The sequence below is a fragment of the Pleuronectes platessa genome, chromosome 1 (genome assembly GCF_947347685.1).
Source record: "Pleuronectes platessa chromosome 1, fPlePla1.1, whole genome shotgun sequence".
In the NCBI taxonomy this organism is placed as follows: Eukaryota; Metazoa; Chordata; class Actinopteri; order Pleuronectiformes; family Pleuronectidae; genus Pleuronectes; species Pleuronectes platessa.
The window spans coordinates 11,233,411-11,295,812 of NC_070626.1; the positions used below are offsets into that span (position 1 = coordinate 11,233,411).

Sequence of the window (62,402 nt, forward strand, 5' to 3'; positions counted from 1 at the left end):
ACTTTCAGATACTTTGTTGTCATTGTATTAACTTTGTCTGAACTTTCTGGCACTCAAAATGGCAAATCTCAGCCATCTGGAAGTTGAGTAGAAAATCCACTGCCAGCATTTATATTTGCACATATTGACCCAGATAGTTTGATGCATTTCCCATTATTCAGATCCTCTTGTCTGAATCTATTACTTGTGCAAAAGCAATCTACCGCTCACAGAAAGTAAAATTTACTTTTGTCGTGTATCAGTGCTCTGAAATGCTTTATACTAGTATAGCCTATTCTATAGAAAGTACATTTTGCTATTCAACTGAACTGAATCATTTGGTTCGAACAATATCAATATCCTTTTTCACAGTGGTGAAGGTGAAGTTTGGTAATGCTGACGGCGAGTTCTGTAAGTTCCCCTTCCTGTTCATGGGCACTGAGTACAAGACCTGCACGTCCCAGGGACGTGACGACGGCTTCCTGTGGTGCTCCACCTCCTACAACTTTGATGATGATGGCAAATATGGATTCTGCCCTCATGAATGTAAGTTTTGTCATGTTGTTACATTTATTTTTGACATAGCTCACTGAATATATACTTCATATAATGTGGCATTGCAATGTTTCTTAACCTATTTGTCTTCACAGAGTAAGTGTCTGGTTGGATTTATACTTTTGTGTCCCCATTTGACCTTAGCAGAATTGTTGTCCTTCCCCTCCTTGCACCTGACTGAACCCAAACAACAAGAAGTTCAGTAAATAGAATCAGTGTTTCCTTAGAGGCAAAGTAAAACTTCATACCAGATTATTGCCATATTTAAAGCTGCTCTGCTGATTTTGGACAGAAAGAAAGTAGGTTGGACCATGTGCCAGGAAAGTGTTGTTTTGTGTTTGGAGTGGAGTATGGAATATTTCTTTTCCAAGTTGCTGCCCCACTTTAGAAGAGTGGGCTTTGTCAAACACTTTGTTTATCTGTGTTATGTTGCTGTCCATGGTACTAACATGATCACATACCCATTACAAGAAAACTGACAGAGTACACGTGTACTCAGTTGTTTTCTATGATGAGAACACAACTGTTTGTACTGGAGCCGTCTGTTATTGTGTATTGATGTACAAGAAAATGTCATTCCAGCTCTAATTATGGTTTATTTTAGTCTGTCAGTACATTTGTCTGAAATCATTATGCAGGGATCAAAGCATCTTAGTTGCTTGCAATAATCATGTAAGAAACTGAGCGAATTCTTTTTAAACAGGGAAAAATACAATATTGTGATATTGAATATTAAAAATAATTATAATATTGGTATATTTGATCTTTATATTTACTAAACAACACTACATTTTTATTTATTTACCTTTGTTCTACAGTATTATTCACCATGGCTGGAAATGCAGAGGGTGCTCCATGCAAGTTCCCCTTCAACTTCCAGGGAGAGAAGTACGACAGCTGCACCACGGAGGGCAGGGACGATGGCTACCGCTGGTGTGCCACTACTGAGGACTACGACCGTGACAAAAGCTTTGGGTTCTGCCCTGAAACTGGTAAGGGGGTGTTATACACTGTCTGTTATGTCAGACTATGTTCATCACATAAGAAAACTTAATTTCCTCTACGTATCATAAAGATGCTCACAGAGTATAGGTTACCTTCAGTATATGTGTCCTGTTTTTGTGCTTGTTTAGATTCATATAGTGCATTGTACTGTATGTGTATATTTTGATGTGCAGTGTATGGTACCAAGTCATGTGCAAGGTCTACTGGAATCGGCCAGTTGGGGTTTCCAGTCTTGCCTGTGGTTTGCTGAATGCCTGTGAAAGTATTTTAATGTGCAGTGGCAGGGCTTATTTTCCATTCTGTCAGTAGGACTGCGTTTTAGGGCTGAAGTAGTGAAGTTAGGAGGGAGAGACGTGGAGATAGAGAGAGAGGTACAGCCACTGGGGCTTTCGTCTGGTTCTAATTGATTGGGAATGTAGCCTTGTTGTAAAGTCTAGAGCGATACCTTGTGCTGAATAATAAATTATTTTTCTTTAAAACAGCACAAAACCTGTCATGCCAAATTGAAAACGATGTTTCTGAAAGAAAATCAAGTCGGGCGGGTTCTTCTTGGTTTCATGCCTAGGTATTGATGTCCCGTGCCAGCTGCCTTCGTTGTGTTGTTCTCGATCATCTGCGTTGATTTCACAATATAATACAAGCCTAATTGCTCTGGAGAAGAATTTTGGCATGTGAATGAGTTCATAAGACAGTGAGATGAACCAAGGTCGCTGCACATTTCAATTTTTCTCAGTTTGACTTTGTGTTTACCCCTCCAGCCATGTCAACAGTGGGAGGAAATGCAGAGGGAGCCCCTTGTGCCTTCCCCTTCACCTTCCTGGGAGACACCTATGATGCCTGCACCGCATCAGGGCGCAGTGATGGCAAGATGTGGTGTGCTTCCACCAAGAGCTATGATGATGACCGTAAATGGGGTTTCTGTCCAGACCAAGGTATGAAGGCATGGGCCTGTAGGACTAGCAGCCAAGTTGCTTTGCAATAAAAGCAGAGGAATGGTTTCAACACTGTTAAATCACCATAACTATGAATTGGTTAGCCATAGCAATTGTCAAACTGTCAGTCAGACTCCATCATACTAATTCACTACGACTTGTCTCAACCGTTAAATGAATTGTTTCTCATGTGAAGATAATCATTGAATCACATCTTTTCAGGCTACAGCTTGTTCCTGGTGGCAGCCCACGAGTTTGGTCATGCCCTTGGCTTGGAGCACTCTCAGGACCCCGGAGCTTTAATGGCCCCCATTTACACCTACACAAAAGACTTCAGACTTTCTCATGATGACGTTCAAGGCATCCAGGAGCTCTACGGTGAGAGGAAATGTTGTGATATGTGTCTTGTTGCCTAGATATTGATTAAGTCTAATACAAGAACCAAGAATACAAGATGAATGTGTGATTAATCAATCAAAGATCAAATATATTGTGGTAAATCTCGTAAATTTAGGTGGGTCGACAGACAAGCCCCTGTCTCCGACTCAAGGTCCAGTCACTCCCATGGACATCTGTAAGGAGCCAGTTGTCTTTGATGCTATAGCACAAATCAGAGGAGAGACCTTCTTCTTCAAGGACAGGTAATCATATCAAACAGGAAGCCCCGATGTTGTCTTGGCCCAAACTAGATTTCACCAAGTTTGCATACACCACATTAGGGCCAGGAAGGTGCACTAACAAGCCATCCATCCATAATCCAAGCTCTGGATCATGTTGTTTGATGTAATAGCTGCTCTGTTTTCATTTGCTCCATGTTTGACTTTCTTGAAACTTGCAAGCACTGCCAAAGTCTAGCTGGATTTCCTGTCTGTGATCTATGGAAAGAACAACAAACAGAACCCAGTAGCCTACTTCTGGCGTTATGACTTGTAGTGAAATAATTCAGCCGACGCTAATTGGATTTCATAATAATCCTGCCCAAAAAACAAGCAGTTTGACATGAGGTACCCTGTTAATTATTGTTTCTCGTTTGGCAATCCTCTGCCATTTTAAGATTGTGGTGTGGATTTCTTGTTTCATGATGTGACAATGAGAAAGAGTCAAAAACAAACTATTTGTCCATGCATGAAGTGACAACCAAAATAGTCGTCAGCCATAAACACAGTCCGCAGTCCTCTCCTCCACTGGCACCAATGATTCCAAGGTCTCATAAGATTACTGTGTCTACCAGCTGACCCAGTGCAGAGGGTTGACCCAGTGCAACAGTCTTTGTGAGTCAGAGCATTTTCCCTTAAATTAGTGAACACATTCAACAATAGCAGAAGTTTGTGAGTCAAATTCTCCGGAGGGTTAGAACAAAAGCAAAAGAAGTGATGAGTGATAGAAAACACAAAGAGCATCCTTGCTGGTTACGACGCATTCATTCTCATAGCTGCACCCTGTAATATTTACTCCTTGCATTTTTTAGGTTAACTTAGCTGTGTATCTGTCACGGCCATTTGGGGAAATCATCCTAAGTAAACAGGCGAGCATACCTCCATACCAAAGAGTGTAGTCTTTCATTTAGACTCGCCCTCACCCCCCTCCAAGAACCTGGACTTAAAAACTAGGAGAAACAAGTCACACTCACTGGCTTTAATACAGAATTTCTCTTCACCCACATTTACTGCGATAGACAGAGCAGCACATGCGCTCATAGGGTGCCATGTGGACCATGACACCTTTGCCCTGTGGCTGGAAAATCAAACTAGTCGAATTACTTTCTTCTCTTAAAACAACTATGAAAAATAAAGATAAACACACTTGATGAACACACTTGATTATCTTCTTTTTCATAATTGTTAACTATTAACATGCTGATGCAAAGCTGCCATCTAGATACAGTTGTGGACCAGTAATAGTGAAATTGAATGGCTCCATGTTCTAGTTGAATAATAGGACTTTGCATCTCTTTGGTTATCTGCAGCCAGGCCTAGTTCAACAGATGTTTTAACTGAAATCAGAATCAGGGGTTGGTTAAGCAGCCTACGTCTGTGTTACGTCTCATGTGGAACCATGAGACTTTGTTTTTTGAATTTTCAAGCAATTATTAATTCGATATGCCTTGATTTTCAGTCATGGAAAAATGTGTCATTGCTTGAGTGGACTAAGAGCTACTCATCCAAAGGCAAGGGAGATAAATTGAGGACAGAGTTCTCTCAAGGCACTGAGGTGAACGTACATCACATTTGGCTCTATAGTAAAGTTTCCGAATGAGCCTGTTGTCCTGACCTTCACAGCAACTTAATGAGTTGCCTGAAGCTCATGTCAGGCTTATAAGCTGCAGAGCTCTGGTACAAAGCTTTATAGCTTCAGCAAAAGGGCTGTCGCCTCTGGGATCCAGGGGCAAAACTCACTTGACTTTTCCATCGTACAAATTGGACCCCCCCCCCTCGTCTCCTGGCTCAGCAATATTTATGATGTAGGACAAATCTTGACATGATACAATGAGCAAAGCTTGTAGCACGCCCTGTGCTCAGCAGTAGTGTGCGTCTGTCTGTCTGGAGGCTTAAGGAGAAGGCAATTATAAAGTCTGTCTCAAAGAAACAGTTTGGCCAACCTACTAATAAGCATCCCAGTGTATTTATGACTATAATTTTACAGAACAATTATTGTCAGTGATTTTCACATCACAACAAAACACTTATTCAGCAGGCACTGTTAGAAACTAAAAACTAAACAGAAAATACATCAGATGAGCAACGATTGTATTTTTTTACAACACAAACAAATAACATTATCTTAATAAAGAAGTCGGTCAAGAATAATTTCAGCCTGAACCTAATTTTGTGCTACACATACTGACAACAAGCTACTGACAAAAACTGCCAAAAATGAGCATCTCTGAACATGGCATTTTGTGAGGCTGCTTGTGTTTCCTGGTCTGGGAATAAGGGAGGCTGACTAGCGAAGCAGTCCCCAAGAGTGTCAGTAAAGGCATGGACAAATGCAGGAGCTCTACTGAGGTAGAAGGCCGATAACAAGGACTAGTACTCTCTTCAAGCAGAGTAGAAGGCTAACAGCAAAGACTGTATCTCTCCAGGGTTACGACAGGAGGCCAACAATGAAGGCTGGGACATGTTGAATGCACATGTCCCTTCAGGAGGCTAAGCATGAGACCAGCGACAGCAGGGCCTCTCAGGAGGAAGAGTAGGAGGATAACTGGAATCTAATGGCATGGGTATAGTCTCTGTGGACGATGGCGAGGAGACTGAAGATTTAGCAAGACGGCTTGTCAGATCACCAGATCATTCAACTGCAGGTCAGCTCAGGCCACAGTACAGCCATTGGAATATAGGCCTTGTTGTCTGCAAGGAGGTAGTAAGGGTGGTAATGGCCGACTGGGATCCAGGATCTGGTATCGGACCAACCGCTCTTCTTCTTCTTATTATTTGTTCAGATCATACGCTGCAGGTGTCCTAGGAACGCATCTGGCGGGGTTTTTTAAAGAGATTTCTCAGGGTCTGACAGACTGCCGGCCAATGGACAAAACGGCCTGAAGGCTATGGGTACAATTTTTGCCATATGCAAAACTGATTGAGACTAGCACAGGGTTTGGGTTGCGGCAGTTAACTGAGAAATAGGCTGGGGGCTGGCAACTGGAAGACTGGCTGGATGCTAGCAGGTCTGGAGGATGACAAAGTATTGCTCCCACCAAAAATTGGCTGCCACCCTGGCAATGTCAGGGTACTGTTTCAAAAGACTTTTAAAAATCCTAATAAAGGCAGATTAATCACCAAGAAATGTTTCCTTAGATACTTCAAAATCAAAACAGCATCGATATGTGGGTCTACAAAATAGGTTTGAGAGAGGGGAGCCCAAGTGCGGCTCTCCAGCCTCGACCTTCCCACAGAACTGCTGCAATTGATGCTGCCTTCAACAAAAGGAAGGTTTCCAAGACAACAACACTACATTTGAAGTTGCAGGAGGAGTCTTGTCAACGATGTACAATCAATTCAGGAGCATTATGGCTGCTGATATTCCTGCCAGACTTACATTGTCAATGCATCACAATGCAGTGCATGACCTTTTACATCGATTGACATTAGCACAACGTTGCATTACTTTGCTTTGAAAAAATCGGTCAATCTTTCAAGTCTGTTCTCTTCAGCAGAAATAGATTTTTTAGATTTATTAATTAATTAACTAATTAAAGACATTGGGACAATAACACAGCGAATGTACCTGATACAACTTAACAACTTACACATGATTGGTTGAGACTGGAATATGTCATTAATTCAGAAATACAGTACTTATGTGGAGTGTATATATGCTATTGAAGTTTATGTCTTATTTTTATTTTCTCATCATCGCAACTTTGAAATCGGTAGATGATTTCTTTTCAAAAAATAGGTCAGTGGAAAAGAGTTTGGGAAGCTGATGTTGTTGTGCAGCTGTGGATTTGGAAATCCAGGCAAGATGGGTCTTGTTCCGCTGGCGTCGGCAACCTTAGTCCTAACGAGAACCAGATGCTCATGAATCAGGCCATTGTGGCTGGAAGCACTTGCACTACCCCCCCCCCCCCCCCCCCACACACACACACACACAAAGTCACACTCCTTGTTGTCGACTTCCTCTGCTCCTCTTTCACTCTCACTCTCATTTCATCCCCAGCTTGTACCATAAGACCGCTCACCCACTCATTATCTGTCTGCCAGGTTCCAGTTCAGGTCAGTCAACTTCAGAAGCAAGCCCACTGGCCCGATGCTAGTGGCCACCTACTGGCCGGACCTGCCTGCCAAGATAGACGCTGCCTATGAAAACCCACTGGAGGAAAAAACTGTCTTCTTCTCAGGTAGGCTGGAGAAGACAAGTATACCATTTAAAAACAGATCATTTAAACATTTCTCAAAGTTGATGTCTCGTTACATAAACTGTGTTAACATCATCTGTTTGCTTTCATGGTGATCAGAGAAACAGAGAGTTCTATGAGTAATCAAGGGGTGTCTTTACTTTTGATCATTCGGATGCTTTCCCATTCACAGTCAAGCATTTCAACAAAGTGAAACAGTAAGAGAGGCGGGAATGTTGGCACTCCTGTGTGCACTTTGGGGACACTTGAGATATTCCACAATAGTTATTAGTGGTTTATGGTTCATTCTTTGCAACTTACTAATATGAATATCCTCATGAATACTGATGTGTTTTACCTTAATGATCAGCTTTGAGTACATCAGCAGCAGAGCTGGTTTGGCTAAGGAGGGACTCTTACTATAAATAGCAATCACAAGATCTCACAAATATATATATATATAATATATATACTTGGTAGATAGAAGTAAGAATGTGTATTTTGTAAAGTCTCTTTGAAAAAAAAATTACCTTCCGTCAGTATAACTAATGTCCTGAGTATTTTGTTAACCACAATTTTCTTTTCTAATAATTTTTGTTCACCCAGGCAAGGAGATGTGGATCTACAAAGCGAGTGACTTGGAGAGTGGTTACCCCAAGAAAATCTCCAGTCTCGGCCTTCCGGCAGACCTAACACAAATCGACGCTGCCTTCAGCTTCAAGAAGAACAGGAAGACTTATCTTTTCTCTGGAGACAAATTCTGGAGGTAGGACCCGAACTTGAAACAATTTTGGGCCCAACGGCTCTTGTCTGACACACCCTAGCTTATGCTGCTGTCAACGCCCCCTATTACAGTACTGAATTATGCCTGGATCTAGTTAGTATTTCGTATGATCTAAACTGTACTCTAAACCACAACAGCTGTGTTAGCCCTTACACAACATGGGATTTAAAGGTGATGATGATAAAATTTGTATCTCTATAAAAGAGTATGAGTGTTGAATATTTTTGGGTACACGAAGGAACTCTTAAATACGTATTAAAGCATTCACTTTACTGTTTCATCTATACAGATATGATGAAGATAAGAAGATCATGGACGCTGGCTTCCCCAGACTTATTGCTGACTCCTGGAATGGCATCCCAGATGGCCTAGACGCTGCCTTCAGTCTTAATGACATCGGTAAAAATATATAATTTTTCTTTTTTACATATGCTGTGAAGGAAAAGGCTCTGTATAATTTGAGGTTGGACAATTTACCAGAAGCTAGAAGCAAATTGTGCTGAGATGCTCATTTGGCAATCACAGAGCCTGTAACAATTACCATTGGCAACATCTTAGTTTAGCATGTTAGCATTCGATGATTAGCAATTGTCTTGAGCCTTGGTTATAGCGGTAAACTTTATTTTTATCCATCCAGTATTGATTAATCCAGTGTTTAACTATAGAAGAAGAAACCTCATGGTGGTGCGTTCAAAGTCATGAGGACTCATCCTCTTAGAATCATGAACATTTGCAATAGCCTTCATATGCCTTTTACACCATGAAACCAATGCTGTATTACATTCATCTAAAAATTAAGAGGAAAGATTAAAAGAAACCCAAACGCTAAGCACTGTTGTAAATAAAAGAATAGAGACATAACAACAAAAAGCTCTATCAGTGAGACGTCCACTTTGTCTCTGACCCAAACCCAGCAAGCAGTTATGATGCTATTGTGCCAGAAGTGAATCCTTTATAGGAACTGAAAACGCAAAGAAATAAATAAAGAAGTAAAACAGGCCAAAGGGAGTTGTTCTGGAGTTAGGGAGTCATCTGTGGTCTGATGTTGATAGAACGACACAGTCAGTGGGAGTCCAGTTTATTTATTCTATGTCTCTTACGCAATGCTATAATTTCCAGTGACTGAATAACACATACCATTTTGCTCTGCTGGTTAGTGAGCAGGGCATTACAGGGTAAGAAATCCTGTGAGTGAGTGTTGATTTTTAGGCATGATCCAGGTAAACCTCCTCTTGAGAATGTCACTGTCAGCAATGTATACTTAGGGTTAGAGGTGGCAGATATTTGTTTGTGGCAAACAACCAGGGATTTTTCCACTACTGCTTTCTGAACGTTCACACAGTGCAGCAAGCATCACAGAGCTCCCTCCCCACACAGTGAACAAACAAATGTGTTTAAAAAGAATGTCAGTGCCCCTGCACAACGGTGCCTCTGTTTATTACCCGATTGGCATAATTTAAAGAGAACGACTTTGCACTGCTAATCTAAATGCTTTATTATCTTGATTATTTGAATGTTATCAGAAGGTAGTTTGTTTTGTGTTTTACACAAATTACTGCTGTGAGAAAACTAACTTAAGCAAAACTTTGAACTGAGTGTGCATTGTGCTTGTTTTCAACAGATTACAGCTACTTCTTCAAAGGAAACCACTATTTCAAACTGGAAGACAGCAGCTTGAAGATTGTCAAACTGGGCGAAATCACAAAGGACTGGCTCGGTTGTTGAGAGCGCCGAAAATTTCGTACAACTTGCTGGTTCCTGTAATGACGCCTGGCCTCATGAGGACATTGGCATAATATCATACACAACTTGAGGTTACTGCAGTGCACACCATTGTAAGTTGTAAGTTTTTGTCCTGGCAACTATGCACGCTTCTGTGTGAGACATGTCCCTTCCAACCTGTATAATCAACCTCCAGCTTTGTAGAAAGGGACCTCGGGACCTTCTAAACAGGCTATACATGGGCAACTGGATATTACTGTGTGATATTGACATTGTATGTGTTATGCTGATGCAGATTTATTACATTATGTAGCCCCTGTTTTATAGTTGTTTTTTTGAGTTGTTTTTTTATTCAGACATCAGGTATGTCCACACTGCATTGAACGCAGTGCTATACTTTGTTGTGAGATATTGCCATTTAATGCAGATTTGAGTCTGAAAGGCTGTGTTACACCAGATGAGGAATTCATATCAGCTTAGAATTACTTCTATGTCCAGTGTGCTAAGTGCAGTTTTATAAATGTATCAGTTTTAATTGATACAATTTCTCCTTGTTGAGCAATACATTTAAAGAAATGAATTTGCACAATGTGTCTGACCGAAAATGGTGCTTTAGAGTTTGCTTTTGCATATAGTCCTAAATATATATACATATACACAACTTATATTCAGTGTTACTGTGTCTGATGGGACAACTTAGCATTCTCTGAATGTCAGAAAGTAGTATTCGCAGACACACATTATTCTTAATTTGGTTAGCACTTTTTATAGGACTATACAAGGGACCTAAACAATAAAGAGACCAGATTATTGTCATGGCAACTCCATGTTGTATGTCCCTTCACTAATGGTATAGACAGATTAAAGGCACAGGTTGCCTCTAGAGGCTGTATAGGTTTGCTGCATGATAGAATCATGACAAGGGTACCACAGTAGTATTGTTTAAATATTTTTACAATCTTGTTTCTTTGCTGGTTTTAGCAAAACAGTAATTTTTTTGTGTTGTTTTTATTGCTTTTGCACTTTGTTACTGTCATCAATAAAGATGAAAGATGGTCAATATATTGTGGATCAGTGATTAAAAGAGGAGGGGGTAAATACTGTATACATTGTGGGTTGACACTGTATAATTTTTATATATATATATATATATATATATATATATATATATATATATATATATACATATATATACATATATATAAATTATTTATTTGATACTATAAAATTGGGTGAAATGACGTTATCGACAGTTGAGACTTAAGTTTGGTCCCACATATCCATGGATCCTTGCTCCCACGGCTCCTACCCCTGATCGCTACTACACAGACTCAAGCTCCAAATTCCCAGGATGGCAGCCTTTGTTTCCAGCATATTTTGGTTTCATTTCTGGATAGTGAGAGGAAGTGGAGACAAGTTGTCCATCTTTATATACAATCTTTGGTTGACACTATTCCATGCATTCACAATCTCTTGGGCAGGGGAGGCAGATAGCACACCAAAGTCGCCCCCCCCCCCCCCATCCACATAGGCTCATGTTGAATTAACAGATCAAATATATACATAGTGAAATACAATGTCACAGCAGGTCTTTTTTCGTTTCCATTGCAACTTTTCTTACCATCAATGTTGACCAGGTTTGCTGTGTTGGCAAGTCTACAGGATAGACACCAAAGAGTTTTGAACAAAAAATAATAATGTTCAAATAATGAAGTGTCTCAATGTTGTGCAACCTAAACCCTCTTCCTAAACCAAACAAAGATTTATGACCTTTCAATTAATTGAAAATAAATAAAAAATCTCTCGTTAGGTACTGTGTCTGTTAGATGTACCTACGTGCAGTTGATTTCCTTCTTCCTTTCCTCCTTCTTGCACACAGGATATAAGAACCTGGGCCAAGTTTCCTGCTTTGCTGAGTTCTGGTATTGTTTAGAGCAGCATGATGAAGAGGAGTAGATCGTGTTATCTCAACTGATTACAGAGATTAATACGATACTGCTATTGCTGCAGCTACAAATGCTACTGCTTGTGCTACAGCTGCTGCTGTTAGTGCTGCTTTTTATATTTAATGCTGCTACTTCTTAACTTGTGCTGCTGCAATTTCTACAACAGATACTTTTGCTGCTGCTACTAGTGTTACTACTGCTACTACTGCTACTACTGCAATTGGTACTGCCACTGCAGCTATTTCTTCTGCTGCTACTTGTGCTGCTGCTGCTGCTGGTTCTCCACCATCATGATTTGTTGTTAACTATTTATAAAGAAGGAAGGCTGGATGTTGGGATCTCATTGGCTTAACAAGGACGGTGTGCCTATCATATTATAAAAAACACATTAATTTCCATGCCTACCCAGGGGGCTCCAAGCTGTTTCAGGGGAGGTTCATTTAATGGAATTAATTTTTTTTTTACATTAGTACCATTAGTTATCAAAAGGAAATCACATCTGGGATTTGGCTAGAGAGATAGTTCTGATATGCATTCTTTGTCGAGAATTTCCCTGTTTTCCCACTTTCCCCAAAACACAAATGCCACAACCAACATTGTTTATATTCGTTGTTGTGGCTGTCTCTGCTGAACCGAGTGTCTGTGGGATCAAATAACAATCATGTCTGCACAACAAGCAAGTAAGTCAAGATTTAGGAGCTGCTTGTTGTCTAGGCTTTATCAGAGAGGAGATCACCAGTCTGAGAATGTTATAACTCTGTGTGTTAGCCAGCTGAGCTGTCACCTTTACATTGCCGTAACTTATAGGGAATATAATCCAAACGTGTATTTGTTTTTATTAAACTACAAAAAATTATCTGTGTGCACAAAACTTTTTCAACACCTGCACAAAATATTTCCACAGCTGCAAACCTGCTAACTCGCACATGCTGGCATGTCTTTTACATACATTCATCAACATCCGTTCAAAATCACAAAATACCACTGCAGCATTGTAGGACTGTAGCTGGTCCTAGTGGAACAGGTCTCAGGTGATATAAATTGCTTGGTAATTCAAGTCTATAAACGTGCATGACATTTTAGAAGATGACCATTTGTTTAGAATGGAAAATCTAAATGTGCAAAGGAACTGGTAAATGAATGCAAACTATGAATGTGCATACAAATGTACCATTTATATGAGAACACTCAAATTATAAAATTGTAACTTGCCCTTAATTTCCAATGACTCATTGAAAGTTTTCTGACCATCGATGTTGACAACCTTTTTGGGAGCAGAAGGTATTTCAAAACCAAACCCAATATAAATGATTTTTATTCAGGGAAGTCTAAATGATATTCACCAAGAACAATTGGTCTAGAGTTCAACAAAAAGCATTCTAACAAATGATGTTTAAATAATGAAGAGTCTCAATGCTGTGCAGAGTGAACCCTCTTCCAAAACACAACAGGCAGTATTTTGACCTTTCAATTGAAAAGAAAACAAACTCAGAACCTCTGACTCTGTTAGATTTACCTCTGTGCAGTGGATTTCTTACTACACAACAACCTGGGCCAAGTACATAAGGCACCATACAAGGGCCCATGCACCTCATTTCCATCACTGCCAAAGCTTCCTCAGTGGGGCGAGATTTATTGTCATCGAACTGCGCCATCTAGTGGATTATTATGAGAGCTTGTAAACAATCCACAGACTGTATACATACCATGGGTACTGATTCCATCAGGCTATCACTGTGCTTTTTATAAACGGCCACCACACAGCATCCTTTTCCCTCCTCCTTTCATCTGGGATACTTACTGCATGTAACTCTAATTAAATGACAGCCTTCTGGCTCAGGGATGGTGAAATCTCAACCCCCCCCCCCCCCCCCCCCCAAAAAATAAACCCACCCGACTCGTTCTGAGCTGCAGCCACGCCGCTGGAGGTGGAGCCTCAGTCTGGCTTCTCTCACGTTGTTGTGTGTCGGCTCTTGCCCCGTGTGATCGCCCGATCTGTGGGGGAAGAGGTGCGAGAGCAGGGCCCCGGCTGAGGAAGTGACATGATAACACCGCGGTGCTTTCACCGCAGCGTCTGGCCGACTCTCCGCTCCCAGGACCGCCATGCCCCCGCAGCGAGTGTCCGCCCTGCCGCGGCAGCAGTCCCTGCTGCTGCCCGCCGTCATCAACCCGTTCGTGCAGGACACCAAACTGTCCCGAGCAGCGATCATTAAAGTGAGTATGCTGCTGTGAGTGTGATGATCACCATGATAAAAGCTGGCGGAGATGAAGACATCGATGTTTGGGGGAAGCACGGCGCGTCTGATGATGTGTGAGATTACATTGCTGTGAGACCAGGGCCTGTAATCTGCTCCAACCAGCCTCTCACAATCCGCTTGTAATGCCTTGTTCTGTGCAACTCAAACAATAAGAGCCGTTGTGTGCTTGTGATTCTATAAAGCTGAGCCGGGATGTGGATTTCCACACCGGTGCATGTTTCTGTTCTGTGGAATGTCCTAACCCAGGGTGGAGTTGACTTGACAGCACACTTCCCTTTATGCTCTATCGACACATATGCTCCTATTGATGGTGTATCTGTGTGTCCTCCTCCTCTCCATGCAGTGTGTCCTCCTGGGAATCTTCCTGGTCCCCATTCGCGCCATCCTGCTGTCCCTGGTTCTCATGGTGACATGGCCGGTGGCCATCATAATAACCTTCAAGCATCCTCTGAAAGGAGCCGTGGAGCCAATGACCGGCTGGCGACGGTAATTAGGATGCAAGCCCTACACCACCTTGCTGCACCACAGCTTCCCACAGAGCTGCCCAGGTGTCGGGGGCACCAGGTCCCACTGGCATCAAACGCCATGTGGATATCAGCCACTTGTTCCCTTAGACTACAGCCATACCTCAACTCTCTGTCTGTACAAGCCTTTTGGCTCTGGATCAGTTCCAATCCGCTAAAACCCAATTCATGCTTCTGTGTCAAAGCTGCACTGTAGCATAAACGTAGACGTGTACTCTACGCAAAGCAATATGTCGTACCCTGACGTGCACCTCCCCAAAAATTAAACTATGCATTGAGGCCTCACAGATCGCAAGAGCTGTGATTGGTCCGCTTGGTAGCATCGCATCCCTGGCAGACTCGCCGCCATTTTCGTTAAGGAAAAGTAATTGCTCTTTAACATCTTTCAGCTTCAACACATTCCACTTAGTAACACTCGTCATTGTTCTGCAGTAAACAGAAACGCCAGGGAATCTGTGAATAAGCAGACCACTAGAGTTTCGACATTGTAATTGCAGCGCGACACACACATAGAAGCAAACTATAAATGCTCGGCCCTGTGTGTAGGCTAAGTGTGTACCTGTAGTACTGTGTAATTTAGACACAGAAGCATGAATCATCATACACATACCTGAAAACTTATATCACAGGATCACTCACAAACACTGAGTATGCGTGTGATATATATGTATATTTATATATATATGTATCAGTTAAGTTTTTATGGGATTGCAACATTTTCCCTGTGAGCAGCAAACAGGGTTCAACATTCTTAACTAACAGTTCTGCAGCTGAAGAAATCTCTTGTGACCCTAGAGCCCAGCCTATTATGTGTTTATGACCCAATATGGTGTTGAGTAGTCTTATCTCCTTCATGTTAAAGTTCAGCTATTTGTTCACTAGAAGCGTCAGAAACTCTCCGGGAAGTTTAAGCACTGAAGCTTAGGTTTTATTTTGAAAGGAAAACATTAGTAAACTTGGCAATTAAATGTGTATTTATTTGCTCCTTGCTCTGTGCAGACTGGTGAAAAGTTTAAAAAAAAATGTTTAAGCTTAAATTGCATGTTGGAAAAACTCCAACATGCAATTCCATTTTGCTTTGAGCTTTCTTCAAATTTAGGCGGGTAGCATCATATATCACAAAATCATTTTATAAGCTTTGTGTCTGGAAAAGACACTTGCTGTTCTCAAAACTGCTAAACATGACATCATGCTGTCTGCACCACTTAGCAGACATATCTTGTACAGATACGATTTTAATACTAGTAAAAGTTGACACACCACTTCACCGTGTATCATCTTGTCACAGTGTCTCAGTCTCAGCGTTCTATGACTTTCCACCCTATCTCTAGAGTAAGAGGAAATTACTTTTCTCTCCACCAATTTGCATAATGTTGTAACTCTTCCTGTTATGTAAACACCCATTCATTCCTCCGACCCCTGTCACCCAATAGCCCTGAAGGTGATTTCCGATGAACTAGAATAAACTAAATTAAACACAGAGCACAAAGAGCTAAAACACATCAGCCTTCAAGTTTTTATTTGGATTTGACAAACTTCCATTTAACTAATAATGAGCACTGTTTTCAGGCTATGCATTAAACTTTCATATTCGTTAAACCATTACGTGATCTCATGAATTCATCATCTAAACCTTCTGTCATCTCCAGGTTCATGTGTCGGAGATTGATGGCCGCCCTGGGGAGGACCTACTACTTCTGCATGGGCTTCAGAGTGGTGGTCAAGGGGAAGCAGGTCAGCAGCATCGAGGCCCCCATTCTGGCTGTGGCCCCCCACTCCACCTTCTTCGATGGGATCGTGTGCATCGTGGCGGGCCTGCCCTCCACCGTCTCCCGGGTCGAGAACCTGGCTACGCCCATCTTTGGCCGTGAGACACTCTTTATTGGATTTGTATGTGGTTTGTCGGGCCGCTCTTGTTCCCTCCCAGCAACTACTGTGTGTGTGTGTTTGTGTGTGAAACTTGTGTCAAGTTGCTTCAGGTTCTTCTGAGTTCAATTTCACATCCTCTTTGTTAGTTTTTTTTGACATTTTAGACGATGTGTTTTTTATTGCAAAATCATCTTGTGCTACCAATAGGAAGTCAGTCAGTTCAATGTCTTTATTGACAGTGGCCCTTGTTAATCAGATATCATTATTATTACTATAACTAAAATATCTGCTTTTTAATTTAGTAGTCTCCTAAGGATCTGACAAACATGAGCTGTTCCAACCTTTTATACACCACAGAACTTTTTTTTTAAATGTCCCATAATATCATTAGTGACTGATATATGGAATGGCCTTGCCTTGTTTATTGCTGTGAGAATGATATAATTAATCAGGTCCTGCACATGAAATCATCAGTGAATAATATGACAGAATTCTCCTCCTATAAGTTCCTGTTCAGACCTGATATTCACATCCGTCCTGAGAGATCCGATCAAAAGTAATCAGCGTTGGAACTGGTCTGAACTCACCTAAATGTGTCCTGAGTTCTGATCACTCAGACCACATTCAGAGGTGGTCTGCATGGGACATATGAAGGACCACCTACTCATCTGAAGTCCCCTGACCACCTACAGTTTCACTATAAACGTATTTGTGTGCTTGTCTGTGACCAAATATTGATTTGTTTGTAGCCGCCACCACAATATCATCAGTGATTAACATATAGGATTGACAGTAGATTGTAGATCTGCGCTCTGATCAATAATTCACCCAGCCCCTGCTGACAGAGCTCACTCTCTTTAGACACACACACACACACACACACACACACACACACACACACACACACACACACACACACACACACACACACACACACACATACACATGCGCACTGTCATCGGACACATCCGTAAAACCACCATCTTATGGTCTCCACAGTATATTTGCACAGAGCAGGAAGTGAGATCTGTGTGGTCACAGGAGACACATTCAGGATGACACATACTAAGGCCACGTGTGAACAGATGAACTTAGCGCCGACCACTTGTGATCTCTCAGGACGGATGGTAGTTGCAGGTCTGAACAGGGCTTAAGTTAGCACAGTATATTGATGTACAGTATTTGTCTCGCTCTGTCTCAAGGGTTCGTGCGCTGTCTCCAGCCAGTGCTGGTGTCCAGAAAGGACCCTGACTCCCGGAAGAATACAATCCAAGAGATTGACAGCAGAGCCAAGTCAGGAGGACACTGGCCACAGGTCTGTTACATCACGTTACATCCACATCCACATCCACAGTCAGCATAGACGACTGTATAGTTGTGGAGGAAACTCAGTGATTGTCAGTCAAAGAGCTGAAACTCAGGACGTTGCTTTGGCTGTGAAAATGCTTCTTTTTAAATATTATCATAGACTAAGCTAAATTTCATTAAATGATACATTTGTTTTGCATATTAGTGGCTGTAGATGATCATTTTCTACTTGAAGTTGGAGTGATTTTAACATTTACTAATGATGCCGTTTTCCTCAGGTTCTTATCTTTCCAGAGGGAACCTGTACGAATCGCTCATGTCTCATCACTTTCAAACAAGGTAATGCCAAAAAATACACATTTGCATATCATGTAATGTAAATAGCAGCCTTATGCAACAAGTTGTAGTAGCGACAACGGAAATAATAACACGCAAATGAAGGAGAAACAAAAAAATAAACATCGGTTTATCAACACTCTTATCTGTTGCTTTGAGTACATCTAACATTTCCAATTCACACGCACTGTATCCACTGAGCAGAGAGGCTACACAACAGAAAGGTCTCTTGATACTACACAGCACCATTCCTTCATTGTGCAATGCGGTGTGTGCTTTCACTTCTGAAGTGATAAAGTTGTTTAGAATGACGTGAGAGGATTGTGGATCTCAGCTTTGTCCAGTCATATAACAGCCGCCATGTTTTTATTCATACTGTGTTCTACTGTCCCACCTTCAGGTGCCTTTATCCCAGGGGTCCCTGTGCAGCCTGTGGTTATGAGGTATCCCAACAATCTGGTGAGTGATTGGAACTGATACAAGGTAGTGACCTCACCTTCTGAGAGCTAAATGTGTTCCACACTGTACTAAATATTTGATTTAGCATATAGAGCAATAGATGACTGATATATGCTTGTAGAATATACACACTAACCAACCAATGAGTTTACCTCCTCCAAGCATCAACTGTTAGTAAGCCACATCATAGAAAACTTTAGAAATGGTTGTTATCCTCTTACATTTGCAGTTGGAGTTTTCCCAGCTCACTGTCATTCACAAAGAAAGAGTGATAGCAACGCTTCCAGCTTCACTGCATCACACTCCCACCCAGATAACACGTAACCATCTCCATCCACTGTTAATGTTTTATATCTTCATGAATCCTCCTCTGTGTCTCCTGCAGGACACTGTGACTTGGACTTGGCAGGGTTTCAGCTCGTGAGTTAGCTTTTTTTTTTAATTGTGCCTCTCTATCGGCTTCTCATGCAGATTCTATTTTTGATGAAGCTGGTGCTTCTTGTCGACTGTTAACACTATCGAAGCTCATTTGGAGCTGGTGAACTAACACATGTGACTGACTGCCTTGTCTGTGTTTCATGCAGGAAGACGCTGCTGCTTCTAACACTCTGCCAGCTGTACACCACAGTCGAGATAGAGGTAACCTTTTTTCTTCCCTTGAGATCTTTTAACAGGATTTACGAACACTGATAATTGTGGACATTAATAATAAAACAAATGTGAAGTGCCATTTACTCTATATATGCAACTTGATTTCATATCTAATCATTATACAGAGCACATTGTTCAAAAAGACGATTTAAAATCATTTTTAGTTTGTTGAAATGTTTGTATCAGTACCTCTCTCTGTTGATAGAATTATGGTTGGATTTGATAGATCCTGATGGAGAAGATGTTTTTCTGTGGGAGGGGTTTAGTTTTCCATGAAAATGGCTCAAAGTTTGCTTTCTGCTCGCTCTTTCTTGTTTTAATCTGCTTTCTCTGTGTGCCAGTTCCTGCCGCCGTATATTCCCTCTGAAGAGGAGAAGAAAAATGCGCCTCTGTTTGCCAGCGGAGTGCGAGAAACTATGGCACAGTGAGTCAAGGTTTAAGAGCACATTCCATTGTAGAACAGAGTGTTACCGTAAAGCAAACATAAATACTGGATACAAGGTCATTGAGACAATGTCAAACATACACTGAATACATGTAAGTTAATAGGAAAACGAATGTTGATGTTATTTATATAATCGTCAAGATAACGTCAAGACTTAGATTCAAATATTGTACCTGCATTGACATAATAACAAATTTAGTTTTCAGTAAGTTGGGTCATTGCATTCCTCTGATCAGTCTGATCTTTGCATACTTTACTGGTCTGCTGCGCCCGCCTCTCAAAGGATCATTTGCATTTGATCTGAAAATGTGTGTTTACAGCGCTTTGGGAGTTCCAGTCACAGACCACACTTATGAAGACTGCCGCCTCATGATCTCTGCTGGTGAACTGACTCTGCCCATGGAGGCCGGCCTGGTCGAGTTCACCAAAATCAGCCGTAAACTCCAGTAAGAGCGTCTTTGCCTCAGTAAGCTGTGGGTGTGTCCCATAGACTCTGTATAAAGATGAATGCTGACAAATAGCTTGATGTGTACTTTGACCACCAGGGGGTGATCAAGACACTGTCATATTGATCATCTTTATGTACAGTCTATTGTGTCACCAAGAAGGGAATTTAAGATTGACAAATATTGCTTGAAAACTTGTAATTATTGTTAATCTTCATACAACGTACACTTTCCTCATTGTACCCTGTTCACTCAGTCTGAAGTGGGACAATGTGCGGAAAGAGCTGGAGGGTTTCGCGTCCATGGCGAGCTCCTGTAAGGGAGGACGCATCACTATCGATGAGTTTGCCAGATTCCTGAAGCTACCGGTCAGCTCTGCCCTTGAGGAGCTGTTTGCACTGTTCGACAGGGTGAGACACTTTCACAGTAGACTACTGACTAAAGACCAATATACTGTAAATGATCAGTTAGTTTTGTTCACACACTGCCAGGCCTCAACTCAACAAAAGAACAATGTGTATCAATCTAAATATTAGATTTAGTGAATCACATGCATATCCCATCACAGCCTATCCTGTTTACCAATGAAAGTAAAACAGGGAGGTGTTCTGCCTGGAAGAGGAAACTGATCCAAGCAGTTAAGCCTCATTCTCTGTGTGAAGGGAGGACTGGAATCATATCAACCGCTCTTAATATGAATGTCAATGAGCAAAAAGGGGGAAAAAAACAATATATGTATGCCTCATTATTAATAATGCTGAGGAATTAATAAATAATTGCCACTTTTAGAAATCAATTTTTGTATGTACATGTTGCATTTTCAATTTTGTTCGTTGCCTTAAACAGAAAAATCTGTTGTGGTTTGATAAACATCTTTGTTTGTGAAATATTATACCTTATTTGAATCTGTGCATTTAAAACTGAAATGTAATTGTTGCTGTGGCTTTCCCCCCATCAAGAACGGCGATGGCACGATAGACTTCAGAGAGTACGTGATCGGTGTGACCATCTTGTGTCGACCAGCCAACACTGAAGATGTTCTCCAAATGGCTTTCAAGGTAAAACAAAGACATTCTGATATCGTTCTGCTGAAAACTCAGGTTTAAAGGAAAAGTCAGAGGAACTAGGCCGAGGCAGATTGGCCACTTTATCACCATATTCCATTTTCATGTATTGCATCAGATACAGATACCATGAACAGACATTTTTTGCAAACTGCTCACATGACAGAGAGGCTTAGTATCGATTCTCCACCTAACAAAACGTATTTGCATTCACAAAATCAAGATCATTATCCAGATCCACACAAAATCCCACCTGCTCATTTATACTAGCACTCGACATGTGTCTGCCTGGTGTTCTGCATTATTTCTTGAGTTTTGTGTAATCCTCCTGACAGAGAGACAAACAACAATCAAAACATAACCTCTTTGGCAGAGTGAGATATAAAGAGAGAGAAGTGAACAGGATATGGTGATAATATAATATAATGTTCACTTTTAGACGAAGCGCACAAAATATATAACAATAATGATATTACACTAAAGTTAAGTCTATTTCAGAGTATTGCATTTGAGCTACAACATGCAGAGTAGCAGGCGGTGTCAGTGCCACTGTAGGAAGAACAGAGGCAGCATTCACAGAGGCTTGGATAATGTCAAGTTAACAGTGTGTGTCGGTTGTGTAGAACAGTGAGTCATTCTGCCGTCCGCAAAGTGAAACTGTGTTTTTTTTTTGTTTTGTTTTTTTAGACAAACAGTCCTGGTGTTTATATTCTGTGATTAAACAGCAAGAATGATTAAATTCCCCTAATTTCATCTAAACCTTATTCTCACACATAATATCTAAAAAAAAAAATTCTGGACGTGGAAACACGTTAAAGAATAATTTGAACTTCTTCTTTGCTCTCCTCTGTCGTGCAGCTGTTTGACACAGATGAGGATGAGAGGATCACCAGGGAGGAGTTCACCGCTCTGCTGCGCTCCGCTCTGGGTGTGTCCAACCTCAACATGACCAAGCTCTTCAAGGAGATTGACGCTGACTGCTCCGGCTTCATCACCTTCAGTGAGTAGAGACTGTTCCTAACACGAAACCTTTTAACACCAGTCTCATCTCTGCCCTTTTACCCTCCTTTAGTATTTACACTATTATTACGGGATGGGAATATGTGCTGTAAAGTGGTCCACATGTCCTTTTTACAGACTGTATATAAAGATGACCAACATGAAGGCTTCCAAAAGTGAAGCCAAAACACTTATATTGCCACAAACCCGGCCTCCTCCATGTTAGTGGATGGGATATAGACCAAACAAAAAAGTCAACGTGCATGTCAAATCAGTTTTTGTCGGAGATGACTTCAGTTATCACTCTGATCTGATGTTTGTTCTCTCCTATGGAAAATTAGATTTTGATTAGTTATTTGATTCTGTAGAAACGGGATTATTAACAGCTGAGACTGACTTGCGATTGGTCGATGCTGCGACTTAACTCCACGTTCACCGCTGCCCAGGCTTTGTGCAAGTGCAAGATGGCGGCACCCACGTCGGAGTTAGTTAGGAGGAAGTGTCGTCCATCTTTATAAATATTCAATGGGTATTCTAGGACAAGGACTTATTTTTCATTCCTCTCAGCATCTGCACTTCTTCCTGACGCTTTTCTCTGTGCCTCCTCTGTGATTCTTCAGGTGAATTCCAAGCCTTCGCCTCAAACCACCCGGAGTACGCCAAGCTCTTCACCACCTACCTGGAGCTCCAGAGATATCAAGCGATCCAGGAGGCGACGCCAGGGGATCTGGAACTCACCGGTCGGCCCAGTTCAGGGGATCAACAGGAGGAGAGCACCTCGGACAAGAAAGATGACTGAGACGGACGATGAGCGTAAAAATAACCTGCGTGACTGTGCTGAGGGACAGACACTGTACCGACTGCACTGAGATGGAAAAGGCAGCAAACTTGAGTCAGTTGCCTCGGCGGAGCCTTTTCATTGATGTGGTTTATTGAATACTTCTATTTTCAATTTTAGTGCCTTATAGAGATTTAAAAAAACTCCCCAAGTCATTGCACAACAAATGTCTTATGGCCAGAGGCTGATATTGCTTATACTGTTTGTGTGCGTGCGTGTTTGCGTACATGAGTGTGTGTGTGTGTGTGTGTGTGTGTATTCTACGTTTCCTTTTAGAAAAAAATTAAAAAATTAAGAGTTAGTTAAGGTCGAAATGAAAACTCTGTGTTTCGGTGACCTGTGTAAAACCTGCAGTCTTTATAGTGGTAATGTTAATAACAGTGTTTTACGGTATATACTTCAGTATATCTTACTCATTGTAAAAACTGCCTCACCATCTTTTCCACTTGGATGCACCACTCTCCGTAGCCTGAGCTTTCCACTCACTTGCTTGGACTTACATGAACTTAGCGTTGTGTACCTTTGTCCTTTGTCTTTGTGGTTTAATGTAAATGAGCAGAGAAATTGCCAAACACAACAAACACTGTTTTAAACAAAAGCGAGGAGTCCTCGTGCTTCTGTGTTTCTGTATAATTAGCGTAGAGTAAGTTTTATTAAGATCTTTCTAATCTGGCTACACGCAGTTGCTCCGCAGAGCATACATGCTGCGTGTTACACTTTTTTTGCCCAGCGCTCAGGGACACAGACCTTGTAAGGCGGCTGTATAATTAGCCAGAGGTTTGCTTTGCATGTGTACCCATTTGCATTTCCACTGAATACGGTTTTGCTGAGGCAGCAGTGCGTCTGTGTGGCTTTAGGTTTACTAAAGCAAATCAAGCAATGAAAATAGGGCAATTTGTGAGCAAAAAGGCAACAGTGCTTCTTCACAACAGCATATTCCAGCGGGGTATGCTTTCAGATTAACTAGCACCACTGTTACTTATTTAGCAAACAGGGTGCGTTGCAATTATGTGATTGTTTATTTTTTTCTTCTCCTTTTCGCCAAGTTTGCTTTTTAGAATAAAACAAGAGAACAATTTTAACTCTTGCCTCACTCGTGTGTTCTTTTTTAGATTCACCACTGAAGAAACTTGTAATGACTTTCATGGACTTTATAAACAGTATTTTAATAAAGAGTGTAATGAATGGGCTACAGCTGCACCTACTGCCACTGCCACCAGGTGCCAGCAGCTACCCATTACAAATTGTGTGTGTGTGTGTGGGTGTGTTTGTGTTGGGTTACTTGTGAGTACCAGTTAGATTTTTTTTTCACCTCTATTTCCCCTCACCTTTTAAATTGATGTAAACTAGGCAGGGATGAGTTAGAATCTGATTTAATGTGTGTATTGGCGAGGGCTGGAGAAAACCACTGATATGTGTGTGCACGAGTAACATGTGTAATATGTAACCCAGAGCAACACTGTAGGGTTGGTATTCTGAGTATTGGCAGACATTCTGTTATGTAAGAGCAGGAAAAGCACGAGATATTACTGATGACATTAACGATGGCTCTGTTCAGTTCAAGGGTCTCTATGACAGGACCGTTGACTCGACGTGCACAATATCAAAACCCTGAGTCCGAAGCAGCAGAATGGAATTCAGCCTTCATTCACTTAGTTATTTACACCTGCTGTGATGTGTCCTAATTTCTTTCTGGTTTAACGTGTAAATCCATTTTAACTCATTAACTGCACAGAGAAAATATTGTGTTGTTGGATTGGATATTGCATTGAATCATCAGAACGCAGTCAGGTGTGACTTGACTTTCTAATGGTCAAAATAAACATGCTCATCTATTTGAATATAATTTCTCAACCCATTAGATATGATGTATTATTAGTATTTTTAAATGTCATGTAAATCAATGTGCACCCAATAAACATTTTTATTCATTTCGACAGTTCATTGGTCAAAACTGATATTTTTCCTGCGGGTGCTGCGACCATGAATCCTTTTTCTCCTGCTGTCAGGAAACTAGTTAATCTGTGAAGTGGCAATAATGCAAATGCAAACCTAATGTATGGTGTCCTAAATACAACTTGTGTGAACATGCTCACACACACACACACTCGCTCCATATGAGTTGGTTGGAATGAGTGATGGAGAGCGTCTCACTTCATTAAAAGCCTGCTGTTGGACAAAACTGTGATTACCTGCCGTGATTTCCTACTTCAATTTGTTTTAACCTTTTCAAACGTACAGAGGCTCATTTCATTTTAATCAGAATTGATGAGATGGCAGGGAATCAATTAAGTCACATTGGTGCCATGCTCGCACCGGTGTGACACCTCCCCTGCCCGCACAGCTCCCCCCCGCTCTCCCCTTCTGGTCCCACACCCGTCCATCCTGCCCCTTCCCTCGGCGTGGCTGTTTTATATTGCTGTATCCATTTGAGCGCCGCCTGGGGGTTGATCCTGTCACAGTAGATTGTAGGAGAGATGTGGTGGTAATCTGATTTGTTTCTCTATAGGACCTGAGTGAGTGAGCGGCCTCTTGTCTGTGGACCCGGGCTGGACGCAGGCCTCGTAGGGTGGAGGGATACACTGTGCCAGGCCGGGAAGGAAAGGTCGGAGCCGACAGGCCTCGCTGCTAAACTGATGTGACACTACTATGTGCCTCAATTTCAGCAGGTCGCTCGGCTTTCTCAGGCAACATGACGACGATTTCACAAACCATGAGGCTGTGTCGTGTCGATCGGTTTGATTTTTAAATGCCTTGTATCAACCTATCTCAAAGTACTGTCACATCCCGAGAGTGTCAACACATCTAACATCTTTCTACAACTGTTTTGTTCAATTGACTGTTTTTTTTTAAGTAAGTAGGAGAGGTGGTGGTCTAGTGGCAGAAACTTGGACTATGGGCAGAGAAGGTCTCTGGTTCGTCTCTGGTTAGACTCCACGGAGAGACAACAAAAGACGAACCTGGATTGATCTGTCCAAAAATCCAAAAGTCTCCCTACCCTGTCTAGTGCCCCTGAGCAAGGCACCTTACTCCCCCAACATCTGCTCCCCGAGCGCCGTACATGGCTGCTCACTGCTCTGTGTGTACTGCACAAGATGGGTCAAAAGCAGAGATTAAATTGCCCTACCTGCATGAGTGTGCCTTTGCATGACTGTACATGTGTTTGGGACGAATAAATGCATCTTATCTTATCTTAAGAAGTGATTGGGCTCCGTTAGTGCAAGGATGTTTTTTGCATTGCTACATAAGAGGAGGAAGAACAGTTATTTTGGCTTCATGCTCCTATAGAATAGACCTTCCTGGTTACAACAACAGGATACCTGTGTGCATATACACTCCTGGGGATGACCCCCCCCCCCCCTATCCTTTGTCCTGCATGATGAACATGGAGCTTCAAACTGGCCGCACACTGGGTTAACCTGATTCTAAAAGTTAAAAATGGTTGCCAAGTAAGTTAAACAATGTAAAGGCTGAAAGTATTGTGTAAAATAGAAGAAGCTCTCTCTCTACCTCACACCATGCTGACAGTAACTGAAATACTGAAGCCTTCAGAGGAAATCATTTGGTCATGACTGTATGAATCATAAAATGGAAATATTGAAGATGTCATTTTTTATAGATATTTCCTTTCACGTCATGCTATGATGGATATTTGGCGAACTTTGGGATGTCCAGTGTGATTTATTATAGTAGTTCTCAGAATTTGAGTAATGCCTGGCAGCACAACATACCACTGAGAGGGAGGATAAAGAAGATGGACCCGCAGCTTTGTCCGTTCTCAGAAACAGGGCCTGACTCACCTGTTTACGTCTGACGGGCGGTCCATTACACACCATGTGTGTAATGGACACACATGGTGTGGATTCTTACACATTGTTGCACTGATGCACTCGCATATACACACGGCCACACAACAAACACACCACCTTTGACTGTGGCGGGGCCGACCCTGGCGAGTTGTCCGTCGGCTCTTCGGGGAGTTCCTCCAAACCTTATTGTTACGTTTCCTCATCCAACCAGATGACACCTTGTTGATCTTCTCCCTCCTATTATTCTATCAGGAAAGTGATTGTTCCTCCATTTCCCCGTGTGATAATTTGTAGGAAGAGTAAAGGTCCTGACGGGGGCAAGGTTTGGGGAAACTGGGTGAAAACATCACTGGCCATAACCAGCCAAATCGGCACCGGTATCTGCAGCCCAGGTTTGTTTTCTTTCTCTGTGTTTTAGGTGTTTCACATCTGCGTTTGAGTCTTTCCCAGATGACTTTGGAATGACGGGCAACAACTCTTTCCTGTGTAATATTTGATGAGGGGTCAGTGTGAGGTTGTGGAAAAGACATTTGTCTCTAACTTGTCAGTGGGACTGTCCAAATAAGGCGTGGAAGATTTTTATAGATTCCAAACAAACGCGAGGCTCATCTCTCTGCACAGTGTGAGACAAGAAAAAGACATCTTCAGTCACTCTTAAAACTGCTCTGGTTAGTGAGGGAGACTATGACGCGTAACAGAGTTTATTAATAATGTGCAAAAATTACATAAGAAAAAAATAAGATATATATTTATGGATATGAAAAGTATGTCTATAGGTTCAGGCTGAATAAAAATCTTTTGTCTCAATCTTACTTGTCAATCGATCACAGCCTTTTAATTATATTTTGTCAGGCTCTCACAGTTAAATAACGCCTGTCCTTGTGCTGTCATGCCTCCCTTTCTGTTCCCCTTAATTACTACCCACCATTCAAACTCAACTTGCCTGCACCCCCTATTGTGCTCTTCGTGTTCCACCCACTTGGGGATCGGAGGGGTGTGACCTCTACTGAAAGACAAAACATGTTTTATAGACATATAGACTGCCAGAAAACATGCTTATTATTTTAGGCTTTTTATAAGACAATGGTGCCACATTCTCTGGTGTTTGTTTTGGAATGTATGTGTTCGGTGGAAGCACGAGATGAGGTGTTGCTGAAGAGTTCACTTTACCCCTCTGCTCCTGTGGTTGGTGTTCACACGCCACACCTCCCAAATGGGTTGTGTTGTTGGAAAGCGCTCCTGCTGCTGCTGTAACTGGACGTGCTGCGTGCGCTGCTGTTTCTTTTCACTCCATGTGTACAACCTGTGAAGCAAACAAGACTTAACATTGCTGAGGTGCTTAAATCTTTTTTGCAGATACTATAGTACAGCCCAGGGAGCAGCTTTATGACACCTTGTCTCTCAGGAGGCCTGAGTGGAGAGATTTAATCCAGAGAGTTCAGACTGAGGGACAAAACAAACCCCACTCATTGCTAATACCATGACCTGATTACCATGCGATAATGACCTGGCACTTTAAGTCGGAGGAATGACAAAACAAGAAATACACTTTTCTTCCCCATTCAAGAGGACAAAGGTCACAGAAGTAAGAACGCTTGAAAAGGGGCACTTTCCAACATTTTAAATCCAGGCTCACACACATTCATATAGATCTGAAAGTCTGATTGAAGTCATGTCATAAGTCCTTTGATGTCTGGAACTGTGAGGTGGGTGAAAGGTCGGGATGCAGTGTGTGTGTGTGTGTCTGGACCACGTATTACTCATCTTATGGGGTCCTAAATCTAAGTGTCCATAATGTAAATAGTTACATCTTAAGGTGAGGGCATGTTTTAAGGTAAGGATCACATTACGGTAAGGTTTTGGCTTTGTTTTGGGTAAGGTTAGGGTTAAGGTTTGAGTTAGTGCAAAGTAGTATCAGTGCATTTACAGACATATCCAGAGTGAAAAAGACCGGAAAGGAACAGAGTCTTGTGCGACCTCAACCAAATGCGCAGGTTAAATCCAGAGGGTCGCACGGTGAGGCTGCGTCTTGTTCGATTAGCTTCTCAACCATATTGGAACCGATGGGAGACGGAACGTTCAAACAGAGCGAGAGGTGAGGCCTCTGGAACTGGATCAAACTAAAAGGTAAGGGATGATGTAATGTTGCCTCGAGCAGTCCTGTACACCTCCATGGATTCAGCATGATGGTGCAGGTTAAGGGTTCAGTTCCTTTTTATTCTCCAATATATAATCTGAATATACACATGCATATTGAGCTGAGGGACAGCTCCAATCAAACTGTTTGTGCCAGTGTACATTACTGATGGCTTGAAATTCAAAGAAGCCCAGTTTTATGTGCAACATCGTACAAGTACATCAGATCACATATTATAAATGTACGTGACTATACAAAAAAGGTGCAAAGAATAGAACCTATTCAGGGGAAAACATCAGTAACAACACATTATCCCTCCATGTTAGCCAAACCTTTACTTTACCATCACTGCAGTTATTCAATCTTCACAAACAAAATGCCTAAAACCAGTCCTATTAGGCTTTTATAAAAACAAGCACTGGAGAGCAAAGAGGACATTTATTGACTTTAATGGGATGAACTGATCAACCATATCTAATAGAAATCATTGCCCTCGGCTAAAGCTGGCGTGGAATTGAATTACACATGGAACACAATGCTTTTACTGCTTCTTAGAAAACTGTAATTCAATTTGTTCAGAACAGAGAAGAAACAGATAAAGTCTGAATTAAAAACATAGGGAAAAGTTTTTGTTGCAGCCCATATGTAAAATCAAAATGTGAAGCTGCAGGTAAAGGGATCCTATGTGTCTTGGAAAATGTTAAATCCAAGCACCAGTCTGAGACACAAGAGGCGGTCTGTCCTTAAAATGTATCCTTCAAATAAACAAACACACCCAAAGCTTTTAAAGTTTACATCGGGTTCTTTCTTCATATATACTTTGGGATTTATAGAAAAGGTAAGTGGCCTTGTCCAGCTCCAGTTGTGGATTTATTTTAAACCGGTATACTCCCGTGTGACTGTTCCCCTCCTGTCAAGTCAGGAGCAGATGCAAAAGTTTTGGGGATTTTAGGCTCTGCAAATAAAAAAAACGCGATCATGCCAAGTCAACATCAAACTGGAGAGAAAGTGTTCAATTATAAAATATCACGTGGGGGAGAGAGAGAGAGAGAGAGAATGCGAGAGAGGGGGGGGGGGGGGGGGGGAAGAGTTTTAAAAGCTCGCTTTTTTATATAGTCTCCGCTGGAGAAGGCGAGTCTTATAGCTCCCTCAGAATGGGCCGGCGTCCCTCAGATGCGTCTGGACAACCACAGCACCGGGTCATGGAGAGGTATTATAGCTTTACCAAGTACGGGGGGATTTGCCTTTCAGTGGCACGACATTAAATCGCTTTAGTAACGGTGACATATTCAAAACTACATGTATCTTTTTCATTAGCCTGAATGTTTTAGGTAATGGTTTTAAATGGGTAGGGTGTTGCGCTCTTAACGCGCCGGTGACGCAGGGAGGGATTCGCTCTGAAGTGTTTACATCTCTGCACCTGCTCCTGTTGCACATCAGACTATAATGTGTTTTATCTTAATGCGGCACAGACATAGGTCTGTCTGCTGTCGGAGTAATAATGTCTGCACTGTCCCCTCTTGGCAGTCCTAACCTGTACTTCTCGCTGTGCGTAAATGTATTGCAACTTTACGCACCAGCACCAAACCTGTCCAAACTCTCTTGTGTGTCTTCCCTCCTCTCCAGCCCATGCACGCGGAGGTCTCTGCTGTAGTGTCAGCAGAGAAAGCTCTTTCGTCCTGGTTGTATCGGCAGGATCACCGTCCTCACTCCAGTGGACCCACAGCTCCTGGAGGGGGCTCTGAGTGCGCGGGACCAGCGCGGGATTCCTTCCCGTGTGCTCACCCGCAGAGAAGATGAACATCCAGATTCTGCCAGAACACAAGCTCTCGTCGGTGGCCCCGCTGAAACAGTGCAATGTGGAGAAAAAAGAAGTAGAACTGATCCTGGTGAAGGACCAGAATGGCGTCCAGTACACCAGCTCCTCCATCATCCCCGCCCCCGGCCACCTCGCGGGTCACCCCGGATCCGAGGACGAGGACGAGCGAGAAACCTGGGGCAAGAAAATAGACTTTCTGCTGTCGGTCATTGGCTTCGCGGTGGACCTGGCTAACGTTTGGAGATTTCCTTACTTGTGCTACAAAAATGGAGGAGGTGAGTTAACCATGATTTATTCTGCGAGTAAACAGATGCTTAAACATTTTGGCGGTCACCAATCATATCATGACGAAAGCTGTCACGTCCAGGTTCTAAACTCGTGTAGCAAAATGTGCCAAGGAATTTTTACTTTTACTTTAACATCTTTAAAATAAGTTTAAACTGTTCACAGATATCATATATCATTTATTTCACCAGGTAAACGTCTCATTGAGATTGAGCTAAGTAACCAAATTCACACTGAGGCTTCAGCATTCTGTGATCGAGTAATCTTTTGTCATTTTGCTGTATAGTTCTTGATTTGGTTCGTTTAACCTCATTTAATTACTCTCAGGTCTATATAGGAGAAGATATATGTAGCTTTTTGTGAAGGGAATAGTTTACATCTCTTTAACAAAGCATACACATGAAAAAAGATCGCGTGTATAACATCTACCTTCTCCAAACTGCACCATGTGAGACTGGCAGATATAACATGTCCAAAACAGGGTTTGTCACAGAATTCATTGATTTAATATCCTTCAAGATTTCTTTGTAAAATGTAGAGTATGGAAATACAGGTGTCATATTCTACAGGTTTGGTTACAACATAACCACCATTGGAGCTATAGGAAACTGAAGGTTCCCTGCAGTGAGTGGGGGGGAACAGTGCAGTATAACAATAGGATAATTTGAAAAGAGTTTAATCGCTTAATGGTTCATTAGAAAGCTTCGAAGGAAGAAAAGGTCTCATGCAGATGTGGCTCCTACACGGACCACTAATGTTTCACATGGTCAGACGCATCAAGTAAAGTTACCTCTCGACGTGTAAATGATATTTAGATTCTCATCTTAATATCAGATTTTAAATATACTGCGAGGTTCATTTGCCAGAACTATCTGAAATCTTGAGAACGAGTCTTACTCTTTAAGTCTGAATACAAGAGCGGGACAGGTTGCACTGTTTTCAAACCCATTGACCAGTGAAGCTTCCCTGTAGTAAGAGGTCGAGAGGAAAGTAGGTGTGAGTGGTGGAGCCAACAAAGGATGGTGTCAAGCCGTGTTGTTTTACCTTCAGTACTCATGACAACAGAGTGGTCTCCAGAAGGTGCACTGCTCTGTCCTCTGATTGCCGACGTGTCCATACAGAAAAAAAAAAATCAACATGTTGTGCTCGGCGCCCCAAAGGATCAGCTCCACTGCCGGCCCTGTCAATCATATTGACCCTCAGCAAAATGTATTCATTACAGTAGATAATGTGTCATTTGTGAGGGACAATGTCGAGAACAATTCAATTACAGGGCGGTCATTTCCTCACCGGTGGATGTGCCCCCGAGGCGAAGTGGGAAAATAGCTGTGAGCCTTCCTGCTCGTTTGTCAGAATGTTGCAACGTGGTCTTTTTCCGAGAATGTCAAGCCCCTCTACGAACTTTTCTCTTCGGTGATTTGTTTTATCTCTCACTTATTTCCATATGGGCCTCTTATATTGAAACATCTGTTACTGTGAGCTAAGTGTAACCCACACCAGAGATGAATGAGCAGAAAAATACTCAAAATGTAACATGTGATTCCTTCTTTCCCTCTCCAGGTGCCTTTTTGATCCCCTACGTTCTTTTCCTGGTCATAGCGGGGATGCCATTGTTCTATATGGAACTTGCTCTCGGCCAGTATAACAGGGAGGGGGCAGCTACGGTTTGGAAAATATGCCCCATCTTCAAAGGTGAACTGTAACACAAACACACTCACCTATGTGAAGCTGCACGTGTGTTTAGCTGTGTCTCTCTCTCCGCATAAACTACATACCCGGCACTCTGCTGCCCTTTCTTTCTTTACCTCCTCTATCCTTTCATTCCTTTGAGTATTACCTCCCCCCTTTAAAGACTTATAAGTGTCTCTCTTCACCTCTCTTCACTAACCCTAACCCTTCATTTTTCTTGTGATTGCAACATAGTTCTCCCCCCGCATGTCGATTTCCGCTGAGTGAAATCAAACCAGGACAGAAACAAACTCCTACATTTCAAATCAAACAGGATCTAACATGTTCCTAATTACAGAGACAAAGGTTGAAGCACATTATGAAAAACTGACGATGTAGAATTGTGTTGTGTAAATTTTAAAGTGACGCTTAACTAACAGAGTGTTTACTAAATCTTCTTCTTTGTCTGTGATATGGAGTTTACTCTAAATTTCCAAAATAAACTCACTATTTTTGTGATTTGTGATAGAAGGAGCTCTAATAACATGTGTCTGGATAAGAGTAAATCCGACCTGACCTTTACACACTGCAGCCTCTTATTCAATCACTTCTTATTTAATACTGTCAGTCAGATAACCACCCTTGTCTGCACTATTGAATCAGCACCAGTCCCTGCTTCTGTTGGCGCCAACGCTGAGGAGGGGTTGTTATTTTCCTGCCCAGGAATGAGTGGGTGATGGGTTTATGGACTTCTCTCTTTTCATGTGAGGATGTCACATTCCAGTGGAGACAGAACGACTTGGGACACCATGAAATAATAAAGAAGCGCAAATCAATGGAAATTAACCCTAACCCTAAGCCCAAGTAGATGTGTATGCACATTAAGTAGTTTGTTTGTACGTACCTTATGGGGATGGTGCATGAAAATGACTCTTTATCCAATCAACTCTAAGAGGTCCTTGGTCGAGGGACCTTTCAACAGGCTGGTGTTCTGAAAAAAGTGGTTTCCCTTAACTGACAGAAATAAGACCACGGACCCTCATTTGACAAGATTTTTGCTTTTTACAAGAAGTTACCAGGACAAAAATATTCATACATTGTGTCACTCCTAAAGGAGATGGAGAACACCTGCTGTAAAAACACTGTAAAGACAGTGGTGGGGTACAGATACGTGTACTGTCGGTGTGTAACTTGCCTAAAGTATTTGCACAGCACAGTGTTACAGTAACCCATCATCTCGTCCTCCCTGTGTTCTCCAGGTGTGGGCTACACTGTGATCCTCATCGCGCTGTACGTCGGCTTCTACTACAACGTCATCATCGCCTGGTCCCTGTACTACCTGTTCTCCTCCATGACCAGTGAGCTGCCCTGGCTCAGATGTGACAACCCCTGGAACAGTCCGAACTGCACGGACCCTAAAGCTATAAACGCATCCCTCCTCGGCAACGGAACATCATACGCCAAGTACAAGATCACCCCGGCTGCCGAGTTCTACGAGTAAGTGATCTGAGATAAATCAGTGCAATTCATTTATTAGATAGAAAGTCAGTTTTGTCCTGAGATTAGATTTTAGTTTTCGTCATATTTAGTCAAGGGTAAGGGTTTAAGGGTAAGAGCCATGGAGTACTTAATCCTGCCCTTATAATGTTCCCTTGTGTCAGGACAGTGGCAGAAAGGTGTTAATTTGGTTGGTTTTAGTGATAATGTTGTGCTAGATTGTGTTGTACAGTGAATTTCATAATAGGTTTGAGACCTCCACTACACAGAACAAACTTAACTTAACAACTAAAACTGACTAACGCCCTACACACCAAAATCCTCTCATACAATAATGCTGTGTATTTGAGATACCAGTAGATGTGTCACAGACTCTCAGCAGTGACAACATCTGAAGTGTGTGTAGCAGTTAAGTTGGGTGTGGTTGTCCGCAGCTCCTCTGTATTTTTTTCTGGAGGTGGTGATGTGTGAACGCAAATGAGAATACCCAGATTATCTGTGGAGGTTCTCCGGGTGGCCTTTCAGTATAAAGTCCATCGAAATTCAGGAGAAATCAATGTGAGAGCACAGCAGGAGAAGCTGCTGCTGCTTAGAACACGCAACAGACTCAGAAGTGTATAAAAACAGGCAGAAAGAAAACAAATATCTCCAGGTGAAAAAGTGGTGCCACACAACAGAAGACAAAGATGTCAAGAGAGTTTGTGGTGATATGAGCCGAGTGTCGTGAGTGGGTTACGTGATCTCCGCGGCGGAGGTAATACGTCGCTTCCTGTCTCTGTCTGCTGCACCTCTTGAATAATGCAGGGGATTGTTGCTGAGAACCTCCCGCTGTGTTGTGCATGTGAGAGAGTCAAACTCCGTAAGCAAGTACTCCATTTGAAAACGGCTTAAGCAACTGACTATGATTAAGACTAAATCTCTCTCTGCAGTGAAACACTATCCCTTTGTTGAGAGATGCTAATCTATGATGTCACCACTGTATATACTAGTGGTCTTAATGAAACATAGTGTTATATATCATCTTGAAGTCAGGGCACCTCACGTTCTGTGTGGTGCGTCCTCAGGTGTCTCTTCAGGTTTGTGGTTCATCCCACTGATTTCGCAGCCTCGGGGCTTCTCTCCGAACTATACTAGGTTTTTCTCTCAGCTGCATCATGTTTGATGTGGGCACAAATGTCAACCAGCCTTGTTGTCGTCATGTTCTTTAACCCTCACTTTATGTTATCTGATCATCACCAGCCGCAGCCTTTTAGTGCTTAGCTTGGTACAATCAAGGGCGTTCATGGTTGTGCTTCAGGATCACAAGAGCGATATTCAACGAAAGACATTTAGAATTTTTGTCTCATCATGGAAAATGTGGATAAAGTTTTTAATTTAGTCTTGTTTTGTTTCATCCAAGATGTTGATATAGTCACAGTTAGCGTTTAATGACGCAAGTGTCTTGACGACGACTGTGCAGGTCATTCTGTAATGTTTGTTTCATTAGAAGAGTTACAAAGATACGATTTGGCTGCGTTCCTGTTGACCACAGTCTGACACAACAGCACCGTCACGTGTACATGATGCACTGTAAAAAAGGTGTATACAGGAAAAGTTCAAACCCCCCCTTTGAAGTGCATGAAAAACGCCCCATCTGTTTATATTGTACTTCAAAGACAGATTGCTTCTGTGAAGACCGTGCAGCCCAGAGGAAGTCTGTGAAGTGACTTTTACAATGCAGGACACATGCTAAGCTTGACCCACTAAATATTTTGAGCACGCAGCCTGGCCAATAATCAAACCTGCTGAAGTTCCACTCCCTTGTACATGTATGTTTATTTCATCAGCATCTCCTGATATTATTCAGCCTCCAGGGACTTGATATTGATATATTTAGTAGGTCAATGATTTTACTTGACAGGAAAAAGTCATTGTCAAAGTCGATCATATGTAAGCTCCGGACCTGTGAATGGTTAAAAACTTCAGTAAAAAACATGATATTGCTCGAAAATAATATATGAATCGTAAACATCGTGAAGTGGACCATATATTCCAGTTGGACTATTGCGCTTCAGAAATAATCAGCGAGTACAGTGTGCATGGACTGACAACAATAGGGCACTTCAAGACAGATCTTGCTTGGGGTTGGGCTCTGTAGGGGATAAAAAATCCTCTTTCTTGCAGCTAGCTTTGAGCACACAGCGGCGATGCCAAGGCACAGCGTGAGGGAGCGAAGCCAACTGAGTAAACACTTCTCTTCCTTCACCTCTTGCACTCCAACACAAACTGTAAAATGGAAAGTTCTGGTCGACTTTAGATTATAGCTGTAGTTGCGTGCACATACATGTGTGGAATAAGGAGGGGTAACAGTTTGGGATCTTAAAAAGAACTGTCGTTATTTTATGTATACTGGGAACCTAATAGTATGCTATTGTTAAGGTTTTTATGAGCTGCTGAGCTAAGATCCAGATGTTTGGGAGAAAGTTGGAGAGAATCATAGCAGGGTTATTTAATTACATGGTACCAACTCTACGGCCATAAAGTGGACCTTTCAGCGAAGATGGATAAGTGATGTCTGCATCACTTAATTCAGCTCATGCGATTTTATTTTAAAATGACCTTGTTACAGACAAACCTTTACTTCTGAACTTTTTTCCAAAGTTAAGACACAGATGTGCACTAGTAATTTATAGCACAGCAAAATTATAAAAGGATCAATGTGGTTTGCCTGCTAGTTGGTAATAAAATCCCATGCAATGAAATAAATGAGGCAGCAGTCATCACTCCCATCTTCCCTGAAATGTCAGGTTTATGGTCAAATTGTACTCTGTCCTGATAGAGAAGTTAAAAATGGCTAATGTGTAAGTTCTGTGTGATATTCTTCAATTATTGTAGTAATATGTTCCGGTACCAACGGTTCACTGTACAGTACACTGTAACTCTGGTGTATTCACCCTGTATGTAGTGGGATGTTATCTAAAGCATTACCAACTTGTATTTCCATCTAACTTTATTTTATACCAAAGATGTTGGGCTCTGGGCTCCTAGTTCATAACAGTTCTTAATACAGGACTGTATTATTATGATTAAGTCAAAGTTACAGCCTATGAGTTACCTTCAGAATAGACTTGAGGAAGACCAGTCTTATTTGTCTAATTATCTGTAAATTCGTAACTTCTCATAATAATAAATTTTAGGTTTAATATTCATAATAACAAATAATAAATATATTTGTAACTTGGCGCTTTGCTCCGTTGCTGCAGTGTATAGCACATGCTCACTCCCATATTCCTGCTATCTCCCATAAAGTGTTTACCATCCACATAGATTGTCAGACTTCATAGTTCCAGTTTTTACGAGGACTTGCAAGTGGCATCGGTGCAGTTTTCTCTCTTATGCAAGAACTTGTGCTTCAATTCCTGAATAAGTTCATTTAGTAAGATCCGCTCTAAAATGTAATTTCCAAAAGGTTCTTCATGGAAAATGGTTCTGGCTGTTTATTGACGTTTTTTTGGTCACTTGAAAGAAGCGGTGTCACATAATTACCTCTTTAAGTCCTTACAGTGACAATGTCCATAAACAGTTTGAGTTGTCTTTCAGGCCAATGCCACTTATTACACATGATAACATGATATCTCAGGAACGCTTTGATGAAAATATAGTCATTATAATTTGATGTGCAAAGGTCAAAACCTCTCAAACACGTTATCTCAGGAATGCTTCTGGAATTTGTCCACATTTGGAACAAACATTCACTTAAAGTCAAAGACAAACTGATTCGATTTTAGTCATAGGCCAAAAGCAGAGTTTATGTTTTTTTTAAAGTGCGATTCCCAAATACTGCTCTGTCAAAGATCTGATGAGCTGATCCAAAATACCAACGTCTGTCACTTCTACAACTTCAGAACCTTATTTCATCCTCCAATATATTTTCCAAAGGTGGTCTGAAAAAAGTTTAATTATTTTTTCAGCACTGAATAATGAACACAGTCAACATTATTGGAGCTGGGAACAGCAAGCTGGGCTGATTTAGGCATCACATGCAGGACTTTAACAATAATTCAATGATAACACAGACTGGAACGCCATATGACCGGTCCCGATGAAATTTAATTCATGTGAAAGGGCTTATTTGGAAGATGTGGAGTGGAAGGGGCTCAGTGACGGCGGCCAAAAGTACCTCGTGAAGCCTCAAAGGAAACCTCCTAGATGTTAAACTCTCAAGTCACAGCATCAAGTCAATTAACTGCACAGAATGAGGCTGTCTCATAGCTCAAAGGCATACAACTCATGAAGCTGTTGGAACTGAGCCTTCATCGTTAAGCTGCGGGACGGAAAGTCAAACACTTTTGGAAACCAGCTACTCCAACACCTTTCTAACTAGAATGGAAACAGATTAAAATTCACTACATCCTGATTTTTATTTGGAGCTGCAGCAAATAGCACACAGAGTTAAATATCATGGTAAATGGTTTGTAGTTATATAGCACTATCTTGTCTCGATGACGTCAGGGGCAATTTGGGTTTCAGTGTCTTGCCCATGAATCTCAGGTCTTCCATGGACCAACTGCTCTCCCTCCTGAGTCACAGCCTCTTTCATTAGAGATCCATGAATTGTTCTGTGAGAAATAAAACGTTCAAACTGAAAAATTGACAGTGCCAAGAACACCACCCCGCACATCAACATCCATTCTCTTTAGAAGAACCCTGAAGCAGCCACATGTGATTTCATGTCAGGGATAACCAGACTTGATCAATAGCCCTCATTTAAACAAAGAGATTTAATTACACAGACACTTGAGGAGATTGATTTCACATAAACCTCACATGCAATTTGACTTATTTGCTGAAATAATTACTTTTAAAACAACAATGTCAGATTATTTTGTAAATAATTAGATAAATTAGGATGAAATTGAATCAAACCTCTCAGCTCTGTTTTGATCTATGAGGCTTTTCATTTATTTCATTTTTTTCTCAGTTTTTCATCCTGTGACCAACATTAAAACACTGTGTCAGCCTCAAGTATACAAAGGCCAGCTAATAGCAGCCCTGTGTATTAGGAAGAGCAGCACACCAGGTCATGGAGTGACGAGAAGTGTAAATGTGTTTAGAGTAACAGGGCCAGAGGGATCTGGAATGATGTTAAAGTGAACATTTACTGGCAGCGCAATATCAATACTATCAGATGTGAAAGGAGGCCTCTGGGAATTACAACACCAGACAAGGCCTCTGGGTCATGTACGGACTCCAAAGTTCGTTCTCCAAATAAACTGATGTCTTCAGGCTGCTATCTGCCTCCCAGAAGACCCTGTAGCTTTGAATTTAGTAAAACCAAAGATAAGTAGAATGCTAAAGAGGAATTTCGCGGATCCTTCGGTCCCCTCGGATTGAACGTCTGGACACACCGGACACATACTTCAGTTTGCGTGTTCCTGAGGGCTTTTTGTGTGTTCAGCGGTTGTGTATGCAACGTGAGTATCCGATTCTAATCCAGTTCCGCTGTTTATCCACCCATGACGTCACAGGCCAACAAGATTGAATCTTTTCTTGAGGAAAGTCAAATGTGAAGAGAACAAAAGTCAGTTGGAGTGGTTTACTGCAGCATATTGATATCCAAGTAAAGCATGACTCGCTCTGAGTGTTTCTCGGCTCTGGAGAGAAATCAGACATAGTGAAAGAGAGACAGACCGTCCTACTTGTTGGACACGCGTTTTCCCGTCTTGAGTCCAGGGCAGACAGACCTTTTTCATCTGCTGAAGCCTTGTGAATGCAGTGATTTGTCATAATTTTACACAGTATTTGTTATGCCTGGCAACAATGGCACACAGTATGTATCAACAGTAAATAACCGAAAGAAAGATTTTGAACTGTGATACGGATTTGAAATGTCTACAATGAAGATGGATGACAAGTCTCCACTTCTTCCCACTGTCTTGCACATCTGGAGCTGTAGCCTTTGCAGTAGCGATTGGGGATAGGGATTGCTGTTGATACACACGCTCAACCAGTTGCGAGTCAGTCTCAGATGTCAAATACTGACGTTTCCCCCATCAATTTTTTTTTTTTTTATATTTTTTTTTTATTGAGCAACAATGATACAAAGTGAGAACATAAAATAAATATTTTACAATGCTCACATTTTCCCAATTTTTTACATTTTACATTAACCCCCCAGCCCTTCTCCCGCATACCCACCCACACCTCCTTCTCCTGTAGAGGTCCCACCCCTATCTGCCTCTAGGTAAAGGGAAAAGAAAAAAGAGAAAAAGAAACAAAAATAAAAACTAGGAACAAAACAAAAAACACAGAAGGTAAACTAAAGAAAAGCTAACATTCTGGGAATGTAAATTTCAGTGGTACGTCAGCAGAACGTCTCAGGTCTAATATCCAATGAGTCTATAATGGACAACAAGGGGTTCCAAATTTGGCCAAATTTCCCCAGAGAGCCCTTGAGGGAGAATCTTAACTTCTCCAACTTTAAGTTGTGTAGAATTTCCTTAAACCATCGAGTGTAGGATGGGGGGAAGCTGTGCTTCCAGCCATCAAATAATTTTGAGGGTGAAACCAAAGTGAAACATTTTGGTTTCACTTTTGGAGTGCCGCCATTTTTTTCCCACTGGAAATCATATCAATGGATTTAATGGATCAGAAAGCAGTTTTTTTCTTACCCTAAAAACGACCTCTCCACTTTATAGTTTGTACTGGTGTCATTTTTCTGACCACCGTGGCTATTTAGAGGTAATGAATTACCTAATGCATAAAACAACTTTCTGAAGAATTTTCATTCATGGGACTCTGACAAGATAATGGCCATATTTGGCTTAAGTCATTAAGTCATTAGTGCAATAATGGATCTGGAGTCAGTTCATCCTTGGTTGAATTATTTTATTTAATCAGTACATCTTGCTTGTTTAAACCAAAGACTCAGAGAGAACTCTAGCATGTAACTTCTCATAAACCCTGAAATATCAATTGTACATTTTCTGTTAATGGATAAAAGTAGTTTACAGCCTAAACGATAAGTAGTCGGTTCTACAGTTGTGCAACAGCTGTTTTGACATGCCTCTAGTTTGAATCTAAGAATAATCCCACCTAGACTTCAGCTATGTACTAAACACAATCATGATAGTGAAGAAATATTTCTCTTTAGGACAAAAAGCTAATAATCATTGATCTGAAAATGTTTCTCCTTTAAACACACTATCATCAAGTGCATTCCTGTATCTTTAAATCAGCTGCCCAACATTGTGTGAAAACATATTAAATACACTGGAGCCTGTCCCGTCACCACATGACAGGACGACACATTGTACACTGAAGTTGCGCCATACAGCGCTTCCTTCCAACTTCTCAGAGCACACTGAAAGAATGAGCTTGCAGCTCGAGTCATTGTTGGCCAGGGGAGGAAGAGACACCATTTGTCTCCCCTTGTTTCATTATGTCATAATAAAACATTTGAACTTTTGAACTACCACACTGAGCTGACATTTAGTGTTTGGCTTGAAGATGGCCGATAATAGAAAAACAGTCCCGGAGGTCATTATTGACAGTTTTAGAACATCCGTTTGTGGCGGGGCAGAGATGAGAAGGAGAAGGTTAAGGCACTTTAAAAACCAGACAACAGAGCTTTTGTCTGGATACTTACCTGGATACTTTCACACTAACCTGCATAACTGCTGAATAACTTTTAAATGCGTTTGTTTTCAGTGTTTAACTGAGGTGACATGATGTAGCGCAGGTCTCCTCCTCAGGCCTTATATTATGGGCTGTTTGGATTAAACTCTCCCAGCTGCTGTAACACCTGGGTGGGCCTGTTCTACAGAAACACTTCTGAATGTTAAGATGTGGCCAAAATAAATAACACAAGATAACCTTTTGTCTCTCTTGTCATATTTAAACTCATTACTGTGTTGCTGAAGCACAGTACCAAAAACTCCCTTTTTCTTCATTTTGTCTGTGTGTTTCGTGCAGACGGGGTGTGCTGCATCTCCATCAGAGTAGGGGCATCCAGGACCTGGGCCTGCCTCGCTGGGAGTTGACCCTGTGTCTGGTTGTGGTGGTCTTCATCCTCTACTTCAGCCTGTGGAAAGGTGTCAAGTCCTCAGGGAAGGTAGGGCCCTGGATCACCACTCAATACAAATAACCGTTGCTTTCTCAACATTTTATCTTCTTTTAGTTTACAAAAGAAGAATCTTTAAACAAATATCTGTATACGAATTTGTAGCAAATACTCCCACAGGCTTCAGTATAAATTCATGATACTGGGTCAAAAGGCAGTGGTAAACATTGTGAGGGCTGGACTCTCACATTCAGCCTTTTACTTAATAATATAACCTAGTTACTTTCATTGGCCATCGTTTAATGACAAATTAGCCTCTGGTGTCAACGGTCAATCTTTTGGGGTCTCTGGTGTACATAGGGAATATCTGGGCCTTTCATTTGATTGGTCATACTAGTAACAGAAACCAGGAGGCGCCACAATCTTGTCCGTCGCCTACAGATTCTGTATATTTACATTCAGATTCGGTTTATAGAGATAACATTCATGCAAGCACCAAACTGTAGCAAACACACTGATTTGTTGCAGTCATAGTGTTTATCAAACTCACTGCAAATGTTCATATAATCTCTAGGATTAGGGTTAGACTCGACAGTTGTTTCTTGTTTCTCAATATTTATCTGATGATAGAAAGAATCAAAGAAAAAAAGGGACAATATGATGTATTTTTGCCCGTTAACCTGTTTGTCCTGTGTTTGTGTTCAGGTGGTCTACATAACAGCCACTATGCCCTACGTGGTCCTTTTTGTGTTGCTGATCCGAGGTGTAACCCTCCCAGGGTCCATGGACGGCATCAGGGCCTACCTACACGTCGACTTCAAGCGGCTCAACAATCTGGAGGTCAGAGGATTTACCCTTAAAGGGACTATTAAAAGGATTATCTTATTTTATCTGAACTTATCCATGAGTGTTGGAGATAAGACACATATTTTTGATAAGGTTGACACAGGAATGATGGTTGCTTTGAGTGTGAAATCCCAGGTTTTATAGCAGTTAGGTGTTATTTGTTTATATCTGAATGGTTTAATGTTAGCCTTTGGGTTTATCTGCACATTCATGTTACTCTCTAAATGAATAACATGTACAGCAGAGACTATATAGATTTAGAGAGCCGTCTGTCTGTCTCACTGTAATTAAGAGGGTTGAGAATCTCCACCGCTCAGGGTTAAAGGATCGATATTCAGCGGTGCCTCCAATGCTGAATGTTTGAAAATGAATGAATGTACTCTTTACACACGTATGTAAGATACGATCTTCCAGTAACTAAACTGATATACATGTGTTGGGGTTGTCAAAAAGTTCACATTTTGCAGAATATTTGTGGCACTAGATGTAGTTGTTTCTTCCGTTATGGAGGTTATGTTTTCACCCCTGTTGACTTGTTTATAAGCATCAGGGGTTGCTATGGAACTTGTTGGAAAGATGCAGTCTGGATCAGGGATACGATTTGCTGTGGATCAAGATCAGGGGAAGAACCCAAGATTTTTTGCAACATTTCAGTCTCTACTCTACTGATCGTGGCTAAAAACAATCATCTGACACATTTAGGGGAAATTATATATCTCTAAGTGTTTGAGATTTGGTGCAGTTTGATTTAATTTAGGGGGACTATTGGGCCATGGTGGAGATAAACACTGTCTGAGTGCCTTTCCAGTGTTATACTTATGTTATTACATACTTCAGAATACTTGCCCAAAATGTATAGGAGAATAAAGGATTCACTTTTCCGCATATTGGTCATAATGGACCATTTGAATAAAAAATTAAGTTAAATAATTAAAGTTAGCATTTATAGGCTATTCAATAAACAGTGCTTTGAATATTCTTTAGCGATCCAATATTCTTCCTATTTGTCTTTTATTTTGCTGATAGGTATGGATCGATGCCGCCACCCAGATCTTCTACTCTCTCGGCGCAGGATTTGGTGTCCTCATTGCTTTTGCCAGTTATAACAAATTTGACAACAACTGCTACAGGTGAGCGTTTGCAGTATATTTGCAAAGCAAGCCAGCAGCCACATAGCATCCTGGTGCTTTTAAGCAGTCTGCCGTTTTTGACATGTAACTGGATCACAGCGCGGTACAGGTGATGCTAATCTGTCCAGCTGACCCCAGTGACCAGGTGTTAACAGAAAAGATAAAGCACAGGCCAGGAAGGGTAGTCAGATAATAGGCCAGGGGTGTGCTGTAAGTCCACTGATTTGTCTTAGTGCTCCTCTTCCTCACAAAAAGCAGATATGAGGCTGGCCCATGTTTTCCACGTTAATGGGATGCAGAAGTGCTGTTAGTGACTGTCCATTGCCCATTGCAGCAAAACTTTTTGGCTGTAGTTCTACGACATCGCTGCATCCATTAAATTGAAATGATTTTTTCACTTAATAAAAGTAGAATGGTTCAAGTACATGATCCTCCAACGTGTGAAATATAATTAAAAGTGCCTGTGACGCTGCCGGAGGAATCAGATACTGAGACCAGTCCGGAGACCGGGGTTTTAAGATAAGAGACAACGTCTTTAATCGCAGTCCAAATGATCTTACACAAACAGTTTACATAAGGAGCCAGAAACAGAAAAGAGACGCTAGGCAGGTAAAAAGTCAAAAGTGGCAGAGGAACAATGGAATTGGCAGATATAATGAACAGGGTTTACCAGGCAGGAAAAGCAGGGACAGGAAAGTAACCCAGTAACAAGTGTGTATTGGTGAATTGACCAATAACCAGGAACTGAAAAGTGTTAGTCTTAACAAAATAAGAAAGGAAATGGAATATGCAGGGTCTTAACTTAACAGATGTACCAACGCTGTATGAGTACACGTGTGATAGAAAAGCCCTGTGTAAATGTGTGTGTGACTGTGACTCATAACATAAGGCTCTTTGATTGGTCGTCACATGACCATTAGAATTCAAAACTCAAATCTAAAAGTAAAATGACAGACCAGAATTGAACACAGATTTTATGTTCAAATACCCCCACAGATGGATGGAATCTATGAAAGTAAACTGCAGTAAATGAAAAGTAATGTGTCCTTCACATTCCATTCTTCCAACCTCTCTCCTTTGAGTTTTGCAGGGGGTCTGAATCTCCTTCATATTATGCTCAGGAGAATCATACAGGGAGATATTGTAAGACCCTCAGAGCTCAAAAGAAGAAACTAATTCCATTTTAACTATTGAATCAATTGAAATACAATGTCTATAAGAATATAAGACACAAAAAAATTGTTATTTTAACCAGGTTAAGATATATGAAACATAAAAGAGTAGACATTGATGCCTCCTCCTGTTCTCTTCCTATGCTAGATCCACTAACTTGGATTAAAATGGGTTATTTATAATTGTTTTTAAAGGAAAGTTTTGAGATGTATTAAATGGACAAATATCCTTCTTTTAACATACTCACACATAGCTGGTTTTGAGTGAGCCACTGGCTATGTGAATAAAAACAAAGCAAAACACGTAAGAGCACGAGATCAGAGGGAAAATCAGAGGGAAGAGAATGTATCTTTGAGACGTTTCTGCTTCCTCGGCTCTGGAGGAGGCCGACAGCCTCGGGTGTGAGGCCATAACAGCAGCACAGTAATTACTGATCGAACCACCAACCGGGCCCAGAGGTCAAAAGCGTCTCATTAACCTAAAAGTCTCTCCTAAAACACAGTGTTGGGTTGAAGACTCATGGGAAATTTAAAAGATATTAAGCAACATTGATTCAACATTGTTAGTAACACACACGCTGCCATGTTCTGTTCAAAATTAAGTTAGCGAATACTAACTCAAGCTACAACTTTTTTTCTAGGGATGCTCTCTTGACCACTACTGTGAACTGCATCACCAGTTTCTTCTCAGGGTTCGCCATCTTCTCCGTGCTGGGATACATGGCTTACAAACATGGGGTGAAAATAGAAGATGTGGCAACAGAGGGTGAGTAGGTTTAATAATGGCTTTGTTAAAGCATCAATTTGTCTGGGGATGTCTTAACTTTTGTTTGTGTGTGTGTATGTGTATGTGTGTGTGTGCACTTACAGGGGCAGGATTGGTGTTTATCATCTACCCTGAGGCGATCTCTACACTCCCTGGCTCAACATTTTGGGCTATCGTGTTCTTCATCATGTTACTGACGCTGGGCATCGACAGCGCGGTGAGTCAACTAACACTTTGTTTGCAGATCATATCGTTTTAACAACACGTGGGATGGAAGTGTAGATGTCAAGAAAACTTTCAGGTTGATGATGTTGTCCACACATAGTATTGTTGGGTAACTGCAACCTCCCTGTGCTAGTTCAAATCTGAGACACAGCCCATGTTTCTGGAAAGTACCAGTTTGCTTAAAAAAAGTCTGATTACAATGACTTATGTTTAATCTGCCATGCATGACATAGAAATAATATAGTAGAGAACACAGTAAATGTCTTTAATCAAGGCTCATACAAGGCTTTTTAACATTTACCTCCTGGAAGAAGCTTTCTTACTTTATATCTGATTTAGCTCAGAGTCTGACCGATGTTGAAATAGTCTGTTGAGTGCTATTAAACATATATAAACCTGCAGCCTTAGGACTTGATTACTTTATAAGTTTTTTTTTTAAACACAATTATACCAGTGAAGTAGAACCTCAGCGAATTCCCAACCCTCGCCGGATGAGAAGTTTTACTAAATTTGTCAAAATTTTAATTCTATCAACCTGTTTTAATGGACACATGATGCTGTAAATGCATTATTGAATTGATGTTTGTTACATGTTAAAAGGTTAGATTTGCCCATGCCAGTCTGATTTGAACTCAATGATTAAATTAGTGTTTCTGGAATACTATTTTTTTGATGATTGCATAATACAGAATACACACAGCTGTTTAGTTGACAATACAGTTCTGAATGTATCTAAATACAAAAGCATACTTTAAAAGTATTGCGATTGATAATTATACTTGCATCTAGGAATCAGCATGAGTCGTCTCTCTCTCTCTGTGTGCTTCAGATGGGCGGTATGGAGGCAGTCATCACAGGCCTGGCGGACGACTTTAAGTTCCTCAAGAGAAACAGGAAAGTCTTCACCTTCGCCACAGCCTTTGGAACCTTCCTGATGGCCCTGTTCTGCGTTACTAATGTGAGTGTCATATTGTCACCATATATTTACAGACAATACTAGAATGAAGCACATGTCAAAGCCTCACGTCTAACATGACAAAGATTCATACACTCACTCAGCCATGATACTGTCCGTGTGAAAATACCGAAAACAACTAAAACCTGGCTGACATAAATTCATGTTTCAATTTTATTAGATTTGAATGTTGTTTAAAATTTAAGAGATGGAGTTGATTGGCAATGTCAAAACAAGATAAATCACAGATTTAAACAGATTCCGCCCTTTTCCGATTCCGGAAAAACTGAAGTCCCTTGATGACAAAACTCTCAAAGAAATGATTAAGTTAAGTCACATCAGATAACACGTTAGAACGTTATTAGAGCTGTACAGAGGGAGCAAATCATTTGATTTCCCAAAGGTCGTCCTGAATCCACGTATCAGCAGTGACGAGCAATGCTGAACAGGACACAGACTCAGGCAGACAGAAAGACGTGATGTTTGTGAATCACATGGTTTCTCTTGAATCCAATAAATACTTTTTGGGGGGATATTGAATGATGCCTTGTCCATGTTAATCCATTACACAAGATAGCGATTGTTGATTCTAAGGATCCAAATCAAACGCCCAACAAAAAAAACCTTGTTGTCATGTGACGCTCGTCTACGCGTTCAGAGTTCCTCTCTTCTAAGTGCACTTTCATTCACCTCCCGATGAAAGGCAAGCAGATACAGAGAGGGTATTGTGTTAACACTAGTGTTTATGTGACTGCACACAGGAGGCCACTTATCTCTGAGGGTGAAGGTTTATATACCACACGTGGCACACACAAACACACACCTACGCTGAAATCCTCTCTGTTGCTCTCCTCTCTACAGGGTGGGATCTACGTGCTGACTTTATTAGATAAGTATGCAGCAGGGACCTCCATACTGTTTGCAGTGTTGATTGAGGCCATTGGAGTTTCGTGGTTTTATGGTAAGTACGTAAATTATTTTCGAAAAAATACTACATTCGTTTATCAACACTAAACATTTATAGATTTCTTCTAATGACATTGCAACACGACAATGATTTTGACGAGGTAAAACTGAAACGTCTCTTCACTCACACATTCTCGAACTCTTGATATAATTTAAGAAAAATAGACATTGAAACTTGTATGTGCAGATGATAGAAGAATCAACACTGAGAGCACATACTTGGCCTGGCCTGGCCTAAAATGTTGAGCGTATATAACTTGTATCTCAGCAGTAACCTGTGCTGTGTAACATCTCTCTCCAGGTGTGGATCGCTTCAGCGAAGACATCGAGCGTATGATGGGCTTTAAGCCAGGTCTTTATTGGAGGCTCTGCTGGAAATTTGTCAGCCCAGCTTTTCTTCTGGTGAGAGGAGTCAAGAAAATGGATGTAGCTACATTCAGGGCTTGTGTCCTGGACAGGAATAATCAAACGTGTTGTAAATTCCAGCACAAATGCTTGCAAGATGTATGACGCCATCATTCATTGCCCAGAGAAGCTTATGCATCAGAGAAACAGGGCTGGCCAGCATCAGAACTTTAATTGCATTGCAATCACAATCAATAATAGCTCAAGTAAATAGATGTAATAGTTTTATGGGCACACAGGAAAAGCCGTTTACACAGCGCCTCATATTCAATCATCTGCAGAGGTGCTTGTGGCCTGTTCCCATAGGGAGGACAGAACAGAGAGGATAGATGGACCCTTCTCTGACTCCAGGTGACTTTATCACTGGCTGGAGAACTAAGAACTTTGCGACTCCACGTGCATCAGAGGAAGCACGTGGCTCGGTCCGCTGCCGTCCAGGGGTGGGTGTCGACAGCCATGTGCTTTCTTTAATACATACGGCTGCTGACAGCCTCTCCTGGACAAGAGAGGAATTTCACAGCAATGAGGAGATCTCATTAAAATAATGTAAATAACTAAAATGAAAATTAAATTAGTATTGTTTAAAGATATAGCTTTATATATATATATATAGGAAAGACAGATATTTTATGTCAAAGATTATACATTCTTTACCGTCTCATTCGCAAAAACAAGTTCAATAGAGCAATAAAAAAAATCTTTCTGTTTTTTCTATTTTGAGCCATAGGTCTGTCTAGAGTAAACAGATTCCCCATCCAACCAATAATATTCCTCTCCTCATTTTCTCTTAGTCTAGATTTTCACATTTTAACTTTATTACCAATTGTGTGCATACACCGTCAATGTGTATCAGGAGGTACAGGCAGGTCAAAACAATGCTCTACAGGTGTGAAGTCCAACCCTTCGGCCCCTACAAGCTCTGCTGCCTCCAGCACCCAACCTAGGCCAATGAGGTTGAAAATATTTAATTTATTAATTGACACTTTGTCTCTATCGACAGTTTTAACAAACGGAGACTCAATGATCTGTCGCACTTTAGGTGGCCTTTTGAACTAACATGGCCTTTGATACTCAGATGAACAAGCAGGGTATACAGGAAAATTTGACTCCTCCATGATTCATGACTGCAAATGACGTTTCCAAGGGACGGAGGTCAGGTAGCGCCGTCATGAATTAGTCCAGAACAGGTCAATCAGGTTACAGAAAGGGAGAGTGATTTATTATAGTGCACACAGACGAGCACCTCAATTCCGTTTCATGAATAAAAACTTTTAAAGAATTTACAGAGGGACCTGTCTTTATCAGTTCTGATAAAGATATTTCAGTTATTGACCTAGGTTCCACGGTGTCTGTTTCTTCATTTCCCCTCAGCCTATCTCTGCCTCAGACTCCAAATAATATTTATTGCTGCACTAATACTCTACTAATCTATGTTTCTCTTTCCCCCTCCTTTTCCTTTCACAGTTTGTGGTAATAGCCAGTGCTGTGACATCTTCAGGCCTAAAGTATGATGACTACACCTTCCCGTACTGGTCCAATGTAGTTGGCTGGGGAGTGGCCATGTCCTCCATGATGTTTGTCCCCATCTATGCTATTTATAAAATACTCAGCGTACCAGGAACGTTAAAACAGGTCAGTATCCAAATAAGTTTGTCACAGAAGTTGTAAAAAATTTGTTTAACCTGCATTCTTATTGCTTTTAAAAGAATATAACAAGATTCAAGTTTCAAGTGTACACTGGTACACAGTAAAGATCAAACTGGACATCACACACAGTGTTACTAGACATTACATAATAGTGTAATTGGAGGTAAACAGAACACTTGTGGCCAAAGGGCTTTTCAGTATGTTTGTGTTTCAAGCACAACTTGAAAACAACTGTCGAATTTGGAGGAATCTCTCATCTTGATGACATTGTGAGATTTCACTTTCAGATGAAATCATCACTTCAAAGCAGTCAGAGTTTATGTTTGTAATTATCCAAGAGAGCTGTTTTGAACCCTTAGCAGCTAACGAGTGAGTCACTCGACTGTAACAGGTCCGACATCCCATTGGCATTTCCCATTGTTACTCAGGCCTGAAGATTCCCCACAGGTTAATCCTGAAATCTCCTAAACTCCTTACCTTTGTTCTCTTCATGATGACCAGAATAAACTGCTCTGAGAATTCCTCACACGGTTCTGGAAAGAGATGGCATCACTAAGCAGATAACCTCCATGAACTGTTATACTAATGTATTTAAGAAGGCAAGCATTTGATTATCAAATAATAAAACTAAATTTAAAGTGGATACATTATCTAACCCTAACCCTTTTCTTGGTTTAATTTTTAATATTGGACGGCAGGTATGGGTCGGACAGTACGTTTCTATTATAATGTGAAGTAATAAAGGAAGACAGGCGGGCTAGTCAGGGCCAGGGTTCGTCCTTCAGCAAGTTAATAACTAAAACAGGGAGTACCAGGGTTTGACCTCAGAAGAAAAGAAGCAGCCAGAAGCTTCACATGATGAAGAGCAGCACAGTCTCCGGACTTAAACCTCAGGGAGCTGGTCAGTGATCAGTTGGACAGAAGGTCGAACACATCAGTGTTAATTTTGGCAGCTATTTTTGATTTAGTCTTAGTCTTTTGGCGAAAATGCATATTAGTTTTAGTTACATTTAGTCATTTTTATCCTTCTTAGTTTTAGTCTAGTTTTAGTCGACGAAAACGAAATTACATTTTAGTCTAGTTTTAGTCACATTTAGTAGCCACATTAAACTCCTTTCTTCTCTGAGCAGCTGAGACCAGAGAAACTCTGTGTTTTCACTGTTACCACTGTTAAGAAGCAGCCGGTTCACGTGAACGAGCTCTGAACTTGTGTCTCTGAGCGGGGCGGGGGGCGGAGCCTCGGGACCGGTGCGCTATCTGGGGCGCACACACACACTCGCCCGCTCCTAGCTTAAAAAAATGATTGTGACTTAGTCAACCACCAACATTTTCGTCTCGTCTCGTCATCAAAAGTTAAAATAGATTTAGTCATAGTTTTTATTTTCAAAGATCCGTTTTCGTTACGTCTTCGTCTCGTCTTCGTCATGGAAAAAAGAACGTTAACGAATATTTTTCGTCATAGTTTTCGTCAACGAAATTAACACTGGAACACATCAGTGTTAATCTCTGTGAATAAATTTCTCTTGTGATGGGGTGAGCAGGTGGAAAGCTAAAAAATATTTTAATTCAATGCAGACATTGAAGGGTTCAAAAAACAGTGGCCAGAGAATAAGTATACATATTAGGAAAAGAGCTGCCACTCAAAACCGACGAACTGTCAAAGACAAAGTACAGCACCAGAACTTATATACACAAAACGATACAGGGATAACCGAAAACAGGTGAACCACATTCGGAACAGGAAACAGGACAAAGACAGGAAGTTTAGCTAGAGAGAAACAAGGAGCAAAACTTCAAAATAAAACAGGAAACTGAACTCAAACACAACCCGTAATTCTAAACTAAACTTAACTCAAGAAAAACAAGGTCAGGACCAAAACAGTTGTTTTTTTTCAAAAGTTCATCATAACAAAGGCAGAATCATGAGACCTTCTGAACAACTTCTGATTTCCAGAGAGAGAGAGAACACACAACGTGTATGTTTACCTGCTGTATTTGTCAAAAACGTGATTATTTCAAATCCCATTTAATCTCCAAAATATTTGTTTACATTGTTCTTATTACAGAAACATTAAACTAAGTCAATTTCAATAGAAACCTTTTCTCTATAAAATATGGTTTACCTAATTTGACAAGTGTGTATGGACAGTTATTAAAAGGCCAGTTTATACATGCCTTGCAGATGGTATACATGGTGTGAGCTCAGGGATGAGACTGATGTGTTGTTGTTACTTTTTTTGCAGAGGATAGCATATTGTATCACTCCAGAACATGAACATCATTTGGTGGCTGAGGGAAATATACGGCAATTTACAGTAAGTATCTTTCCTGACTTACTTGAAGGCACCTGCAATTAATCTGTATTTGAACACCTGAAATTTGCAAAAAGGTTTTTGCGCTATGACTTAATGTTGCTAATTTGTCAAAGTGACCCCAGAATGGAGGGGCACCCTGTGGAGAAAATCTACTATAAAAACGTTGGCAAAATAAAATAAATAATACTTTTGGATCTACGCTTTTTAAAAGAGGCATATAATACTCATATTCAGGTTTATTGTTTTATCTGGTGCCATATACTGGATATATTGACCTCTATTCCCGCTGTTCCTGGCTTCGTTAGGGGGGCACGCCAGACTAGCTGTGTGTCTTGCAAATTTGGTGAAGTGTGATGTCATGTGACATCACGATGATGAAAAGGTTTTGGCCAAACTACTTCAGGGGCTTCAGAAGCAGTGTTTTCTTCAGGGGGAGAGGAGCTACTTTTTCTGCCTAGGACTTTAGATGTTAAAAAACCTTTAAAACACACTATAAGTACTGCGTACTGAAAAAGAGAAGACGCATAATATGTCTCCTTTAAAAGTGAAACAAAATGTGAGGAAACAACCTACTACACTATATAACGTTCAGAAGGTACCCCATCAGTGAGAAAGCAGAAAAAGCAACATTAAAAACCATTTGACGACATCTCCTAACTCTTTATTTTGTTTTCCAGCTCAAGCATTGGTTGGCCATCTGATGATGAATACCTAGAACTCCCTCATCCATTGTCCTGTCTATTGTGCTACCAGTGGTCAGACACATGAGGAAAGCAGCAGTCTCCACTGTCTTGCAGCAGCCCCTCTCCTGTGCATCTACCACCCAAGGCATTCGTTGTCAACAGCGGCTTTAAGCACTTTGATTTCGGAGTCATGCCTGTTCATATTTCAACCATTCTACAACTTCGGCTCATAAGGGAGGGGCATCCGGTGGGGAAAATCTACTGTTATTCGCCCATGGACATTATTATGCTTTATACACACAATTTTAATTATTATAATACTATTTTATTTTTATATTTAATGATGTGTCGATTATCTCCTAGAAGGGATTTAAACTAAAATAAAACCAAACAATCCCTATTACTGAAGAGGAGACAAGCATATTTCAGTTTTCTTTTTGGGCCTGTCGTTATTTATTATTATAACATTATTATTATTATTGTCAGGTTGAGTGACGTCTATGTGTCAGTGCCTTATCAAGCGAGACACTCCATGTTTCTTAAAGTCCGTACAGGAAGAAATAGAATAAACTGTGTTGACTCAGGAACCCACTAAATCCAACCACAGTTTGTGGAACAGCTCAGCTCGCCGGCTACCTGGTCCTTTGACATTCAAGTCAAAGAGCTGCAGGTCGACAGAGCATCAAGGTCGAGCTCCTTAGTGAAGAAAAAACAGGCCTGATATAATACTTTTTGTCACATGTTGTGTTACAGGAAAAGGGAATAATGCATGCATCACTCAAAAGCTTTAAAAAGAAAAACAGGTCATGCTTCATTCACCTCTTATGCTTTTTGAAAGGCTAGACTCAACCAGAGCTTTATCTCAAAGAAAGACTGAGGCCGAACCTGGTCAGTGCCTGGCTGCTCACTTAAGATGCAGGGAAAAAAGTTCAGCTAAACAAATGGCGTAACTGTTACAGTTTTGTATCGTTGGGTTACAAACTTTTGTCTGTTCAGTGCTTCTGAGCTTTTTCTCCAGAGAGTTAGAGAGTTTGTGTGTATTCAGATTGTTGTTGCCAACCACACAGTATTACTGTTAGAATTCAGTTCATGGAGGAATCCCTCTTCCACAGCACTGATTTTAACTACTATGTTCAGTAGAGGATATATAATTCTTATGCTGTGTTCACACTAAACGCAAAGCCAATTTTTAAGGGGGCAAGTGATGTGATTTAGACTACCTGAGGCCTGCATACCAGTGGCCCATTCACTTGTTAGCATGGTTCACTACGAGGCACTTTCTCCAGTGGGTTTCATTCTCAATGCTTATTGGCATCTGCAACATGGCGTCATTCAAGTTTTTCACTCGAGTTCAAATATTTCAACTCGAGCAGTTCTGCATCTCTCATATCACATCGTTCGTGCTGTTTGTGTCGCCTGATGCAAGTGAATCGTTATTTGCGTCTTTGCATTGGCTTTGTCCTGAAAAATTAGCTTTGCGTTTTGTGAACACATTATTATTCTGTCATCAACATATCTTGTGACGTTCTTTTTTAATAACCTTAGAAGTGCCATTATGTTTATTTAGGAATGTTTTTGATCATCTTTTTCTGTTTTCTCTTGTTTTTTTATTTATTGGAATGAAGTTGAATTTGAACCTTGAATCGTAACAGAAACCCCTTACTGAAAGGAATAAAGCCACATCGAAAAAATATTATTTATGTGGAATATATAAGAAGATATAGAAAATATATAAATATATTCTTTTGTTATATCTAATCTTGTATTTATCAAATTGTTTATAACAAAGCGTGAATGTAAAGTATTTTAAACGTAACTGTCCCCAGTCATAACTTTGTGTTTGATGTATAGCTAAGATGGACTATTTAGAAAAAGAATATTATATTATAGTGTAATCCAGGGTTACATTGTCACATGTGGATGTGAACAAATATACCCTGTCTTTCCTGGGCTATGTTTACGAAAATACTGTGTACAATACCAATGTCCTGTGGAACGTGAGTGACAAATATCTATGAAGAAGTCTGAAGTATTCACACTATGATAATAAAGAATTTCTTCTACACACAAAGCTGAAGGCCATGAGTATTGATTTTCATCTTTTCTTGATTGCGATCACTTTTCATTATATTAATTGGACTTAACCTGTTAGATTCATGATATAAATCAAACTGATTAAGGGTAAAAACCCAGACCAGAGATATCAACTTATGTAGTCCACACATTCTTCTTCTTTGTTTGAAGCTGGCAAGCCTTACAGGGCAGATGTATTTCTTGCCAGAATCCCTCTTGCTTGGCTTTTAGTTATTCACTTGCGGACGAACCACAGTGGTTCAGACCAACGGTGTCCTATGAGGGAGGAATTATCCCAGGTGCTGGTGCGGACTAGAAGCAGAAGAGGGATGTAAGACAGTACATTAACTTCGTAACTATACTTAAGTAATACATTTTTCAAGCATCTGTTCTTTTCCATATTTATTTCCGGTAACTTTGAATCACTTTTACTGTACTACATACAGTATATCAGTAAAAATCTCTACATTCTGAATCCAATATATTTGTACACTGTTCATTTTTACATTGTCTTTTATGTTTCTAAATGTAATCAATAATGCGAGGTGAATTGATCCACTGATCCAATCAGAGTGGTCAGGGAACTTCAGATTTCTGCAGCATCACTGGTTTACAAAAGCTGAAATGGATTTGGAAAAGCCGTGGCTCAGCCATAGATAATTGGATTAGTGAATGGAAAAGGCTAGTACTTTTAATACTTTAAGTACATTTGGAAGCAAATATTCACTTGCTTCTACACAAAAAGAAAGGTTAAAGTGGTACGTTAACTTGAGTTCATTTTGTCTATTTATTTGTCGATTATGTAAGTAAAGTGTTTCCTCCGTCACTGGCGAAAAAGGTGTGACAGCAAGAACAATAAAAACTACAGATACAAAAGAGTTTAGTGTTAGCTGCTATAGCAGCAGAGATGGCTCCTGCTAACAAAGAAGTGCAAACATGTATTTGTAAAGTCCCCTTTAACAACAATATATTGTAAAAATGTTAAAATTGCCTTAATAAGAAGAAAGATAAGTGGCAATAGAATCCCTGTTCATCGTTCTTTTGTCCTAAGTTACATTCTCTTCTTGTAATGGGTCACGGGTCAAGTTTTGTACATGTATTAGTGGAAGATGATGTATTTTTATAAATCATGAGACCATGAGAAACTTAACTAACTCAGTTTAGTTGTACTGCTGACTGAGGGCTTCTAATAGTGGCTGACTGTGCCTTTCCACTGTCTCTCCCTTTGTTCCCCTGCTTTACTACTGGCATAGAAGCCTTCAGTGTCCATTCTCTGTGCCTTTGCTGGGTAAACTTTTATTGTTCATGATCCTCTGCTGCACACAAGCCAGTTTTTGACATTCATTAATAACCCTTGAGGAAATCACTTCCAAAAAATATACACACAAAACAGTGTTTAAACACTGGCCCTGATCAGGTCTTCAAATAAACTGTAGCTAACAAAAGTGATCTGTTTTCTTATTCCAGTGAGGTAGCTTATAAGCAAATAAATTAAGTCTTTTTAACTAAGGTTATCGATTGTGTTGATATAACTTATTCACTTCAATTTGAACAAACTCATTTAAATTGTACATTGCCAATTGAAGTATTGTTTTTCAGTTGAGGTTTTGAGTAAATAATGTTTATTTTTCAGTGTACATTGCAAACCAACACTAACAGTTTAAACTACATTCATTGGGACATTAAAATACATCAATATCACACTAAAAAATGAGTGTACAAACAAACTAAAACAATATTAATGTGCAGAAATAAGTGGATGATGAAGGATCTTCCTGCTAAAAACGAGTACAACGTTGAAATTTACTTTAGAGAATAAATAACATTTTAATACAAGAAGGTACTACCTTTATCTGGAAATAAAAGTAAATAATTAGAAAGTTCATCAAGTCTCAATACAACTGAAGAAGAAGAAAAATGTAACAATCTCCAGGAGATACTGTTAGCTTAAACAGTGTGTTGACTGGGAAGAATTCAAGATAATCATAACATGGTCTTTAGCACGTTATTGGCAGATGACCTGGCTATCACCTCAATATAGAGTTAAGACTGTGATCTTACCCAACACACAAAATGAGAGAAAGCAGAGAGAAGCCAGAACCATGTTAATCCAGTGGAATGCCTCCGTAAATGCCAACTTGACCATTTCCTCACCCCACAAGCACTTGATCACCTGTACCCATGGTCCCAGCTCAAGTTGGGCTCCCTGTTGTGGTGCAGTCGTTTGCGCCATGACTTAATGATAACAAGGTTCTGGGTTTGTATTTTGAATCTTGCAACTCTTCATTGCCCACAGTATTCTTTTTTATGTCCCATATTTTCTTAACAATGTTATCAGTGCTGGGAGAAATCATGAATAAAATATAATAATAATTGAAAGATAAAGGACAAAAATGTACATTTAAAAGTATCTCTTCAAAAATAGGTTTTCAATTTAAACGGAATTGATTTGAAGGCAGAAATCGTGTCGGCCAACGTGAGATCGTTCTGTTGCCTAACTCACTTACAACACTGATCGGGACTTCGTATACAAACACAAAAGTGACCATTGAAGTGCTCAGATAATGAACAGCTACATATAAACTACACTAATGTAAGATGGATTAAGATTACAAATGGCTATTAATGTTTACAATTGTACCTGTGTAAGGTTAGCCTGGGAAAGAAATGTTTAAATTCTTTAAATAAAAGGTAAGCTTTTACCTGTTTTTAGCTTGGGCCTTAACAGGTGCTTATGGTTCCAAATTTATCCTGAAGTGCACTCTCTTTGTGAGGATTAAATAAAAGAACCACCACCTCGTCCTGATTATGCTGTAAAACGTTTAATCACACATGTTAACAATATCAAGGTGTTTTGAGAGCAGTTTGTATCCTCAATATAGCAAAAGAGACTTTATGCTGCAAAATGATGGGGCCCAGGGGAAGCATTTAGACATAAAACATAATGCTTTGGGACCTGAATTTCAGAGGTGAGCAGTGTTCAAAGCAGGTGCATAGGTCTAGATATAGGAAAAACACATGCTTTAGAATTCAGAGGGTGTTTTAACAAACCCTGCTCTATTGTAATTTGGGTTTTAGTAGCACCACTATCTTTAAATGACACAAGGGGTATAATTCTCTAAGATGTGGGTTTAAAGAAAGCAGAACGTTTGGTTTTGGGAGAGAGATGACAAACTGGAAAATATAAAAGAGGTTTGACATTTGAAAATATCTGAAAAGATGAAATGGATGTAGTCCAAATGTCTAGGATGAGTAGATAGAAATCTTCAAAAACCAAAAGTTGAAGGGGGATTATTATTATTACAGATTTGAGCCAAGGTTGGTGGAGATTAGAACTGGGACTGACCAATCACCACAGTCAGCTGCCATGAAGATATAATTAATATACTTTGTCAGTGTGTAATTCTGGAACTGCACAAGTTTAGTCATAAAAGCTGGAGGAATATAACTTGATTTGCTTTATGCTTGGGGCTGGAAACTAACTCCTGAGTTTTTCAGCACTAGCAAAAAGCAGAGTATGCACACTGTTTGCAGTGTAGATGCAAATTATTTTAGAAGATGTACGATTCCTTTGAAATAATACATCTTGAGATTAAATTATTCTAACAGCTGTTGGGGAGGATGGAATGTAAACGATATCCATTTCATGTCGGCCTTGAACAAACTTCAAACCTGAAAGGGGAGGAAATCCCATTCAGGTTCTTATGTAATCTTCAAGCAGTTCAAAAGAGTGAGCATTGTAATTGTAGCAAGTGCTAAATCCTTAAAGCAGTGCTTTCCCCCAGCTATATTTGAAAAGCTAATACTTCCAGCAAATATGCATCAGGAGAGAAACCAACATTTCTTCACTAAGTCTCATGTGAATCTGATCAGCTTGAAAATAAGTCTTTGGGAAACTCTTGGACCTGTGAGCTGTTAAACAGGACCCAGTTTCCACAGCAACTGTACAGATGCAGACACATTTGTTAGAAGTCTTTCAAGAGTTTTGAGCAGAATGTTAAGATCACTTTCTTTCTCCCATGTCAGCAACTTCATGTGCCAGAGAATTTAGTGCTAATTCCCTGGTTTATGGTTCATTATTCATACTGAACACACTTGATTATAGGCCTCACTGTTGACAAGAAGCTGGTTGAAGTCACAAAAAACTCAAGGCAATCCCTCATCTGACTGAAACCACTTGTTGACAGACCAGGAGCCTCATGTATAACCGTTGCACACAGGGCCTGAAACGTGCGGACTCTGGCTCATGCGTACTAACATTTTGGAGACGACGGTAAATGACGATGCAGACGTGAGGTGGTGAACTGAAGCCAGATTATTGATCCACTTCATCATTTAAATTAAAACCAAAAGTTTCTAGTGGGGCTCAAGAGACATAACTGTTCCACACGAACCTTCAATTGAAAAAGATATAAAACAACTTCCAGCAAGTAACCTTCAGATTCCATTAAACAGCGTAGTTACAGAGCTGAGTAATTCATGGTTTTTAATAATATCTTCTAACACTGTGCGTGTATCATCAAGTACGACTGTGTGTAAAATCGCTGAAGGGAACACGACTGTGCCATCAGGTGCACAGAGCGTACTGGAGATCACTCACAAAAATAAAGAAAAACTTTTCACTTTCAAACTATTTCCCAGTACTTTTTTGCCTTCACCTATGAATCAACTTGTTTTTAATTTCAGGCTCTGCTCTTTCTATCATCCTCCCTCTCACACATTGTATTATCAGAAGCAAAAGTGTATCAATGTATTTTCTTTATTAATGACTGATGTACCATAACATCACTCTTCACCTTCACATCACTAACAAACAACTAAATTTCAGTGTCAGACAGTTTTGCTTCCTCTTCTCATCGCTTGATGCAGAGATTTGCTTTGGAAACCCATTGGTCAGCAAGAGGATTTATTTTCATTAGCTACATCGCATCGGCTTGTTGAAGTCACAATGACTGGATGGAGTGTAAACTACATACATTCCAGTATTTTATGTTTGTTATTGTGTCATATTAGCCTATAAAATGCACAGTATATCCATTGAAAAACTGCCAAAGTGTTAATACACCACCAAATGATGACCTGCACAATCCAATTCAAAACCACAGGCAGTGGTCAACACTGTGACATCACAACATTATGAAAGTCCTGACAGCTAGGGCACAGTTTAAATATGGCCTATGTGCATTTTTCCATGGATTGCATTTTTTGATACAATATTTATACTGTACCTATACCTGGTTTATCCTCAAATGAGACATGGAAATCTCACTCTCCACAATATGGGACCTTTAGAATGAATCCTCCCTCTTTAATTTACTTTTAGTAATGTGGAGTTATTATTCTAACAGTAAACCATTATTTGCAGAGGTCTTGAATTATCATTCTGGCTGGTCATACTGTAAATGTCACTCGTCACAATGAATTTTCAGAAAGCTAAAATAAAGATAGTCAGGTGAAACCTTTTATCTGTTAAAGCTGCTTGTCATATCTTGTTAGCGGCTGAGAAGAGAAGAAAACGTGCACACACAAGGGTATAGGGCAGGCTGGGATTAAACACACACACACTGGTCTTGTGTACAGTCTTATGTACACCTGTGGATGATGGTCCACCCGTTCTGCTATTAAAAAATAAAACACTAACCAATACACTATGAAAGAAAACTACAAAATAGTTTAGAGAGAGAGTACTTGCTCCTGCTTCTGTGGTGCACCAAAAACGTGTCGATTATTAAGTTAAAGTTTTACGAAACATAGGATACAGGGTAATGCTATGTTTAGACAAAGCAAAGTGGATTTTTGTCCCAAACACATACAAGGTCAGTGCACAGACATGATTTGCCACAATTCTGTGCAAGGGCAGCGTTGTTGTGCCTGGCCTAGGGGACACCTGAGCATAACATAAAGATGGCTTCTTCTAACAAACAAACAAATTATATTCTATTACAAACAATATTCTACAACCAATCCCCAGTAACTTTCCTATCAGAAAAACAAAGAGAAAATATGCTACATCTGGCGAACTGAAAATAATTCAACTCAAGTAGAAATATGGGTCACGAAGGCCTATCAGTGTTGAGATTCTTTATATGTCACAGAACCAGACAGAGAGACTCACTGATGCTTTAAGTGGGCACCCGCAGTTGCAATGCTACCTCTCCTAGTTGAGTTAAGTCCTGTCTTTCTTTTTTGTGCGTTTTTTTGTTGTTTTTGGTTTTATTTTGTACCCACCATTGTCTCTCATTTCAGAGCACTTCACTTCCTGACTTTGTCTCCTTTCCCGCTCTTTGCGATTACCTTGGATTGGTTTCACCTGTGTCTGTTATCACTTCACACTTGTGAAAATGGTTTATTGGACCCGTCCTCGTATGGAGTCGTCCGTTTGAGTCGTCAACGTGATATATCAATTCTTCAGGTGAGATTTTAACAGTCGGTTATATTTATTAACCGTAGCATGCTAGCTGACGTTAGCCTAAAAAAGTTAACAGTTGCTTTGCTGGGCATCGTCTCCGTGACAAGGTCAGTGTGCTGCCTGCTCTATACTTTATCTTGAATGTTTTCCTAATGATTTTTAATCTTTTGTTTGATTTCTATGGTTTCATTGTTTTCCCTGACTGCTCCTGAACTACACAGACACACACCAACCACAAGCTGCAACCAGCACCAGGTGAACAAAGACCAGCGGACCAAACAAAGACAGCAGCGACTTTCAGTTCAGGCCAGGTGGCATCTCTGCTAACTGTTAGCTGCGCAGTCCTTACGTAGAAGACTTTAGAGGGACCAATGACATGAAAACGCCATTGGAAACAGGAAACCACAGCCGTATCTGTACGGCAACCCTCAGCGGAACTTATGGACCTGAAGATGGGTCGCCAGCAACACAGTGAGTAAGTGTAGCCTTTATGGAGAAGCAGGGGTCTTCTCATCTCTAAGTGGTGTTGTTGATGTTTTAAAATGAATTTAAATTATCGTAAAATTTATTATTTTTTTATTTTTTTATTTGCCTTTATTT

At 40.7% G+C, this 62,402-nt stretch overlaps 3 protein-coding genes across 3 annotated transcripts in view; all 3 read left to right on the plus strand.

The window, feature by feature from the left end:
• Window positions 1-10,633, plus strand: part of mmp2 (matrix metallopeptidase 2) — a 13,776-nt gene extending 3,143 nt beyond the window's left edge. Inside the window, exons 5-13 of the mRNA XM_053421607.1 lie at window positions 352-525; window positions 1,353-1,526; window positions 2,298-2,471; window positions 2,694-2,849; window positions 2,986-3,112; window positions 7,172-7,308; window positions 7,912-8,071; window positions 8,379-8,488; window positions 9,711-10,633. Of these exons, the coding sequence (XP_053277582.1) occupies window positions 352-525; window positions 1,353-1,526; window positions 2,298-2,471; window positions 2,694-2,849; window positions 2,986-3,112; window positions 7,172-7,308; window positions 7,912-8,071; window positions 8,379-8,488; window positions 9,711-9,814 (1,316 nt within the window). The 3' untranslated portion in view covers window positions 9,815-10,633. The remainder of the gene's footprint in view (window positions 1-351; window positions 526-1,352; window positions 1,527-2,297; window positions 2,472-2,693; window positions 2,850-2,985; window positions 3,113-7,171; window positions 7,309-7,911; window positions 8,072-8,378; window positions 8,489-9,710) is intronic.
• A 3,183-nt stretch (window positions 10,634-13,816) lies between these two features.
• On the plus strand, window positions 13,817-24,036 carry lpcat2 (lysophosphatidylcholine acyltransferase 2). Its single transcript, XM_053421702.1, has 14 exons — window positions 13,817-13,971; window positions 14,359-14,501; window positions 16,189-16,406; window positions 17,611-17,723; window positions 17,995-18,055; window positions 18,453-18,511; window positions 18,897-18,931; window positions 19,096-19,150; window positions 19,504-19,586; window positions 19,928-20,053; window positions 20,310-20,463; window positions 21,013-21,111; window positions 21,976-22,117; window positions 22,737-24,036. The coding sequence occupies exons 1-14, from the start codon at window positions 13,861-13,863 to the stop codon at window positions 22,913-22,915; spliced, it is 1,578 nt and encodes a 525-aa protein (XP_053277677.1). The 5' UTR covers window positions 13,817-13,860; the 3' UTR covers window positions 22,916-24,036.
• Window positions 24,037-30,030: 5,994 nt separating this feature from the next.
• slc6a2 (solute carrier family 6 member 2) lies at window positions 30,031-55,391 on the plus strand. Its single transcript, XM_053426634.1, has 15 exons — window positions 30,031-30,110; window positions 30,527-30,994; window positions 32,565-32,696; window positions 33,932-34,169; window positions 42,123-42,261; window positions 42,916-43,050; window positions 44,083-44,186; window positions 46,000-46,124; window positions 46,229-46,341; window positions 47,179-47,307; window positions 48,166-48,265; window positions 48,572-48,672; window positions 50,140-50,307; window positions 52,566-52,637; window positions 53,315-55,391. Exons 2-15 carry the CDS (start codon window positions 30,697-30,699, stop codon window positions 53,336-53,338), a joined length of 1,878 nt encoding a protein of 625 aa, XP_053282609.1. The 5' UTR covers window positions 30,031-30,110; window positions 30,527-30,696; the 3' UTR covers window positions 53,339-55,391.
• Window positions 55,392-62,402: the final 7,011 nt, after the last annotated feature.

Bases quoted from the DNA above. Each gene is read 5' to 3' on its own strand.
- lpcat2 (XM_053421702.1), top strand. From the start codon at position 13,861: ATGCCCCCGCAGCGAGTGTCCGCCCTGCCGCGGCAGCAGTCCCTGCTG. The intron at 17,724-17,994 runs GTCTGTTACATC...CGTTTTCCTCAG, and splicing joins CAGGAGGACACTGGCCACAG to GTTCTTATCTTTCCAGAGGG. The intron at 18,932-19,095 runs GTGAGTTAGCTT...TGTTTCATGCAG, and splicing joins ACTTGGCAGGGTTTCAGCTC to GAAGACGCTGCTGCTTCTAA.
- slc6a2 (XM_053426634.1), top strand. From the start codon at position 30,697: ATGAACATCCAGATTCTGCCAGAACACAAGCTCTCGTCGGTGGCCCCG. The intron at 46,342-47,178 runs GTGAGTCAACTA...TGTGTGCTTCAG, and splicing joins CGCTGGGCATCGACAGCGCG to ATGGGCGGTATGGAGGCAGT. The intron at 52,638-53,314 runs GTAAGTATCTTT...TTTGTTTTCCAG, and splicing joins GAAATATACGGCAATTTACA to CTCAAGCATTGGTTGGCCAT.